This window comes from Zophobas morio, unplaced genomic scaffold (genome assembly GCF_036711695.1).
Source record: "Zophobas morio isolate AGI-343-1 ecotype UQ-CSIRO unplaced genomic scaffold, CSIRO_AGI_Zmor_V1 ptg000486l, whole genome shotgun sequence".
NCBI classification, from domain to species: Eukaryota; Metazoa; Arthropoda; class Insecta; order Coleoptera; family Tenebrionidae; genus Zophobas; species Zophobas morio.
The window spans coordinates 1-72063 of NW_026972589.1; the positions used below are offsets into that span (position 1 = coordinate 1).

The 72063-nt window shown below is 28.8% G+C and overlaps 4 protein-coding genes and 2 long non-coding RNA genes across 6 annotated transcripts; 5 read left to right on the forward strand and 1 right to left on the reverse strand.

Annotated features, from left to right (window-relative positions):
• The first annotated feature begins 8997 nt into the window (after window positions 1-8997).
• LOC135121079 (formin-binding protein 4-like) lies at window positions 8998-10885 on the forward strand. The gene is made up of 3 exons (XM_064045381.1): window positions 8998-9454; window positions 9558-9969; window positions 10264-10885. The coding sequence occupies exons 1-3, from the start codon at window positions 9015-9017 to the stop codon at window positions 10834-10836; spliced, it is 1425 nt and encodes a 474-aa protein (XP_063901451.1). The 5' UTR covers window positions 8998-9014; the 3' UTR covers window positions 10837-10885.
• A 124-nt stretch (window positions 10886-11009) lies between these two features.
• On the reverse strand, window positions 11010-24628 carry LOC135121078 (polyribonucleotide 5'-hydroxyl-kinase Clp1-like). Its single transcript, XM_064045379.1, has 16 exons — window positions 24578-24628; window positions 24369-24478; window positions 24173-24247; window positions 24011-24118; window positions 23838-23891; window positions 22511-22624; window positions 20708-20791; window positions 19656-19727; window positions 18148-18329; window positions 17347-17413; window positions 15530-15583; window positions 15377-15447; window positions 14464-14569; window positions 11422-11510; window positions 11134-11187; window positions 11010-11064 (listed from the first exon to the last, which is right to left on the reverse strand). Exons 2-16 carry the CDS (start codon window positions 24459-24461, stop codon window positions 11010-11012), a joined length of 1278 nt encoding a protein of 425 aa, XP_063901449.1. The 5' UTR covers window positions 24462-24478; window positions 24578-24628.
• A 14369-nt stretch (window positions 24629-38997) lies between these two features.
• LOC135121073 (3-hydroxyisobutyryl-CoA hydrolase, mitochondrial-like) lies at window positions 38998-42425 on the forward strand. The gene is made up of 16 exons (XM_064045377.1): window positions 38998-39017; window positions 39076-39097; window positions 39175-39320; window positions 39371-39466; window positions 39537-39689; window positions 40402-40450; window positions 40513-40615; window positions 41133-41200; window positions 41373-41424; window positions 41477-41539; window positions 41606-41713; window positions 41768-41876; window positions 41933-41986; window positions 42112-42171; window positions 42219-42265; window positions 42318-42425. The coding sequence occupies exons 4-16, from the start codon at window positions 39394-39396 to the stop codon at window positions 42423-42425; spliced, it is 1047 nt and encodes a 348-aa protein (XP_063901447.1). The 5' UTR covers window positions 38998-39017; window positions 39076-39097; window positions 39175-39320; window positions 39371-39393.
• Window positions 42426-54550: 12125 nt separating this feature from the next.
• LOC135121076 (uncharacterized) lies at window positions 54551-55293 on the forward strand. Its single transcript, XR_010278846.1, has 6 exons — window positions 54551-54625; window positions 54680-54742; window positions 54795-54855; window positions 54905-54973; window positions 55023-55175; window positions 55229-55293. It is a non-coding gene; the product is annotated as an uncharacterized LOC135121076 (long non-coding RNA).
• A 1614-nt stretch (window positions 55294-56907) lies between these two features.
• On the forward strand, window positions 56908-57394 carry LOC135121074 (uncharacterized). The gene is made up of 3 exons (XR_010278845.1): window positions 56908-57158; window positions 57209-57281; window positions 57335-57394. It is a non-coding gene; the product is annotated as an uncharacterized LOC135121074 (long non-coding RNA).
• A 265-nt stretch (window positions 57395-57659) lies between these two features.
• On the forward strand, window positions 57660-59482 carry LOC135121077 (uncharacterized). The gene is made up of 11 exons (XM_064045378.1): window positions 57660-57721; window positions 57776-57839; window positions 57902-57990; window positions 58051-58129; window positions 58180-58240; window positions 58301-58420; window positions 58485-58662; window positions 58724-58858; window positions 58912-59087; window positions 59135-59306; window positions 59361-59482. Exons 2-11 carry the CDS (start codon window positions 57788-57790, stop codon window positions 59439-59441), a joined length of 1143 nt encoding a protein of 380 aa, XP_063901448.1. The 5' UTR covers window positions 57660-57721; window positions 57776-57787; the 3' UTR covers window positions 59442-59482.
• Window positions 59483-72063: the final 12581 nt, after the last annotated feature.

The following is a 72063-nucleotide window of genomic DNA, read 5'->3' on the forward strand; positions in this document are numbered from 1 at the left end:
CTTCATATGTGTAAAAATATTTAAAATAATAACTTTTTTACTTTAAAAATATAAAAATAATAATAAATGTTCCTTTTATAACTAAATAATATAATATTTATTTGTTTTACTAACGAAAAGAATAAAATTATATAAAATATATATATAAAAAAAAACTAATTCTTTTCTTTAACAAGTAAAACTATATTTTCTTATAAAAATTAATTTTTTAAAAAATAAAAAAAATTATTACTTTCTCGCTCTCTTCAAAAAGTTCGGAATGTTCAACTTGAGATTCAGAAAAGTCGACATCTTGATAATCACAACAATCGCTTTCGCCACTTTCATCTTCATATTGTATAAATTGCTTATAGAAAATAATTGTTAAAAGTTTATAAATATATTTAATGTGAGAAAAAAAGTTTATAATGTAAATTAAAAATATATAAATATTTTATACATAAATAAAGTATAAGAAAATTTATAAAAAACATTTAAAGTAAAGTAAAAAAAAGAAATATATTTATGAAGTGTTATAAAAAATTATTAAAATATTAGAAAGCTTATATTAAATATAAAAAATTTATATAAAATGCGAAAATAAATGTAAAGTAAAAAAAGTTTATATATTATATGAAAAATTAAAAAAATAATAAAGATTATAAAAAATACAAAAGAGTAAAAAGTAAAAGAAAAGTAAAAAGAAAATTAAAATAAATATTACAAAAAATAAATAAAATCCCAAAAATTTTAAAATCAATTTTATTTAAATAAAAATTTTATTATAAAATAAAATAATAAAAGTTATAATAAAAATTTGTGTATTATAAATAATAAAAGAATGATATAATAATATTAAAAAACTTCAAATATTTATAATAAATAAATTGTTAAAAATAACTTTGAAAATTTTATAATTATTTCTTAACTAATTAAGAATATTTTCATATAATATAAATGAAATAAAGAAAAGTATATAAAAAAATAGTAAAAAAAAATTTAATAAAACTTTTTAAATCTCTAAATTAACAATATTAATTAAGATCTTTAAGATCTTTGAATTAAAAATATTATGCGAGAGTAAAAATGAATATTTACTTAATAAAAAATTCAGTTAGCAAAAATATAAAAATAATAAATATATTAGAATAACTTTAAACAAAAAAAGAAAAAAAAATCTTTTAAAAAGACTATAGAATAAATAGATTATAAAAAATGATTTATTGTTTCAAAATTGAATAAAATTAACTTCACCTGAACAGTTGAAAATTTCAAAATTAATGAAAAAGTAAATTCAATAAAACATTTTATTATAATAATAAAAAATAATTATAAATTAGTACAAAAAATTGTAAAATTTAAAAATTATATTTTAAATATCGTAAAACAAATATAACTAATAAGTAGTTTTAAAAAAAACATTTAGTATATAAAAAGTTAAATCCTAAAAATAATTTAAAAAAATTAAACTAAATTTTAAGTAATTTAAAATCCGCACTACTATTTTTTTAATCAAAAATAATTTAAACATATTAAATCCTACATTTATAATAAATTAATAATATAATTTTAAATAAAGAAGGAACAAGGAAGTAATCCTTACAAAAAAATAGAACTAAAGTTAAAGTAAATTTATAAATTAAAAGAAATAATTTCAAAATATTATATTTTCTTATTTTAACAGCTTATTATTTAAAGAAAGTAATTATATACTATTTTATATATTATTTATATTCGTTTTTACTTTTAGTACATATTTTAAAATTAAAATAAAATAAAGTTTTTTTAATAAATAAAAAATTAATGATAAAATTACTCAAAAAATTTAATAGTATAACAAATTTAATATTATAACGAAAATTATATTAATTTAAATGATCAGTTATAAAAGATTAAAGTTTCAAATGTTTTTTATTAACAATTTATAATATTATGTAAAATTTAGAAAAGCAAGATTAATTCTTTCAAAAATTTCATAATTCAAAAAAAACTACAAAAATACTAACAACTATTAAGCAACTCGGCAAAGCCAAAAAAAAATAAAATAACTTATAAAAATTTTAAAACTAAATTACTAAAATTAAAATTAAAATCAAAATATGTAAAATAATAATAAACTTTTTTTTCCAAGGAAGCATCTTCGTTCTCCCAAATCTTTCTAGTTGAGCGCGGTTTAGTGACTTCAAGAAATTCTTGAAACTTTTCATCTTTGTTTGATCCCTATTAAAATTTTTTGAGTAAAGAAAATATTAAAATACAAATAAAAATCTGTATAAAACTTGTATTACATTATATAATTCGTTCAAAAATTGTTCCGCTTTTAAATTTTTGTTTTTATTGTTTATTTTTTTCTTCTGTCTAGCGGTTACTATAAGAATTATACAATATCAGGCTATAAAAAATATGGAAATTTTTTAGGAAAATTATATATACCACAATTAAAAGCTTTTTCCGATAATAACTTTGAGGAAGTAGAAGTGAAGTTCGTAGTCTTTTGGCTATATTTACTCCAAGGGCGAGGTAAATTGGGATCATTGAGCTAAAAAGTAAATAGATTATAATTTTGAAAATATAAATTAGAAAATAAATTTTACTAATATTAACTTACAGGGATCATTGAGCTAAAAAGTAAATAGATTATAATTTTGAAAATATAAATTAGAAAATAAATTTTACTAATATTAACTTACAGATTTGGCTATTTCTACTTGAATTTTAGAAGTATCTATATAAGTTTGATTAAAAAAGTCAATAGCTTTCTGTGCTTCTTCCGCTGTTTTGTAACCAATAAAACAAAAGCGTCGGAAAACTTTCTCTCTTTAAATAAAAAAATAAAAAAGCATTAAAAATATAGAAAAATAGTAAACGCTTATAAAAAATTTATATAACCAAAAAAATAAAAATATTATAATTTCTATTACTCAAAAAAACTAAATATAAATCAGAATGAAAGTTTACTTGGTGTATTTTAACTTTACATCAGTGATCAAACCTGTTTGAGAAAAATGTTCTCGAAGACGATCTTCGGTAATGTGTTTTGGTAAATTCTTGACAATTAATCTCGACCTAAATAATTATAATATATATAAATAAATGTAAAACTACAGAATGAAGCAATTTTTATACATATTTAAAAAAGAATTCTATATTTCACGGCTACATTTAATACAAAAACTAAATATCTCAAGAAGATTAGTTGAGGCTACTTTATGACATGAGGACTTATACCACGTGTTCCCCGCTGGCACGAAATTTTATATAATAAAATTTAGGCTCACTTTTTACTTGTATTTTAGCCTTCTGTGTTGATAATTTCCTTTTTCTTTGTCATTATGAAGTAGTACATAACGAAAACTTAAATATTTACTAAAGTATTATTCTTAAATTAAACCAGTAGTATTTTTATAATATTACTATTTCACTATAGAAAGCTTGTGTTTTACCATTCTGTTTAACCTTTCCAGTGCATAAAAAGTTATTAATTCGCTTTTTATTTTTGTCAAAGCGGGTAAGACTTGTTAACGATTTAGTTAAAAAAATTTATTTATATGTTTATTCTAAGAGCCTTTGTAAAGAATTCTGATCGTAAAATAGATTTGATAGGGAAACTAGCTTGAAGTGAGAAAAGAATTGCCAGATTTAAAACCTTCAGTGAGAAACAATTGAGGTTATATGATTTCCGTTAATTTTTCTAGTACATGGTCACACGGAGATTTTGTACTTGGAAAAGTTTTTTAAATATATATGTATATTTTTAATTAATTTTGTAAATATCGTAAAACATTTAAACCTATGAAGAAGTATATTAATTGCAACTAATAGTGTTGCACATAAAACTTGAATAAAAAAAAACAACTAACTTTTAAAAAAAAAAAGCGGACAATAGTACCCAGATGGGGAAAGGTAACGAAACTTTTACTTTTAGTTCTAAGCTCCAATCGTTGATTTAAGTATATCAACACTCTTCATTAATATTTTGAGTTTGAGTTTGAAGTTTTAAACAGTAGTAAGTTGAAGAAAGACGTATTAAACTTGAAAAAGAAAAGTTTAACGAAATATTAACTTTTCTCAAGTAGTTTTCTTTTGTATTCGCGTAAATTAAAATTCAATGATTATTCTAGCTGGAACGTTAGCATTTACAATCTTATCTTAAAGTGTATAAAAATTATAATAAGCCCCCACAACATTTATATGGTAGTAATATACCTAAAGTCACTTTTTGTGTTTATAGTTGATAAAGTAATAATTGCCATTAAACTTGAGGTGTCTTTTCTTGTTCTATAGTACACAGTCTCATGAAATTTGAGATTCTCTTGTCATAATTACGCAGGAAATTATAAGGACCGTTTATTTCCTAAATACAAAATAAAGTTCAAAGTAACGTAGAAAGCTGCCGCACTACCAGAGAATTTTTATAACACCATTTTTTGTATGCATACCCGCTAATCTGAACTATAAATTTTTTAACTGTTTAAATCTAAAGCTTTCTGTACGTTGAGCAATGCTAATTAACCATGAAGTGTTCGTAAACATTCTCGATAGATTATAGCCAAATCTCCTATAAAGCTTAGTGGAGCACTTAATGAAACAAATTAAAATTCAGAGTATAATTTTGTAGAGCAATAAGTTTTTTGTTAGTGTCCATCATAGAAAGCTTTAAGTTTCAAAAACTATATTATAGGCAAACATATGTATATAAAGTAAGTTTTTATCTTAATTGTATGATAACTCTAAATTTATTTTGATAATTATTGAGGCGAATTAGTTTACACAGATCTTGACCACGGAAATTTTTATCGTATAAAATTCATAAGCATCATTATATTTGACTTTTAGTGTTTAAAAGTTTTAGTTGTGCCTCCCAAATCGCATCTGAAGATTTAACATTTTATCTAGTGCAAGACGACCATTCTTAGTATAAACACTTGGTCCATTCTTTCTTTGTCTGCGAACCAATTTTAGAGTTATTAAACATGTCACTAACATTTAATTTATATCCAACTTCCCTTAATTTGCATAACTCGTCTCGTTATCTTTACCTGGAACCTCGCTTGAGTAGCTTCTCCTTGTATTTAAAATCATAGATCCTTGTGTTCGGAAGCCTTTTTTTATGTATCACTGTGGCCCTCTACTGTTCTCGAAAGCTAGACTATTATTTTCAAAAAATATAACGTCTCCTACATCAAATTTCCTTGATCCTTTATTTAACTCTTTTACATAAACTTTTTTTTCACACCCTCTACAGATAACTCTTGTCTCCTCTTTCAAACTTTCATGTCACTTTTACACTTATTATAGTTTATAAAAATTAGACACTTAAGTTGTATTTACTTCATCCTTACTTTTTTAGTTAGACTGTCCTCTTTAACAAAATCAAAGTAATTTAGTTCTAAATAGGGTTAGCATAGACTATACTATTCAAACATTAGGCAACTTTTAAAAACAATAGGTATAATCTAAACTTCATCCCACTCAGCTTGTCGTTCAAACTTTTTGCTAATGCCTTTTTAATGGTTTAGATTGCCCGTTTAACAATACCATTATCCTGAACCGACAGTATCTACATCAAGATTTCCGAATAGTCTCTATTTACCAGTTTTCGACGCAACACTCATAACACTAATGGACGGCTTACCCAGCACACAAGTCGACAAATAGCAGATGGCGCGCGTTATCGCCGACTGTGCAGGTGTATACATATGAAAAGTTTGCTTTAAAAAAAGCTTTATACTTAATAGTATGCTAACACCCCGTTGAAAGTTGTAGGTCGGCGTTTCCTTTGTAACCTGAACGAGCATCAGGAAATGCCATTAGTAAAAGAAAGTACTAAACCTCCATTAATGGGAAAAATTCATTAAGCAGAAAATATTAACGCTAAAAATAATAAACATGGTCTGCAGGTCCTTAAATCCTTTTAAAGAGGCCGGCTTCCTTAACCTTTATAATTAATGTAGGTAGATTAGTTAGTTTAAGTTATAGCAGATTTATTTGTATGTGTTTGCCCTACTTTTTGTCTCCGCGTTTTTTTTCCTCGGTAAAAAGGTTTTTCTGGGCTTTGAGCTTTTACTATTGTAGGTTTGACGTTGATTTAAAGGGCCAGCGATATTGTTTAACCCTTCGTAAGTGTGCTAGAAGATAAAGGCACCATATTGATCGATAAATAATTTGTAATTAATTTTCTCAGTTTCTTAATATAAGTTTTCTACCTGTATCAGGGAAATAGAGACTTTTACTTTAAAGCTAAATACTTTAATATTTTATTCACCTCACTTTATTAGGGATGGCTTCAAACAGTAGGAAACGAAGGAATCCAAACTGGCATGTTTCAGACCCTACAAGCCCTAAGGGTAGGGTTAAGCATAGTTTCTGGCTAGGGAGATAGAAGAGTATGTAACTACATGTTTAAAGAGGGTTAAAGTCAAGGTTTGAAGCTAACGTAGTAGTCTACAGGATCACTAAGTAAATAGTTTGTAAAATAGTAATGTTAAAAAGTTTCTAAACACTTGTTTAATCAAATTAGCATCATCACTAACTCGGGGCCAATATTTCTGTTAGGGTATCCCATTACGTTAAAAAGTGTACACCACTTTTAGAAAGTAACCAATCAATCAGTAAGGTATGAGTTTTACAGTACTAATACTCATAGTATTATAGGAATTTACTTTCTTTACCAAGGTAAATGAAATAACGAATGTTTAGGTACACATTTAAAATTGAGTTAGGCACTACTTTCTAAAGAATTTATGTTATCCTTTAAGGCTGTGAGTTATTAATGACATACCTTAGAAAGTCATAGTTGCCAATTTTTTCATTTGTAACCAGTTCTGCAGCTCTCTAAGGGTTTTACGGTTCAGCTCCTACTTGGTGCCTGAAAGGGTGAACGAAGTATTATAAAATTGGGAAATTACAAATTTCTTGTTGATCTATTATAAAAAGTAAACTTTATGCAAGTTTGCAGTGACCCTCGTTTGTTATCAAGATTTTTCGAGAGCTCACGGGTGTGGTGAATGCGTCGAGAGACACGGAAATTTTATTACCTTTTCTATTGTGACTGAAGCAGTCAAAGTCATGTAATTTTCAAATTAAAAATAAAAAGGAGAGCCAGAAAACCAGCAAAGTATATTTGCTTTCCTCAAAATATATTTTAGGAGTGGAAATGGAAATATATAAGAATTATTAACTAAAGTTTACTTTTTAAAATTAAATAACTGCGTGACGCATAAATTTCCAGAGAAAACAGAGAATTAATTTAGATTTTTCCTTCAAGCAACTTTGACTTTTATGAAACTAAAAAACCTCTTTTCCTCAATTACCAACAATGCTCGAGTTTGTTCTACACAAATATTTTTAAGGATAAAGCAATAATGGTCAACTGTACACCAAATTAAACTTTGTTTTACCCTTAATCTTTTCGGAATTGAAACACTTTTTGTTTGCCAAAAACTCTCAATTCAAATATTGAAGGTGATAAAAACTTCGTAAGGGATCAAAAACTGGTCACATATAAAGAAATTTAAACAGTTAAAAATAAATGAAAATAAATGTCTACGTTACTTTTTAAACAAAAATTATATTAAAAAATAGAAGCAAAATACTTTTTTTTAACTTCAGTGGTTGCAACAGTTAATAAATAAAAAGTTAACCGCCGAAGAAATTGTTGCGAACGAGTTTAACAAGCTCAAAGAGAAGATGACTCTTAAAAGAATGATTAGTGACTTTAGGAGTAAAAATTTTCAACGAGGGCATAAGAAGTTTACTTAAAATTAAACTTGATTTTAATACTACAAAATTTAAAGGACTATAGAGTAAACTTAATAAGGACACTAATATTAATAAAGTAAAAAAAAAAAGAACGAAAGTCCTACATACTTTAAGAAAATATTTTATTTTAAAACTACAGATTTATTAATAAATTAGAAACTTATTCAATAAAAAAAGAATTGAACAAAAGCTACTGAGATATTTCCGGCGAAACAACTTATTGTGCACTGCTTAAGTATACAGAAACGTTAGTTCTGCCAGAAATATATTTACAATAACATAATCAAGTAAAATAGCTAAATTCAAATCTCTAACGCAGTTTATGCCTGTGGGTCTAGTGCAACCCGTAAAAAATGACGTATCTGCAATGCCTTGATATTGCTATGTTGTATGAATCTATTTTTATCTTTCAAGCTAGAGAAAGGCATAAAAAAGACGAGACCTTTCCCACTTTGGTAGGACTCGATCAAATCTAGTACAAGTCGCTAAAATCAAGGAAGTACGACGCTAAATTTTAGTGAGTACCTTAAATGAAGTGTTTACCTGTTTGTCTAAAATCTGTACTAACAAATCTTCTAAGTGACTAATCATAAAAAAAAGCAGGTTTATATCTGGTAGAAACAGTATAAACATTTATAATACCAACAACTTTTTTAGTACAATTTTTTTAAAAAAAAAACTATTTCGCCTAATTCTTTACTTCAATAAAAAAGAAGCAGAGCATATCGAATTAATTTTAGCAAGGAGAACGTCAGAATACATTCATACATGCACAAAAAAAGGAAAAAAAAGGAATAGTGTTGCTAATCACAATTTGTTTTTACTTTTTTTACTAGTAGCTTCGTAGCTTATTACTTAAATAAGCTTAGGTCTTTTTTCTAATATTTAAAATTGGTCAAAGCTTATAACGTTAAGCGCCCTATAAAAAACTAGAAGTTGTTACGCCAGTACTCTTTAAAAAAGAGAAAGTTTAAGAAAAAACTTAAGCAACAGGCTACAGACAAAAAAAACTCTGTATAAATATTTATAAAATATTTTTAAATGTATTTAGTAAACTCAAAATATTAGCAAACTTGAAAAAAAAAGTTACTCAGCATAAATAGTGACCCATATGGCGGGGCGTTTATGCTTCGCGTGCTTTGTCTTCGTTGTTCGTGCCATGTACCACCACTCACTACCGCTGCACGTCAATATTCACCCTTGAAGCCTTTAAGAAAGTTTACGTAATTCCCCAGCATTATTTTAACATAGCCATTTTTTAATCCCTTTATAGAATGGAACAATGGAGAACTTGTTATGACGAATACACTGGCTATCCTTATTACTGGAACATTTACACCCAGGAAGTTACTTGGAATCCTCCTTCAGTAGCCTATTCTTCAACAAGCTCCTTTTATTCTTTGGCTACGCCCCAACCTCAACAAGAAAATTTATCCTCTGGGGCTCCCTTACCTTCTTCAGTGGCCAACACAGAAGATACTGGTTTAATTGTAGAAAAATCTGAGAAAGAGCTTGAAACTTCCGGTCAAACCGGAAAACTTTCTTCTCCTAATAAAGCAGGTCTTGAACAGGAATCGAAAGACCAAAAAGAATCTATCGAAAAAAGTAAAGAAGAGATTTTTGATGATGTACACCAAGATGACGTACACCTTCAATCCCCCAATGAAAGCAAAAGGAAAAACTTATTGAAAGTTTTCAAAAATGAAAATTCTGAGTTACGATCGTTAACTACCTTCTAATAATTCTGAAATTGTGACAATTTTTTTTTTTTGAAATTTATATTATATTTTTTTTGAAAATTTTGTTTGCTCTATTAGAGATCTTGCAGCGTCGTTGGCTTTGTCGATACGCTCCCTCGCACAAAAAACTTCTGGAGGTTCGCAAACCGTTGAGAAGAATACTAAATCAGATGAACTGAACGTCACTCGTTCTCCTTCTCACGAAAAGCTCTCTCAAAGCGCCATTCCTGATTTTATTAAGCCTTCCAGTAAAAGCATCAACGAAAAAATTACTGACTTGCTTGAATGCTTGAAAAATATAGCACAAGAAAATGATGAAAAATGGATAGAACCGGATGCTGTTCTTCCTATCGAAGTAAGGACCGAAGAAAATATTATAGATAGTAAAGGCGATGGTATTGAAGAATTAATTAAGCGTGTGAATGATCTTTTTAACTTTTTTAACGTTGATCTCACACATTGCAACGAACTTCTTACTGCGATGTGGGAGGTCAGTGACTTTTTTTTTTTTACGTTTAATATTTCCTTTAAGAGTGCACCTACATGTTACACACACTGAGGAGTCGACTAATATAGATTTGTGATTGTGTTTGTAGGCAGTTTATTATTTTTTCTGTTTCCCTTTGTCGTATAAAGTTTACATTTCTTGAAAACTTTTGTAGAATATATTGTTTTTCTATATAAAAGAATTTTATATATACTAGTTAATAATGTTTCTTTTAATAAATTTTTAATTTGCGTTCTTAAAATAAAGTTTATATATTTTTGATACTTTTGAAATTAGGTGCGCACTAGAACGGAAGACTGGCGTTTGGGCGCATTGAATTCAGATTACTTTATAAAGTGCATGCAAAAAACAGCTTCTTTGCTTGAACAGCGTAAAACGAATACCACCACAGCGCTGCGAGGGCAAGTAGACCACCAGCCGAGGACTAATAAGCACGTGGACGCACCTGCAAGCCACTCAGAGAGTGTTTTTCAACGGCAAAAGACCGATAACAATAATGAGGGACAGCCTCCGCTTCCACCCCCTCCCTGCCTTTCCCCGCCTGTTGACCCACCACTGCCTTGCGATCCGCCGCCAGTTAGAGAACCGCTTATGGTTGCACCGTTGTCACCTAGAAAGCCGCCATCACCGCCCCACCCAGACGAGATCACGTGGTCCAACCAAACCAAATCACGTGCGGGAGAGCACCGACCTTTTATCAATCCTGAACGACTGAAGCTTCTTGAACAAAAGCAATTGGCTGAAAATCAAAAGAAAAAAAAAGGCCAAGTGAGGAACGCTAATCTGACGCACAAACACGTGAACACACTGATTGGCAAATGGACAGCGGCTAGAGGTTTGGGTGGATGATCGGTTCGAATAAAAGCGGCGAAAAACGGAATTTTTAATTTAATCTCGAGAATAAGAAAGAAGCTCAGAAGAGAAAAGAATCAGTTTTTATTTGTAAAGAATAATAATAATAAGAGAAACATTATTATTACTTTTTATATATTTTCTATTATTCAGAAAAACTTTTTTCCCGTTTATTCCAAGTTTACTTTGAAGTTGCTCAACAGAAGAATATTTTTAGGAATAGGCCTGGTGTTGGGCGATGATTTCACTATAATACGTGTTGTAAGCATATAGCCGTAGCAAAAAATAACCAACCCCGGCGCAGGAGAAAGCACCGTCACGTGTTTTCTCGCCATGTCTACTGCTGTGCTATTGGGGAGCAAAAAAATAAGATAAACTTAAATTAAAAAATTAACCAATTAAGAATTGGTGATATTAATATTTATAAATATATACAAACTGATATAAATATGAATAAACAAAAGTAATAAAAAAATATATAAATTAGAAAAATTTATAAATAATTAAAAATCACTATTAAACTTTTCTAAATATTAAGTTATTATAAACATACAAAAAAATAAATAAATATAAAATTGATACACGTATAAGAAGCCGAGTATACTCGTGTCTATAACGGGGTGCTCCTCCGAATCGCCATCGCTGTTACACACACTCAAAAGCACGTGGGTCTGCCCATGCATTATTTTATAAAAAAGCTATTAAGCAGAAGTTGTGAAAAAGTTTTTTAAATATATATAAAAAGTAAATTTAAAAAATAGTAAAAAAGGTTTAATAGTTTTTGAAAAGAATAAAATATACGACAAATATATAAATACAAATTAATTTTATTATACTTTACAAAAAATATTAATGATCTCAAAATCAATAAACAAAATATAACAGGAAATATATCAAAAAAAAAAGCATTAGATATAAATAAATAATATTAACGAATAGAAAGTTATAAAAAACTATAACGCTTCTGAAACGATAACATTAATAAAACAAGGTTAACTGGTTATTTAAAATTTTATAAAATTTAACTTATTTCATTACAAAAAAAATATTTTTAGTACCATTTTTTCTTCAGTTTTATAATGAAACTAAAAATATTACTTCTTTTTCATAGTTTACTGTAAATTTTTTTTTAAAAGCCATTAACTTTTTTTTCTATTATTGTATATTAAATAACAATGATAAGTAACAAAACGCAACTCTTTACTGCTGTCTAATAATAATGCTATATGTTTTCAAATAATCTCCATCTATAAAAGTTATATATCTTTATTTTCTATACTTTTTGAATAAAAATAGATTATAAAGAAAAAAATAAATTTTTTTATTTGTTATAAATATATTGTATATACTCTATAATTATATATATAAAAACTATGACAGATGCAAAATAATAAATAAATAAAATAATTATGATGTATACTTCTTTGAATAGTATTTAAAAAATAATTGCATATAATAATAATTACTATTTTTTACATTCTCAGTAAATTTCACATAATAATGTATATTTTTATATTTTTTGTTCTCGCTGGTAGCGAAATTCAGCCCTCGCCGAAGTTATCTATACCCTCAAACTAAAGTACATGCTCGGAACATCTCGAACATTCGGGAACTTTCTGCTAAACTACACTATAAAATTATATCTATAGAATAAAATAGTATATATTTATAGAAAAATATAATAATTTATACTTTATTAATATATAAAACATTATAGCGTAGATGAAGAAATTTCTATTACCATAATATAATAGATACTAGATACTTTTTTTAATATATTTTTAAATGTTCTTTCACCTTTCTTATAGACCTTTAAATTATATTTATAATAAAATTACACAAGAAAATAAATATTACATAATTATTATAACGGCTATATAATTTTTTATGTAACAAAATTATAAATTCTAATCTTTTTTCAATATTGATTTAATAAATAATAAACAATAAATAAATAAATAAGTTAAACGGAAAAAGCTGGTATTTTACGTATTAATGTTTATTTTAAATATTCTTCTAGAAATTTTATTATAAATATTGTAAATTTTCTATTGTTTATAAGAATAAAAAGTTTTAAAGAAAATAAAATATTATACAAAAGAAGTCATAATTGATAATAAACAATATAACCACCAAAAGAAAAGTAAATTTACAATAATAAAATATAATTATATTACTTACTAATAAAGAATATTTATTAAAAAATTCTATAAATATGTAAAACTTTTACATAAGTAATAAATAAATATAAAATAAGAAAGCAAAAGATAACAACTTTCTCTTAATTTATTATTAAAAATTTATATATAATATATATATTTATATATTACTCCTATTTCCTATAAATATTTATATTCAAAAGAAACGTAAAAGATAATCACTTTTCAATATTATAAATTTATGCTCTTTGATATAAACTTAAGAAATTATGGATAAATATTCTATTAAATAGTTATAAAAATATATATATAAAAAATAAGAAAAAATGTAAGTATTTTTATTACTCGTAAGTATATTATAAATTTTATATCATTTCTTATAAATATTACATATTTTTGTTGTATAACTTAAATAATATTCTACAAGAAAATATTAAAAACATAGAAAATTATTTATTTTTAAATATTTTTTATTTATAGTTTATAAAGATATCAAATATTTATACTTTCCTTATATTAGTTGTACAATTCTTCAATATTTTTTATAAAAAATATACAAAAATAATATAATATTTGGTTTATAATTATGAAAATTTACTAATAATATATAAATGAGACAAATAAAAAGTTAAAGATAAGTACTTTTCTTATTAATTCATTAATTATTATAAATTTATATATTTACACTTTTTTATATATTTACTTATAAATAATAAAGATTTTTTAATTATTTTTCTTTATTATTTAAAATCAATATAAATAATAAAAAATAAAACATAAAAAAATAACTTTACACGATTTTTATTTTTTTTAGTTATATATTATTTTTTTTCTTAACAAATAATGTTGCATATATTTTTTAAAATAAATAATAATAACAATAAATTCTAATTAGTTCATTATTTATTTAGTTCATTATTTATTGTTATTAATATTTATTTTATTATTTTTCATATATCTTACAGATTTATATGCAGCTACTTTTATTACGTATATTACATAGATATCTACAAAACATTAAATATTATAAATAACTGGAAAAAAAAAATAATATCCAGTATCCATCTTTATTTGAATATTCTCTAATAAATATATTAAAAAAAATATTTTTATGTAGTTCATAATATCTTTTGTGTTGTTTATGTAAAATTTAAAAACTTTTACTTTTTTTTATTTTCATAAAAAAATTAAAAAGTAAATTATTAATAATATAATAATAATATAAAGCATAATATAAATAACGAACTTTATCAGGTAAATATTAAAAAAAAGTATGAAATATAAAACATTTATTGTCTAAAAAATATTTCCTTTTAGGTATTCTTTATAAATTTTTCAGATATAAAGTAGTTTTATATTTTTTTTATAAATATATAATAATAATAATAATAATAATAATAATAATAATAATAATAATAATAAAATTCTAATAAAATAAATTACAAAGTTTAAAGAAAAAATAAACCAAATCTTCAGAAAACTTTAAAGAAGACAATTTTGTTTCGCAACTTTCGATTTTTTCTCCAATCGGAAGGCAAGAAAGTGGAATGGGAGGAACGCCAATTTTATAACTGATTTATTAATAATAAATTAACGGAATAATAATAATATTGTTTATTGTAATGGTAAAGAGAAGTAAAAACATAGAAAAGTAATAATAACAAATATAATATCGTTTATAATAATAATAAAAGTAATAATAAATAATAATAATATATATAATATCGTTGAGAATAATAAAAAATATATCGTTTGTAATGATAATTATAAAAAAGAGAAATATAGTAACAATAATGAAAAGATAATAATACTAATAATTATTTAAACAACTTATTGATATATTTTTTCAAAAGTAAAATAATAGAAATATAGTATTTTAATATCTATAAAAAAATCAATAATAATTATAATAACCATAATAGTGTTTATAATATTAACAAACAGTAATAATAATAGAAAATACTAAAGTAATAAAATATAATAATGGAAAATATAACGTTTGTAATGATAAAAATAACATAATAAAAAGAGAAAATAATAATATTATTTATAAGGGATATAAATAAATATTTTTAATTAACGTTCAAGTATATAAGTTTTTAAAAAAAATATAACAAGAAATAATAATAATATCGTTTATAATAATAATAAAAGTAATAAAAAAAGAGGAAGGATACAAATAAATACAATAATATTAATAATTTACATAAATAATGATACTAAAATTATATCTTTTAAATAATAAAAGTAATAAAGTGAGACAAATAATCTATTTTTCTTATAAATAACTTATTTTAAATATTTCTTTAACTGTATTATTTACAGCTTAGCACTTTTTATAAATATAAATATTAGTTATAATAATAATGTTAAGTAACAGTTTGAAGTCTGAAAACTTTAATACTGTCGAGTTTGGGTACAAATGATTGTTAAAGCCGTAGAAATATTTCTATGAAAATAGTATAAAAGTGATTACAAGTATAATAATAATAGTAATAATAGTTATAATAATAATAAAAATAATAATAAACCTTCACACGTAAGTCACGCAAAGATTGTCGATAAGCTGCTGAACGTGAAACGGTCTATTATATGATAATAATATTAATTATTAACACTATAAAAAACCAAAAATAACATAAAACGAAAAAATAATATTTACTAATAAACCTTTAAAGTAAAATAACAATAATAATTATAAGAAAATATTAAAAGTTAATAGAAAATTATACTATAGAAACTCTGAAACAAAAAATTTAATAATAATAATACACAAAAAACTTTAAATATTATTAATAATAATTATAAAAAATAATAGTTGTATAATAAATTTTATTTATAATAATAAATATTCATTTATTTTTGTTTTATATTTTAAGTTATTTTCATATCATGTTTAATTCTTATTAAACTTTTAGCAATTTTTTTTGTATATATATTAAAAGTTATCATAAGTAAACTTATTAACTATTTTATATATATATAAATTCAATAAAATATACCATAAATAAAAGTAAGTCAAAGCAATCTGTTATAAACTTATTAAGGTTATTACTATAATAACTCATAAAACATAATATATAATATATAAAGTAATAAGAATAATAAGTTTAAATATAGGATATTTATAAATATAGAAAGTTATAATCATTATAATAATAGTAAATTCTAATTTATAAATATAATAGTTTAAATATTAAAATATATATAGGTTTATTATAATTATAATAATGATATTATTAATATAAAAATAAAAGTTTAGATAATAATAATAAAAAATTCAAGTCATATAGAATATTTTTTAAAAAAGTTTTTAAAAATTTTTATTATAGGAGGTAAAATATAATAGTTATATTTTTTTAATAATAAAAATTCACAATTTTAAAAAAAAATAAATAATTAATAAATAACAACTATAATAAAAAATAATATATATTAACTTTATACATAAAAATATTAATAAAGACATTTTTTATTATTGTAAACTATTTATGTTATAACAATTATAAATATATAATATATACAAAATAGTATATATAAATATAAAAATAATAAACTTAGAAATAATATTGGTATTATATATATAGTATATAATAAACTTTATATAAAAATATTTAAAATATTGAACACAATAACTTTAATAATATAATACATCAATTATAATAAAGTTTACATATCAATGTTTTTATAAAAATAATAATAAAGTAAAAAAAATATATTTAGTTTTAAAAAAAACTTATCATATTAGTTTTAATCAAAATAATAAAATATCAATAGCCATAAAATGGTATAAAAAACTTTTTATATTAAAGTTCTTAAAATAATGATAATATAAATAACTCATAAAAGAAGCATTTTTTATTATAATAATTATAACAATAACATAATAAATCCTTCATAAAATTAATATTTAGCATTAAAGAAAATTATTTATAGTAGTTTTATTAAATATACAATAAAATAATAAATAACTTATAAAATATAGTTGAAAAGACTTTTTATAATAAAGCCCTTATAAAAATAATATTATAAGTAACTCACATGAAATAGTATAAAAAAGTTTTTATATTAGAGTTCTTATAAAAATATTATTAACAATATAAATAACTTATAAAAAAAATAGCGTAAAAAATACTTTTTATAACAAATTTTTCATAAAAATAACAATAATGAGCCCCTCAAGAAAAAATATATGCTAGGGAAAAACTATAAAAGTAATAATAATAACGTAATAAATAACTCAAAAAATACTTTAGTATAAAAATAAACGTTTCACATAAAAAGTTTTTATATATATTTTTAATAATATTAAAAACTTTGTTGAGTTTTATTATAAAAAAAAAATTACTCCTCCAGACTTCGATAAGCGAACAATACTTTTTTCTTTTGAGTATTTTTGTTTAAGAGTTTGATACCTTTTTTTAAAAAATTATATAGTAATAATAGTAATTAATAACTTTCATTATTTAAAAAAATACTTTCATAATAATAATAATGTTTATAAATAAAATAATTTTATAGAAAAATATTTATTATTACAAAAAAATAAGGCAAAGAAATAAAATGTATTTATAAAAAAAATAATAATGTCGACTTTCAACAATTATATTTACTACAAACGAGAATATAATAAATAAAATTTATTATTTATACAAAAACAATATTTATTAAATTAATATAAAATATAATAAATAGTACTAATAATAATAATGGAAATAAAAAATATATATGAACAATTTAATAATAATAAATACTTAAAATTTATTACAAAAAAAATTTAATAAAATAAAACATTGATAAGTTTACTACTAAAAATAAAAAAATTAATTTAAATAATATAAATAACTAAAAAAGAAAAGTTTCATAATAATAAAATAATAAAAAAAGGATAAAGTAAATAAAGTATATAGAAAATAATAAATAAGGATATTAATATACAAATAATATTTAATAAAAAAAATAAAGTAAATAAATAAAATTAAGTTATTTGTGATAATAAAGTTCCCGTTTATAAAAAAGTAATACATAAATAATAAGTTATGAAAAGAGATAAATAATAATATTATGGAAATCAATATTTCATAAATATATATATATAATAGAAATAAATAATAGCAATAATAAAGTAAAGAAATGAAGAAACACTAACAAGCGTTCGTTATCAAGCACGCAAACGATGTCCGCATGGAAGCATTCAATAGCATGCAGAAGTACTTCCTGGACGGTACCATCCACCCAAGAGCACGTGTTCACCACAAACCCGCTGGAGCGGATATCCTGATCAGCCTCGCAGCGCTTTTGCACGCTTTGAGAAAGCCGCGTGAGCAGATGCTGTTGCGTAGAAAATAAAATACTGATTATCACTATTTATACATATTTTTTATATTTTCATGTGTCTCTGGTTGCATATAAGTATAAATAATAAAAAAATATAAAAATTATAATAAAAAATTAAATTATTCATAATTATTAGTTTTATCAAATATAAAAAACGGGAAAAAGTTAATAAAATTTAAAAAAAAGTATACAAAAATTATTTTCAAAATAAAATAAAAAATTAAAGATAAAAGTATTATTATATATTAAATTGTATTTCGTAAAAGACTTAAAGTAAAGTATTAATTCTGCAATATATAATAATATAAATAAAAATAATATAAAATAATTATTATTATAATATCAATTATTATATCAACTTATAATTATTTTATTTCTATTATTAGTCATTAAGTAATATCATTATAATTTAACAAGTATAAAAATTGTTATATAAAAAAATATATTTACCTAATAGAAAATATAAAAGTAAATAGATTTTTTTATAAAACGTATATAAATTATTAAAAAGGAGTAAATATTTATTTAATAGAAAATATAAAAATAAATCATATAAAGGTATAAGACATTATTTAAGGCATTAATAAATTTTCATATAATAAAAAATAAAATATAAAAATATAGAAAAAGAAGTTATAAAAATTATCGAAAAGTATTAATTATATTAATATATAAAAAATATAAACATAATGTTCAATTTTTTAATAAAAAGCATAAAAATTGGTCGAGAAGTATTAATAAAATATTTTTTTAAAGAAAATATAATAATAATATTTTTCAATAAAAAATTTATATAAATTTTTTAAATAAAACTTATTCATAAATATATATTTAAAAGAAAAAATGTAAACGTAATATAAATTTCTATATTAAATAAGAAATTATAGAGGGGCATTATTGAAAATATGTGTAATAGAAAATATAATTATAATAAACTTTCAAATAAAACTAATAATTTTTCGAAAAATACTAATAAATATTTATTTAATATAAAATATAAACACAAAATGAAAGATTAAAAATTATCGAAAAGTATTAAAAAAAATTTTTAATAGAAAATATAATAAAAAATTTTAAAAATAACAAAAATTATCAAAAAGTATACATAAAAATTTATTTAATAAAAAATAATATAAACACAAATAAATTTTTTAATAAAACGAATAAAAAATTACTGTGAAGTATAATAAATATTTATTTAATAAAAAATATAATAATAAATAAATTTTTGTATAGAAGAATAAAAGATTATCAAAAAGTCTTAACAATTACTAAAATAGTAGAAAATATAAAAATAATTTAAAAATATATTTTTTTTACTTTATATAAAACCAGATTCTCAAGAGGAGAAAGTCGGCCGAAATGAAACAGTAACGGAGAAACTATAGGAAACTAGTAATAATATTAATAAAGCATAATAATAAGTAAAATATAATATTATTATAAATAATAATAAAAATTACTATATAATAATATGAATATAAAAATTAAAAATTAATAAAAAGGTAAATATTATAGTATTTATAATAAAACTGAAAAAAAATAATAAAAAGTATAATAGGATAATACGAAAAAATTAAACAAGTAAAATATAATAATATTAATATAAAATAAAAAGTATAATATATAAAGTAAAATATATATACAAATAGTTTTTAAAAAAGGGTTATATTTTTATTATCAACATTATTTATATTACCTTTTATATTTAACAAAACAATATAAAAAAGTAAAAGAAAATAAAAATATCATAAAAAGTTTAACTTTTACTTAAAACATTATTTTTCAAATATTATAAAAAGTATAACAATATTCTTCTAAAGTAGATACTCATTAAAAAAAAAGAATAAACAATAAACATTTTTATACGAAGGAGGAAATACGTATAAATTTAAATAATATCTATAAAAACTTAAAAGTTCAACATAAATCCTTGCGTAGTACTAAAAATAATAAAATAATATAACAATAATTAATAAGTAACAAAAAATTAAGAGAGTTCATTAAAGTATACAATATAAAAGTTTTGTTATAGTTATCATACAAATAATACAAGTTAATAATAATTATAAAAAAAAGTTTAACTTTTCTTATTTATTATTAAAACATAAATATTCTCTTATAATACTTCAACTTTATTTTTTTTCCTTAAAAATAATAATAAAAGTTTAACTTATTATATAAAAGTATGAAAGTTTATAAAAAAGTTGGGTTTTTATGCTAAGTAGTTTATTCACTAAAAAAACTCCCTGAAAGTAATTAAAATAATTTAACTTTTCATTAAATAAAAGTACAAAAATTAGCAAAAAAAAAAGTTAAATTTTTTTTAGTATGCTAATTGTTGAGTAGTATATTCACTAAAACTGAAAAGCGCGCAAAAAAGGAACCCCCGCCTCAATATCTACAGGCCTTTCCATAAGCAACGAGCCAATAGTTCCAGGCAGACCAACATCATTCTTATACAGAAGAATAATATTTAATATTAAAGTATTAAAAAAAAGTATAATAATAACCAAGTAACAAGTATAATAAAGCAGTAAAAAAGAAAAAACAAAAAGTATAATAATAATAATGAGGAAAACAGATTAAGATATATATAGTGAAATTTTAAAAAGTATTATAATAATAAGGAAAAATAATAAAGGAGTAAAAAAAGAAACAAAAAGTTTAGTATTATAATAATATAAAGAAAAAGACTACAAAAAATTATTTACTACAGAAATATAAAAAAAACAAAAAAGCGGTAAAAAAACAGAAATTATAATAAGAAAAAGAGAATAAAAAAAAAAGTAAAGAAAAAAATAATATAAAAAATATATAAAAAGTATTATTATTATAATATAATAAAGTAATAAAATAAGTATAAGTACTATAAAAATAACGAGATAAAGAGAAATTAAAAAAATAAAAGAAATAAAAAAAAAATTATAGAAAAATTTTATGAAGTAATAAAAAAAGTATAATAATAATAAGAAAAAAAATAATTAAGTAGTGAAAAAGTAAAAGAAACGAAAGTATTGTCATATTATAACGTTTACTTAATGATAATACATACTACAACTTTTTGAACAAAAACACTTTGAACTTTTACTAGATAATAATAATACGTAAACTTTTGCTAAATCCTAAATAATAATAATAATAGTTAAAACTTTTACAAAAAAGTTAAACATTTTACTTTTTATATATATTACAAATAATAACAGGAAAACTTATAAACTTATTAACTTTAATAAAATTTCTGTGCAAAAAAAATATTTTTTTAAAATATATAGTGTACAATACATAACTTTTATTAACTTTCTTGTTAATACTTTAGATGATAATAAAAAAAGACTTTATTTTTTTAATGTAAAAAATTAGAAATATATCATTTTAGTAAAAATGTAAACTTTTTATACTTTTTAAAAAAAATCTAAAAGATGTATAAAAAAGTTTTTTTATAATTCTAATATTTTTACTACAAATTTTACTTTTTTTTTATAATAAACTTTTTTTATTCATTCTAATATAACGAAATTTATATAGAAAACTCTCATTTTTCCTATAGATACCAATAAAAAAATATATAATTTTATAAAAAAACAACTTTTAAACAATTTCTTTTTTACTTCTTTATTAATATGATTAAAATTTTGTAAAAACTTTTATTTTCTATTATTTAATTATGAAATATAAATTAATAATGATTCTATTTTTCAATATATTTATTTTTTCTAAATCAAAAGTTCTTTATTCTTAATTAAGTATATAAAACTTTTAATAAAATTACTTTATTCTACTATTTTTTATAAATAAATAATAATAATAAATTTGTATTTCGATTATTTTTTTGGGTATTATTAATATTAACTATTTTTATTTTTTTATCTTTATATAAAGTATTTTATAGAATTAAAAATTTTCTTTTTATACTAAAAAAATAATAATAAATTATTTTTTACATTACCGTTTTAGGCTACTTTATAAAAATAAATAAATCTATAATAATAGTTTTCATATCTTATTATTATAATATATTTTACTTAAAAAAATCTAAAATTTTCGAATATAATATAGTCAAAAGTTATAACTATTAAATAATTTTACTATTTTTCCTTAATAAATAAAAAAAATAGTTGTATTTTTTAATAATATATTCACGAATATATATAAAATATTCATAAAAAAGGCACCAAACTCACGTCCAAGTCGATAAAAAGAGGCTTATAAAACCTTCTCACTGCATAATTCAGTAAAATACGGCATAAAGTAGTTTTCCCAACATCTTCGCCCCCAACAACTACAACCTATAAAAAAAGGATTTTCTTTTATTTAATTCATTATTCTTTTTTTTAAATACTTTTTAGCATTATTATATCTATTGAAATTTTTATTATATATATAACAATGAACAATAAAAACGAAATAGTTTTTATAATTGTATTTATAAAATTATACTTAAAAGTTATAAAAGCAAAACAAATAAATTTATTTTATAATTATTACTTTTACAAATTAATTCTTCTATTTATAAAATAAATAAAAAATAAAAATGCATCATTTTCTATAAATTTCTTATGATAATTCTTATAAATTATATAAAAGAATAAAAAATTATAGTAAATATTTCTAAGTTTTTATATTTCTCATTTTTAAAAACTTCTTTCTATTTTTACTTAATTTTTTTTCTCGCTCACGATTAAAAAAATAGATTAAGATTATCATAAAACAAAAATAAATAATAATAAGTTTAATAATGAATCTTTTTATATAACTTTATAAAAACATTCTGGTAAATTTTTAAAAAAAAATTATTCTTTTATAAAAGTTTTTAAAGTTTATAATTAAAACGAATAAAAATATTTTCAGATTTTTTTATTTTACTAACAAGGATTAAAATATATAACTTTAATTAAAAATATAATAAAAGTTTTATATAAAGTCATGTACATATTGTAAAATTTTATTAATAGTATTAACTTTACTGCACTTTTATTTAAACAAAATAATTAATAAAAACGAATAGTTTTTATTATTTAATATAAAATAATTCTTATAAAATCGAAGGTAACTTATAAAAAAGACGATCTATAATAAAATATTATAAGTATATAAAAACTATTCAGTACATAATAATTATAATAAAAGTTAACTTCTTTTATAATTAATACATATTTAAGCATAACAGAAATATATACTAAGCATATTTGATTCATTGATGTGAGAAAGTTAAAATAATATACATTAATTTAATAATACACATTAAAGTATAAAAAAATATAACTAAAACTTTAACTAAGTCAGAACAGAAATTAAAACAGAAGCATAGTAAATATAAAATCCTAAAAAACTTCAGAGCTTTATTATATCTCAGAAGAATTTTAAAAAAATTAAGTAATACTCAACAGAATTATTAATATTATAAATAATTACTTCATATCAAAAATTATTTTTATATATATATAAAAAGCGTATATATATAATATGAAAAGCTGAGTAAACAGAAGATTATATAAGAACCCGTGGGCCGGGGAGGTTCGACACTTTGGACTGCTCTCGCATTTTTTCTAGCGCCTGACAAACAATAATTAAATAATTATTAACTTAACATACTACAAATAATATGAATAGTTCAACAGAAAAATAATTTTATAACGGATAAAAAGTTTAAGAGCAGAACTAGAAAACCATACCATGTGAGTGTTAATGTATTCTAACATCGGAGTTGTGTCTGATGTGTATGACATTGCTAACTTTCCTTTTACCTCAAGCTTACAACCATGCCAAGTAAAAACACCGGCCTCGGGTAGAGCCAGCGTGAGATTTATATATAATTAGTGAGGGATTGTAAAAACCTTTACTCCTTGTAAAATGTACTCTTTGTTTTTGGCTAACTCTGTGCCAAATAGTTCAGCTCTTCCTTCGGTAAGCTATTTAAAAAAAAAGATAGAAACGCAAAAAAAAGTTTTAAGTTAGATAAAAAATCCAAAAACCCCAACCAAAGTTATAATAAATTTAAGCAAGTAAAATATGCTATTAGAACCGCTTAACTGTCACAGAAATGTAGTTTCCTAAGTCACCCTCAAAACGAAGCTCGTTTTCAACAGGTAGTATAAACTTTTTCGTTTCTTCTTCCGAATGCATTATAAAAAATTAAAGTCCTAAATACTAAATCGTTAAAGAACTCAGGTTTAATATTCCATATACCATAGTAATAAAACAATAAATGTTGTTTTAAATATATTATTTTAAGTTATTACGTTTGAGAGTAACTATTAATCTCTTTTCCACGTTTTCCTCAAGAAGTAAATTTCTTCTAGCAATACTCAAGGCACGAATCACGGCTTACTTTAAATTGGAAGGCAGATGCATAGCACGGGGCCAGCGCAGAGTATACCAGAGGTTCAGAGTATACCAGAGGTTTTCGTATTTTGTCATAATATTCGTTTTAAGCGAAAAACCCTTTAATAAAAACTTTATTAAGAAAAACTAAAATAATTATAGTAATTGCTGTTATAACGGTAACAAAACTCTTAAATAAAAGTTAATATAATTTGCATTTAGTATGGGAAAAGAAAGAAGAAAAGTATATAGAAAAAAAATTTTGACTTCCCTTTGCTATTTTTTCTTCTTCAAAAACCATTAGATTTTAATATTCTTTTAAGACTTTTTCGGGATGTTAGGTAAGGATAGCGCAGGTCGCTTAGCCATAATTTTGAGTGTTTGTATATCTTAAAGTGAGTATCATGACTGTCGGAAGTAGTGGAAGAATATTGGGGCTGGATTCTAGCCAGTCGGCTTGGAGTGGTGTATGCTCTCCTGTTTTATGGGTTTAACCGGCCGTGAGTCCTCGAGAATATACACTATCATTCGAACTTGTTTCTACATTTTAAATTTTTTCTCGAAAATTCTATAACGCTTTAATTAATATTGATTATATTGATCCCTTATAAATATAAGTTTAGATTGAGATCTATCAAATGCAGTTTTATTTAAGGAATTGTTTTCTTACTTAAGTCTTTATTGGTTTTTAAAGTTTGTGTCGATTGAAACGATTTTGCACCTGACCCCCATTCCTGCATTATTGTTTCAATCTTTATACGAAATTTTCATGATCACTCCACCAGAGGGGTTTTTTTTTAAAGCGTTTGGGTGACTATAAAGGATAGCTAATTTAGAGACCTTAATTTAACAATGCATAAACTTCAATAGATAAAGAAAATGATGAAAAATGACTTTTGGATCAAGGCAAGCCTTATACTGAGCTCGCTTGTGAGTGGCGTCAGTAGGACCACAATATCCCGGATCAAAGCTCTATATGATCCAAATCGTCTTTGCATTGAACCTGGGGTCCAAAGAGCTTGAAAAACCGGGATGTAAAACGACTTGTACTACAAGTGATATTGGGTTCAACTGAATCTGCACAGAAAGCTTTAAATATCATAAAAACCACATTAGATAGACCAGTTTCAAGATCGACCATATCGAGAGCATTGCATTCTGCTGGTCTCCACGCAAAAAAAAAGTTTATTGTACCCACTTTGACAGACCGTTACAAGAGACTAAGGTTTGAGTTTGCGAAGAAGTACGAAAGTGGTCCATTTCTGACTGGGAAAAAGTAATTTATTCGGAAGAGAACAAGGTCACTCGATATGCTTCAGATGGTATTAGGTGATGTTGGAAGCGATCCAGAAATAATCGAATACATGTTCACCAGGTGGTGCAAACGCATAAACAGGGGGAGGATCGATAATGATTTGGTCCTGTAACATCAAAGGGAGTCGGATATTTGGAAAGAGTTACAGGGAGCCTCATCGCAACACGTATTTAGACATTATAAGGATGACCTACCCAGAGCGTGCGATTGGTATGGCCCTTGCCCTTGGTGAATGGTTTTTCAGCAGGATAATGATCCATGGCACACTCCATTATCTGTGCGATAATGGCTCCAATTAAATTTTCTTTTTTATCACCTCAAGAGATGTATCCATAAATTGCTCTAATTTTTGAAGGAAAAGAAGCGGTTGTAAAACCCACCAGCCTCACTGACATCCTTTTAATTTTAAATATATTTCTTATTGGCCTAAATGAGTTTTGCAATAGTTAATGTGTTATGTTTCTTAATAGTCTTATAGTCTTATAGTAAGTTTTATAAAACTTCTGAAATTTAAGCAACCCCTTCTAAAGATTATCCTACTAAAAGTTTAAGTTCATTCTCCATATATTTAAATTATTTTTATATGTGGGAATTTCTACAATATCGCCCATTACAAAGCTGTCGAGTGCTACTATTAATAACAGTTTTTTGGTGTTGTATCCATACAACCTTCTTTTTCTTCCGTAATTTTAGCTTTATCATATTCAAGGGCATAAATTCTTTAATCGGTTCTTTTCATCATGGCTATTTGCATTCATTTCTTTTTTTTTATATCCGCTGTTAGTTTATGGCAATTTCCCTGTATTGTCCATTGGGGGCTACTCAGGGCGCCCCTATAATTTATGTTCAGCGGGGCCTTCACAAATTTGTTTTTATCTAATTTATTAAACCACTTGATGTTACTTCTAAACTCGGATTTTTTAATTTATTTTTTATTTTAATTTGTTAGTTTTTAATATTGTTAGTCTTTTAAATGTCTAGGTTTTTATTTGTTCATCGATGTGTTTATTTAATATTGTTCACGTTGAGTTGTCTCTTCTTCATCAACTCTTATGTTATGGTCGTTGGAGAATGGTTGTATTTTTTACAAAAATTTTTTAAAATTCAGTAGTTTATCTAAATAATAATATGTTTGTTTATCATATGTAATATATTACTATTCTTGTTTTACATAATTTTTAAATTTTGGAAGATAAATTTATTCGTACTTTTATATTAATTTTCCAGTGTTTTCATTTGCTTAGTAGTAGATTTAGGTAGATAACAATGTTTAAGTTAGCTTTTATTAATTTCTAATGGATTATTATTAATCTTGTTTTCTTCGTAGTTTTCTTCCTCGGTTGTAATTATTCCAACATTTTAAAAAATAATTTGAATATTGTCTGTAACATTTTTTCAACATTAATTTTATAAATTTGTTTGTATTTAAATACGAATCATGTTACTGATTACCATTTTTCCTCCGTAGTACGGATATAATAAAAGCATAGAATATTTCTGAAGCAAGAAACTCTTAAACTTTGAAGTATAGTCACCTGTATTCCTGTAAAATCATGAAGTTATGAGTTTCTTTAACAATCGGTGTTTGTATAAATGCTATACAGTCAAGAGGTTTGATTAATAGTATGTTTGCCTTCTGTAGTCCATATATCTGTTCGAAAGTAACTACTTCAGTTCAATGATTTTTCTGTAATTTTCATTGCTCGTGTGATACATTATGTCTATATATTTCTTTCGCACAACATATACTGGTGTGTGGCCGTAAGAAATAAAACCGAGTATAATGTCTTATCTGTTTAGTTTTTTTAGAAGGGGTTTTTAAATTCGCTTTCTTAGTTAATTGTTACTGCTTAAATGTTTTCAATATTAATTGTTGACTTCTTTTGTTATGGATTTTGATCCATTCATTATTGATGAATAAGGCAATTGTTTTCTTTGACTCGTTCTCTTTTCCACAACTACATAATTGTAGCTGTCAATTTTAGAGTAACAACATTCTTGAAATGCTCAGGTTTTCTATTATTGTGTGTTAAGCATATTTCACATTCGAATATTTTTATAAGGGTTTTTTGTATTTTTTAATATGGGCTTGGGTTTCCGTAGGATGCATGTTCGAATTTGTAGTGCTCTATAGGTGGATTCATCTGACATATCTACCAAAATTGAGTTGAGTATGTATATAGCTCTTCCAAAAAAAGGTAAGTATCAGCTCAAAAAGATACCGTAATCGAAAGTTGCACGTCTAAATAAAATAAATTATTATGTGAAAGTTAAGGGCTCGGGCTCTTATTAACTATTAGAAACTTATAGAAGGAGTTAATACAAAAAAGTTGCAGTCACTAAATTACTACCATATATGCAAATCAAACGCTACGGATCTCCGGCACTTTTATTTTAGTAATCTTATAAATGGAGGGCTAGGGATTATTTTAAAGCAGTAGACCTTTTTGCTTAATTCTATCAGTATTATTCGATGAATTCCAACTCCTAGTCCTTTTCACACGATCAGTAGGTACTGTGTCAGTCTCTTTTTAGTCCCTTGTTTCTAAGTAAACCGTATAGTTTTCTATAAAGACTATGTGTTCTTATATAAATTAGAGATGATATGGCGGTAACTAGTATTCCTGACTCTTTAAGCCAGTAGATTATGACGTTTTCCATGACCACGCAGTTCTTTTTCTTATAGTACTTGTTAAGAAAATTTCTCTGTTGCGCGTCCAGTTGTTTTTTTTTATGTGCTTGCGTTGAGACATTTTAAAATATATGTTTCTTCAGTTTCACATGGAGAAAACAGTTTTATATCCGTTTTGTGTGTATATAATATTAAATTCTTTAAATAAACCTTCGGAGAGTGCTTTTGTCGAGAGAGAAAGAATTTTGTGTTAATTCTCTTCGTGAGCGTGCCTAATGTTTTGTTATGATTCAATTATTTAATGGAATGGTCAGCTGGTCCGTTTTCTGTCGAATGGGATCAGGAGGCGCGGTGTTTTCCCGATCTTATGTAATTATTGTTTTTAGCAGCTTAAGTTGTTACCCACAATTATTTTTTAAAGATCTATCATAAGGTTTTTTGGATTGTATGTTATTAGTTTCGGTATAAACTTTCTGGAAGTTTATGCTTTAAGTTTTTTTTTTTGCCCTTATTTCTTTAGATGCCCTACGGTAATAAGGCGAACAAGTTACTGAAAATTGTTGTTGTTATCAATATGCTTTTCTTTGCCTTCATCTTTCACTTTTTTGGGGGATTTAGTCTCTGTATGTTTTGAATTTTTCATGCTATACTCGTTGTTTTCGGCCCCGTAGCCATCTTTTTTTGTAAATTGCTCTCCTGGGTTTGTAGTGCGGTCATTAACGATATAGGTGTATGCTAATTTAATTAAAAAACGCATATCGTTAAGTAGTTATTGTTTTAAAGATCCTCGGTAGCCCCGCTGCCAGAATGCTACGATACATTATTTACCACATATATTAAAAATCGACGTGTTTCTTTCGTATTTCGCGCTTCTCTGCTTTGTTGTTGTTCGTTCTGTCAGCAGGTTTTAGTAATTGATTAAAATTCAAACTAAAACCAAACAAATAAACTAAACTAACTTAATTAGTGATCTAAAGGGTTACTTACAACTCGAAGTATTATTTAATAAAACAGATTAAGCGTTCAAGCTCTACCGATTAAATTTAAGTCAAAACAAGTTAGCAAGACATTAGGGTTCACAGTAGATGGAAAAATTGAAAAACTATGCAAACCTTCCCCTTTAGAGAATACAAATCGAAGCTCATTTAAACAGAAAAGGTGCAATCGAGACTCTGTTTAACTCAAAACTTAAGGATAAAAGAATGAATGCAATAGCAAGGAATGTAATAATTGGTAACCTTGATAAATGTTTATTTAACATTGTCAGAACGATCTACTACCAAAAAGCAAAATTGGAATCCGAAAAAAGGGTATTGATGTAAACGAGTTAAAGTTATTATGGGATGCCATAGAAGCAAAGTTAAACATAAACATTCCCGCCACAAAGTTGGCATTAGACCGCGAACTACTTGAATTAGATTAAAGGCAAATGAGACTATATCTTCTCTGCAAGACCGTCTGAATACCTTAGTAGGAAGATTGAACATGTATGCTATTACAACATATCGGATGAATCGACATAGACAAACTTATTAACGTATTACCAAACAATTCTATGTGGGGTTTGTTTAAAAGTAACAAACTAATGCAAACAAATATGTTTGTAAGCAACTTAGATTATGATTCAGTAGTGCGTTTAGCGGGAGCCTAAAAACTAACTAACGCGTTGAACGTTAAATCCAGCTTGAGCAAGAAGAAATATTAAAATTCCAGAGAGCTAACGTTAATTAATGTTTGATTGGCGGAAAAGCAAATCATTTAACAGAAAACTATGTTTAGAAGAGAAGAAGGCAGAGACTGTTTTAAATGAGGAAAAAACTGTCATAACGAGAAAAACTGTTTTTATATTGATAAACAATGCTATCAATGCGGTAAAATAGGCCACATTGAAAAACACTATCCAAATCCAAAATATTATAAACCCTTTAAATAACGTCAGTTGGTCGGCAACCTCAAAGAGCAAAAGTTCTATTTTCACTGAGCAAATGTTACTTGTATCAGGGAAACACGACTCTTCCCAAGGTCAGTATAACCTGGACTCGGGGGACTTGTCACGTGGTAAACAATTCTCATGTTATTGAAAATAGATATCCACAAGGGTTGCCCGAATACACCAAAGCTCAGGGAGAGAGCTCCTTATGAAAAGGAAAAGAAGTCATTTATACCTAACTCAAAAACCAATATTATAAGCGTTTGAAAAATATCTGACAAGAACAAATGTCTCTATTTTTGACGACAAACAAGCAGTACTAAAAAGAACGACAATTCTTGTTCTATCACTAGTATAGATACCATTAGTAACCATTGCACTCGGAGGCAAAATGAAATGTATTAAATATACTGTGCGAGAGTAGCAATGGTACAGACAAAAACTGAATGGCACAAAACACTTGGTTATATTGGTGTGGATAGACTACTAAAAGCCCTGTAGAATATTAATATTAAATGTACAAACCCTAGTGAAACCATTCAATTTGATGCATGCTCCAGAGCCTTGTGTCCTATATGTTAACAACTACTACCTAACTTGCTATACACTTCTTTACGTAGATGACCTACGCATTCTTACAAGGGATGTCAATAAGTCCAGAAACATCACCAAATTCCATTGATTTTAATTTTAAAGAAGTCACACCTAATGCCTTTGTGGGCCTCAGTATTAGAGAAGATTACGAGAAAATAATGTTTGCTCAAGAAGGTATAATACTTAAAATATTAATGGGTGTACAGATGCTAGGTCTGCTTTTTGCCCAATGAGCAACTCACCCCTTTTAAAACGTACTACCATTTCCTATAGCCGCCTTTATAAGGAAATCGTAGGGTCACTTCAGTATTTGTCGAATGGAACCAGGCCTGATGAAAGCTACCGCAGTAAACAAATGTGCTCAACATAACCGTTTACAACGGGAGTCGCTGGTGCGCAACCAGGTAAATTTCAAGGTACTAAAGCGGGACCAGATCCTTGCAATTATTAGCCAGAAGATACAAATGCATGAAGGTTGCTATATATTCAGATACAAGCTAAGCTTCTGCGTATAATATGGGAGGCCGTACTGGAATATATTCAAATTACATATGCTTGTCCCATAGTTTGGGAATCAAAAAGGCAGAGTGTTATAGCCTTGTCTTCTGCAGAGGCCGAGTATATCGCCTTAGCATTGTGCTTACGATACGTTAAATGCAAAGCCTATTAACAGAACTAAATCTACCCTTGGAAAACTCATAGTAAACGTGGATAATCAGCCAGTAATGCGCACAATCATGAGTGCGAACGGTAGCAAGCTCTCTAGGCATATCAATCTCAAATATCACTACATTAGGAAGTAACAGCTAATGGCACTACGGACATACGTTATTGTAAAACTGAAGATATGCTAGCGGATATATTTACAAAAATTCTTTGTGGAAAAAATTTTATTAAATTTCCGGACATGGTGAATAGGGGACCCGTCTACTCGGGGAAATGAGGAATCGGGGAAGTATTATAGAGATTCCTCGGTGCCAGTCTTGAAGGCTTAAAACGCTGCCAGAATGCTATGATACATTTTTTAGATTATTGGTCTATAAAATGTATGATTATTGCACTATCGGACCACATATACAAATATATACACATAATAAAAAATCGACGGATTTCTTTTGTATCTCGCGCTTCTCTGCCTTGTTGTTAGTCGTTCTGCCAGCAAGGTTTAGTAATTGATTAAAACTCAAACCAAAACCAAACAAATAAACTATGCTAACTTAATTAGTGACCTAAAGGGTTAATAATAACTCGAGGCATTATTTATTAAAATCTATATGTTAGTTCCTGTTCTTTTGTATGTCGTCTTTGCTGTGTTTCAAAAGATATATATTTAAAGCCTAATATGTTTCTTGTTTTATATTTAGTCGACTTTATCAATATATAATTTATTATAAATTTGATAACAATATTATTAACCACTAGAAACAGACGAGAAACTCCTCACTTTTCTCTTATTAAGAATTTTGAAATAGTACAATCTTGGTTTTGTGTTCTAGGTAGAGAGTAAAAATAATGATTTGTAGTAATTTATATGTCCCTCTTTAATACCAAGTATCTGACTAGGATTAGGTTTATTACGGCTGTGTGGAGCCCGTCCTTTAAAAGGCCGCAGTTGTCATTTGCTTCATGTTAATACTGAGCGTCGATCCCTACTTTTTTAGTATTGTTTCTTGTCATTTTTTTAGGATTTGAATAGTTATTCGCTAATCATGTATGGATGACGGTCTCTTGAAATGGAGAAATAGGAACACCTACATTATTAAGACGAGCATTAGTTTATTATTAACGAACTGGTAGGTGCTTGTACTCGCTTGTTGTTAAGACATCTATTCATGATTAACCTGTTTTTTGCAATGATGAATTCGATTATTTGGAGTTTTATATGCTCTTTGGCTCTAAGAAATTTAATTTTCTTAGACTTTGCATTATTTAAGATCGCTGTAAATTTGTTGCCTAATTTAGATGTCCTGTCCCTCGCTGTGAGTATTCGTTAGTTTACTTGGGCTTATGTTTATGAATCTCTTTGCGTCTTTTAAGTGTGCTGATCTTATTGTACTCTTTCTTAATTTCATTATATAATACCATTTCTAATGATGTACTGGTAGACGACTATACGACAGTTATGGATAAGAAACGCTTGGCTTCATGTCAGTTCGAATATTTTCGGACTTATTGGCTGGTTTTTTAAGGCGACGTAGTGGACCATTTCTTAAGGTTGTACTTTATTTTATTTTAGCCAATTGCTTTGTGATATGTATTCATATATGCTGTTATAGTTAGACTCTCTTTTTTGCTTTTACACGCTCGTGTAAGACGGCCCAAGTTGCGATAGTGGATTCACCGTGAATTTCTGTGCTTGCAATACTGAATTGTGAATTCTATGGCATCAATGGCATTTACATGCTGTCTCTATTTGTCCTATTTTTAAGTAATATGTCCATTGTGATGTTTTATGTATGTATGGGGTGTCGTGAATAGTGGAGCGTCCATTTTTTGGTGTGTAAAAGAGAATTTAGCGCGTAGTCATAGTGTATTCTCTCTTGTTTTTTGGTATAATATTGTTTATCAAAGATTGCGTCATATTTATACTCCTCTCCAATTCCATACATAACGGTAATCATATTGAGTAATTATGTAAATTATAGAAGGTTAGGGTTCATTTTTAAATAATGCATTGTTTCTGCACCATAGCTAAGGGGTCTAACCTCTGCTTCCTATTGAATGCTTTCTTCGCTATTTCTGGAGGCGTTGGAAGGGTATTTTAGCTTGTCCTTAAGTGTGACATGTAATTACTTTCCCAACGCGACCTTTACCGTATGAATGGTCGGTTCTGGTTTGGTTATGTCAAGCTTTTTTATCTTAATTTAATATTTTTATAATAACCATTTTTTTATTATTTTTATATAAGTAGCTGATTGCACAGTGGCTCATATTTAGTTATCGGCTACTCGCTTATGGGATCACCTCCGCAGAATACGTCTGGTATCCCCTGTTGCGTAAAGGCTAGTACCTTTTCAATTAACTAGTTTCTAAGTTGAGAGACTTTTTAAAGTGGAGGACTAGTCAGAAAACCATATCTCACATCTAAGTTACCTTAGCGTTTTTGTGTTAGTTTAGTTATTCTTGTTTGTTAGGTATTTTGCCACGCCACAAAGTGAACGCCCAACTTAAGGAACTCATTTACTAAAATGTCCTGGCAGTATTTAAATGTGTTAATTATTGAAAACAAGAAGCTAAAAAGGTAATTCTGCTAGCAAATGAGCTTCCTTGTTAAGTTTTTTTTAATCTGCTATTTCCAACTCCTAAAGCGCAGTTGCCACAGGTTAGCTATGACATTTATAATGTAACAAAGAAAGAGAAAAGAAAATATCGATTTAGCTTGCGTCAACACCAAAGGATTGAAGCTTCTAGCTGACGTATGTTTTTGTTGATACAAATAATTTCATGTAGACAATCGGTTTTTACGCCGAAAAATCACGCCCTACCATTTTTTGATTATTGGCTGGTCATTTGCAATAATTTCTCGCCAACACATAACCCACTTAGAGCTCATTTATATAACCCTTTTTACTGAGTTAGTCTAAATAATAATTACTAAGATGTTCTTTACTCTTTTTGAATAGGTTGTAAGGGCTATCACATAGATTAAAAAATATTTGGGTAAAATTTACTTTTTCAGAACAATAGTATCGCTTGCGAATACCTAACTAAATTTAGCAATTTTTGATTGTGTTTTCGTAGGGTTAATTTATTTATTTGTCATAGCCTCGCTTATAAAGGTTTCTAACCAGAAAACCATAATCTAGTAAATTACGTAGTAAAATAGGTTCTGGAAGCTTTAGTTTAACAAGGTATCGACCTGAGTTCGATGTCTCTTAATTAAAATCTTATACTCCCCCACAAAAAAATCAAAAGTTAAATGAAAAATACAAAAAAAACGGAAATCAACCGTTTGAAATTGGCTTTATAGAGGTAACAAACTCAACGACAGTAAGTTCTATCTTGCAATTTTTTTTATTATATGTGCACACACAACTTTCTAATTTATTGTTTAAACTTTTAACATTTTTCTAGTTTATTATATAAAACAAACAATAGTATTAAATATAGATACAATTTTACACTACAGGAGTGCTGTTAAAAGCAGAGTCCTTTTATTTTTTTTCAGTTTAATTATATTAAACCTGTACAAATATGAAACCGATATAAATTGTTAGTATACTAAGGCTTACTAAAAGTTTTAACAAGTACTTTAACTTTTTATTAGGCAAACGGTATACCTATTCCACGTTGAAATTTAACTAAAGTTATGTCGTTATTAATGCTTATTAATCATCAGCAAAGTATAGAATGGCCACATTCTTTTTAGAAACCTAAGTATTTTAAATAGCAGCCCAATATTACTTTTCCCTTTTCGAAGTGGTCGTAATGGACACTTTGAAATTTTTGGTTAGTATTTTAGAGTACGCTTCGATACATGCTTTAAACAGAAAAGTTCTTTATTTCTTAACTTTAAATAATAAAAGAGAATAATATAACCTTTTGTCAAAATATTAACTATCCCAGCTGTTTTTATTAACAGTTTTAATAGAAAAAATTAATATACAAGTTAGTATATATAGAGACCATTGCCAGTGAGTTATATAAAACCAAAGGTACTTCTAAGTAAATTTAACAGTGCTCATCTTAGAAGACAATGTAAATGGCCTACAGTTTTTCGCTTTAGACAGGGTTAAAAGATTGCATAGACTAATTTCTAGAATGTTTATCTTGAAAAACACTTTTACTTTTAAAATTCAAAGGTTAAGAGTAAACCATTATGAAGTAAATTAAGAGAGTACCATTTGACAGGATAAAAGCTAATCTCTTTGCTATAATATATAGCATTTACCAACTACAAACTCGCGAATACGGAGCTTAAGGCCAAGAAAAGCTAATGGCATAAACTATTTTACCCGCCTACATATTGAGGACTTTACACAACTAGTCGCACAATTAATTAGTAAAGTCTCCAGAAGAAGCAAACCACTGGATTAAAAATAGACACCACTACTTGTTGGTAAGGGAATAAAATGAGAACTTAGTTCCGAGTTGCAGAGTTTGAGGCCTTGCTTATGAGTAACTAAAACTCGATAGCGTAGCTTTTAAAAGTTTATTGAAAGTCTTACTTTACCATAAGTGAAATAACAAGTTTATACTCTGAATTTTTTGGCAAAAAAGATTGTAAATTTTATAGCTCGCCCTTTTAAAACAATTCACTATACTTTTTTAATCGAAAAATTTATTTAAAAAAAATTGGCTAGTTAAGTAATTATATGTTTACTCCAGTTACCAAGGTTTAATTGAGTAATTCCAAGTGTTCCAAAACTTCATATATGCTAAGCTTAGTCATTATAGCATTTTACTCCCTCATACATCATTTAAGAGGTGCTTCATTATTATAGTAAACAGGACTAAAATGCAAAAATTAAAATAAAATTAAACATATTAGTAAATAACACTATTATAACCCGGCGACGGAACAGGAATCGGTGCCTAGCTATAAGTACTATCACAGTATAGGGCTATTTACTAGTATATTATATGTATATCCCCGCGGATCCCTTGTGCGAACTGTTGACTTTTGGCGCGGGACATTGGCGGGCATCCCATTCGGGCTGTGATCGCAGCAGGTTAAACCTTTAATTTTTTTGAGGCGACTGCATTAAGCCTAGATAGTAACAAATAGAATCCTAAAGTTGTAAAGGCACTAGTCAATTGCCCGAACCTGTTCAATAGTTGCATTAATAGAAGTTATCTCGAAAGATTGCAAAGCTAAGTTTATTTTTTTAAAGCTGATTAAATTTATTGTATTTAAATTTATTAAAACAGATTTTAAATGTATTTATTGAATTATTTTTATATTTCATTTTCATTTATTTACATTTTTTTATTCTACAAATAAGCTCGTTAACTCTACAAGATGCAAATAAATCTGCTAGAGGTAGCTTTAAATGTATATACAAATAAAAGCTACGGATCATGAGCGTAAAGTGGATTTAATTTACTTCCTTTTTTTCGTCCTCTAGCAGCACAAGCTAATTAGCATGTCTACTGTTAGTTAGTTTTGTTCTACCGAAGTAGAACTTTTTCATTAGCCTTGAGAGATTAATTTTTTTGGATTGTAACCTAAGGGGTTAGCTATAGTAACATGGTAAAATAACAATACTGTTTTAGACATTAGTCTACAACCTGTTCATTAAAACGCTGCTACAAAACCTCTATAAACTTACTATCATCCCTTCTGAAACGTGTTATGGCGTCGAATATGCCACATATGACTGAGAAAGCTTATTAATTACATAAGGTCCCGTTCATAAAAATGTTACTATCTTGAATTGCAGTTTCAGAACCCAATACTTAATATAGGACGTGCATCGTAAAAATTTACGTTTTCCAAAAGTTGTAAAATTATATCATTAAACCCTGAAATTCTTTATCGCAATGTGTCATGTTAAATTTTGAACTAATATCTATGGATATTTCAGCACAAAAATGCTTTGGATAATAGGTTGAATATTTTTGCGTTGCTTGTGACTAGTTAGAATTTAGCCAAAATATGTGCAGAGGGCTTTAAAGCATTGCTTTCTATGTATAGAGATAACGCTTTCTCTAATTTGGCGTCTTGAGGGTATGAAGAGCAACCATACATAACGCAGTAAAACCACAATGTTAGGTTTTAATATTGTTTACTGCATAGTAAGTAATAATATTCAGCTGTTATTCAAACTTGGACTTTTTTGTTACCTCTTGTCATTAAAAAAAAGTACAAATATTATTAAGCTCTTTGAAATAAATTTATATTTAAATCACTACGCTATTAATTTCTGTGATCATAGATGATTACTTTTTTAAAGACGTAAGTTTTAAGCGGCTAACTAATTTTTACTGTGCAGACCTTCTAACGTCTTGAGGCTGAAAAAAATTTAAATTTAGCGGCGACGCAAAGGAATTTGGCTACATTAGCAAGAGTTACTGGAAGGTTTATATTTTTTTTAAACGTGGGTTGACTAGCTTAGAACTAGGTTAAAAGTGTCAGAATAGGGCTCGATCGTTAACTCTTCCACTATCTTGATAACCGTTTGTACATTTTGGTGAGGCAAAATATTTAAAGAAAGGGAGTAGAGTAGCGTTTTTATTGTTTTCTTCAGTTAGTACGAACAGTAAGCACAGGGTAGCGGCGGTATTAACTTACGTATACTTGGTAATAACACTCTGTAAGAGGGTACAGCAGCTAGCTATTAGCAAGTCACTAGCTACGAAACTTCTTACCCCAGTCTAACCTGCTTCCAATTACACGATAATAGTGTTTAACCAAAGTTTAATATATAAATTTTAGGCTTTTAATAAATATATTGTTAGTTTTGATAACACTGGACTCATGCCCTCACGCTGCCTTTATCATACCCAATACCTAAACTTATATATTTATACCAACGTTTAGATAAAGTTTTTGTCAAACTTACAATTTAGGAGCGCCTTTTCACCAGAAAGCTGTTTTAGAAAATGTTAATAATTACTACTACTCTGTCAGTGAACTTTTACGTATTGCCTTTCTTTTATTTTAGACGGTAATATTCCTGTAACTATCAATTATTAGAACTGTAAGCTTCTGCTTGTTGACTATCCAACCCCTCAACTTCGTCATGTGCACCTCCACTGAGCGTTTTACTGTCTCACTTAAACGAAATTGAAAATTTTGTTTAAGACTACTATTGAATGAGACATTTCGCAGTTTTTATAAACTGTCGGCGCTTTCTGCGAGGCCATCGACTCGGCAGAGAGGAGCTTCGCCGGCTTTTAGTTCACGGCAACGTTAATAACTTCTGTCATAAAGATTATAAAAGCGTAGTTAACTATATCATAGTATGGAAAATTTATTTATTTTGCTCTCTATTTATAACAGCGAGCCTTTGTGGTTACTAAAAGTAATCCAATTAATATTATTACTTTTACTGGCGCTTTTAAATTATTTGGACTTTTCTCACTCTTTACTAAATTAAAGGTTACTTACATATATTTTTTGTTGCTCGTACCGTTTTATTTGGCGAGTGAAGTCTTTTGGTTCCCCCGAAAACACTTCTTGTTCTTTAATCTTATTTAAATCTGATACTGTTGTGGATGACACCCGTTATTTTATAGTTCCAAAAGGTTTTTAATATAGTTATTTTGTAAAAGTCAAACTAAATTATTCAAATAAGTTTCGAACGATGTCCCGCTGGCCATGGATTTACTTCTTTATCAACTTCTTAGATCCTGTTACAAGCCCCAAATCGCGTTTCTTGATGGCCTTGTTTGTATATGGATTTTTTTAGTCTTATTTTTTTAAATTATTCTTTTTTTATTATTATTATTAAATTCTAACAGTTGGATTAGGAGCTTCTATTGCACTTAATTGCCCTATAAGGATTGCTACGAATTCGAGTATCTTTCAAGCGGCCTCCCAAGAGGAGGCTTGTACGAATTACACCATTAATCCTGGCTTGTTCTATAGTTTGTCTAACTTGGACGATAATTTAGGTTTATAATACTTTCAGTTATTAGTAATTCGTTAGTCGCCTGTTTTGTTTGACTTTTTTCTAATATATTGTTTACAAAAGATCCTCTTAACGGGATTACCCTATCTTAAACTTTGTTCATGTTAAATATTTACTTTATAAATAAATATATACTTTTGAGTGACTTGTAATAAGTGTTAATTTTATCTTTATATAATAATAGTTTTAATTTATTATTGAGAAACTTGCGAAAACTAAAAAAAATACACTACCGACTGCTAATTCCGTTTCTAAAATTATTTTTATGTTAATGGAAAAAAAATTAGTTTAAATTTGGAGTCATTTTGGAATTGCATACTAAAAATAAACTTAAGTTTCTTATAGAACAAGTGGTGTTTATTTCTAATATTATTGGTTAATGTGGGGTTTTAAATTAAACTTCTAAGTAAGTAATTTTTTAAAGTGGAGTAAAATATTTTTATGATCTTGTTAATAGTCTTTTTAATTCATGCCAGCAACAATATACTTTATATCTTAGATTATTTCAATTTACCTTTTTTTGGTTGCCTAGAATTTTTTATATAAAGAAAAATAATAGTCATTAACTCTATTTAAATTTATTTCTTTATTATTTATTTAGCTAGAGTTTTATTTGATTTTTGTTTGCTTATAATTTTGTAAGCGTACTGAAAATTTTTAGTATATTTAACAAAATCATTTTGTTATATTTTAAGGGCCTTTTCTAGCGCTTACTGGCTACAAAGTAAAAGGAAAAGATTTGTGGTTTTTAATTTCGAATTTATTTTTCGATCCCCAAACTCTTATTTTCCTACTTTCTCATTGAGGCATGCGGGCCTTTCTACGATATATATGCCTTACGAAAGATTAAGCTCTTTAGAATTACATCTCCACAATCTCGTAAATTACGACAGCAGTTCTCTTCGCCAAGTACTTTGTTATAAGAATAAAATTATTTTTTTAGATATTTTTTTATAATTTATTAATTTTTGTTTAACTTTAGTATAAATTTTTAAAAATTTTATTTTTATTGGAAAATTTGATTACTATTCATAATAAGTTTTGCTACTGTTATTTTCTATTTTCATGTATAGTCAAGGCTCAACGAGTCATTATGGCACTTGAATTGAATATAAAATCGTTTACTATTTTATTTGCTATTATTATAACACTTTTTTATATATTTACTTTTAATTCTGAAACTAGTAATGTTTTTATAAATTAAAATAATTCACAAATGCTTGTAATTTTTACTCAATATTTCATAATTTTTTTCTATTAATGTTTGCTTTGAAGTATTTTGAGTGTTCAAAGAATTAATTTTATGTTTAACTACTATTGTATATATTTAACTATTTTTACAAAAATATAGTAAATTTTTTTCTGTTAATTCTAATTTGGCTTATAATTTTTTCCCTTTTAACCTTTTTATATTAATTTATTTTAGCTTTTATTGAGTGTTTGTAGTGATCCTGGTTTCTTTTCTTTGAAGGCTTATCTCCCTATCATTAATCGGTTTGGACTTAATTATTTAATTCCATATTTTTTAATTTTTAAATTTTTAACGAAAGTTTTTGAAGAGTACATATTAATTTTTACATTAATTTTTAATTTTTTATTGAAATTTTTTAAAATATACAAATTAAAAAATATTTTTAGATTATAATTTAATTTTTTTATTATGAAGCTGTTTTGGAGGTTCCAGTGTCGAAGATATAATTGAATCACTCAAGCAAGACGTACTTTTTTTGACATTTTTTTTTAAATTCAATTTCTTTTTTAAAATTTTAGAATTCTTCGTTTTCACAAACATGTGTGGAACGAATTTTGTCGTATCCCCCTTTATTTATAAAGGCAACTTTTATAGAAATTGAATCTTTCAATTTCTATTTAAGATTATTATATTTTTTTTCTTTGCAGTTAACACATAAATTGCTTCAAACTTGCGCCGGTCACTCTCCAATAGATTGCCTAAGAATTGCACATCTTTTGAATCAGAATAAAAAAAAAATATTAACCAACTTTTCTGTAACTAAATTTAATTTTTTTTTAGTTTTAAATTATTTTTATAATCCAATTCAGCCTCCGACCACTCTCAAGGAAGTGTCACGTGAACTTCTGGAGAGCTTAGTTCCTGCCGACCCTGCTGATTATTCTTCGGTTGACTTTCTCAAGGAGCGCGTCCCGCAGAGTATTCTGCTTGCTTTTTTCTATGACTCGTTTTTTATTTCTTTACTTAACCTCGAGCTTCTTTGAAGCGAGAAGAATGGGAACTTTGGGATGTGGCCCGGCACTATAATGGTTCCTTCCCTAAAAAAAAAAATTATTTTTTTAAATTTTTTTTTATTTTATTTCATAACCATTTTTTATTTTTTCTTTAGTTCTCTCTGTTAAATTTAACTTTTATTATTGCCGTTTACTGCAAGGCAAACTAGATATTCTTCCTGGAAAAACTGCTTTTTTCCAGAATTGGGGCGACTTCGAAGGTTGAGAACTATATAAATTTGAATTTGCTGACTTAATTTCTTTTAAGGAGTTATCACTCGTAAAAATGTAGAAGAAACCCTTAAATCTTTAACGGTATTTCTGCTACTTATTAAATTTTTTAATTAAATTTTATAATTTTTGTTAGCATCAAACTCTTTTTGAATTGGAGAAGCGCTTTTATAAAAAAGTCTGTTTTCCTAAAAACAAAGAAAAGTTGTCTCAATTATTTACTTCTCTTCTTAAAACAGAATAAAACTTTATTACTTTTTTTAATTTTTTTAACATTCAAGGTTCACTTTTATAGAGTTGTCGTACTCTATATCTTGCAACGGAAACTATATAAAATTATTATCACTTTAGCTTATTGGTTGATATTTTTTAAAAAATTCACCTTTAAAATGGTTGGCGCTATAAAGAAATATTTGAAAAGGCATAAGTGCCTGAAGCTTTACACAAAAGCAGAAGAGCAAACATCTATTTCGCCTATACGTAAACTTGCGCTTTCATATAAAAAATAAAAAGTACAATTTTTTGCTGTAACAGGCATTTTAAATATATTATTTAGAACAAAAAAAATAATTTTCAGTGTTGTAGTAATTTTAAAGGTTTTTTCTCTTTTGACGTAAAAAATTAAGGGTTTGTGGTAAAATATATTAAGGACCTTCCAAAAGTTAACTTTAGCGAGGTGTGGTCTTTTGTGATTATATATACCCACACTGACTTAATGGGAAGCCTAACTCAAAAGAAATCCTAAACTATCATTTTTTTTTTTAATATTTTTTTTGTTACATAAAAAATTCCATTAAATTTATCTAATTACTTAATTAGTGAAACGCTTTAGTTACATAGATAGTGTCGTTAAGTTTTAAATTACTATATTAAATCTGTAAAAGAACAATTTCAGTCATGAGACCATCAGCTGCCTACTATATCTCTTTGGCAGACCTAGTCGAAATGTGCTAAATACACCTAATAACATCATGTAGGAAAAACTAAGTTTTTTAGTGATGATAATAACCGTTCATTAGATATTGAGTTTGATACGCTTTTACAAGCATTCCAATAGGAAACTTAGCGAACAACTAAAAGACAAAGAAGCGCTTAATAAGAGTACATAACCTTTTTAATTTATTTGTAGAATTGGCTTACCACAGGCGTACTTTATAACATTGCAGCTTAATCTACTCTTCCGCTATTAATTGAGGGTGCGGCCACAGCTCCCTAACGGTTCATTAGCGCCGTCAACTAGAAAAACGGACGCGCCTTAGCGTCACAGCTAAATAAATCTTTTATTATGTGTATATGTATATATGTATATGGCCCGCTCGTGCAATTATTATACAATTTTTAGATTAAATGCTTTAATTAATTACCATTTTCAGTCTTTTTAAATCTTAAAAATGCATAGCAATTTACTAGTTTTAAGCTTTCAAGATTAACTCCCAAGGAATTCTTTAAACAATTTTAATAACATTGCACACAGACAATTAAGTAGGATTCCAATGGGAACCGCAACTACAGTTTCAGCTAGTTTATATTTGACAAATTATGAAGCTTTAGAATTTGTTAATTTTTGCCATATACAAAGTTTTATATAAAGATGCATAAATGATTCATTACTAATTAAAACTGAAACATAGAACTTTATCGGAACAAAGCTATACCTTTCTTAGATTTAGTCAATTAAAGTTAATTATTTTAAAAAATGGTTAAAAAGAAAGCCTAACTTTAAATATATAATCTTGACTTTTTTATAATGGCACCCATTTGGGAGTGTCTCCTTTTGAAGTTGCCGTTAATCTCTGCTTAAAAATGTCCTACAAAAAAACTACTAATTATTAAACAACTTTTTAGATAGTAAATTGTTTGCAACGTTTTTATAACTTATAGGCTAATTGCATCGTTTTGACTTTTTGGTTAATTATTAAAATTATAAATAGTTATTTCTATTGGAAAAACCTTTATTTTTTAATAGAACTTTTCTTCAATATACACACTAACAGAGGTATCTTGAGAAGAACAAGGTTTGCAACTAATTAGAGTAATTTATAAAAAAATGCTGCTACACGCTTTTTAGTATTCATATTATCAAATTTTACGGTTTTTTAAAATTTATTTAATTACAACGGTCTCGGGGAAGTGGAGGAAGTAACGAATGCAGATATTATCAAACCTTAGTTTTGTGAGGTATGAGAAACCCCAGTCTTGGTTCCTTCGTTCCTTACTAATTGACGCCGTCCCTGATAACGTGGGGTGTCCAAAATATTTATAGCTTTAGCTTTAAAGTAAAAGCCCCTGTTTCCATGATACAGGTAGAAAACTAATTATAAATTGAGAAAATTATTTGCAAAATACCCATAAATAGGGCACTTTCGAAGGATTAAAATTATTATAGTAGGAGGTTTCCCCTTTTTGTTATGGTTATTTGAGCGGGATAAAAATTCACAAAATTGATTATCTCTTGTTTCTCTTTATGGAAGACCATCAAATCTTAAATTTTGTTCTCACGCTTTTTTTTTTGTTAGCTGTTCACTTTAGGTCTTGTTACGCTACTCGCTAGCATCGTGATGTACAAATATATATTTTCTTATGTTTATAAAGCTATGCCCTTAATGACAGATCGCTTAGAAGGAAGACTTAACGTTCTACTTGATTTCTCTAAAATCCTAGAATTTCATTTCTTATTAAGTTGTTGTCGGGTGACAAAAAAAATTACTAGGACCTATATATTTCAGTTAGAAATAGATGTTATAATCAGTGTTTAAGGGCAACTTGCTTAATTCCGCGTACATACTTAGAATAAATTAGAGCACAGTATAGTTAATATTTTACTTTATTATTTTTTGGTTATATTTGAGAAATTAACAGTTTACTTTAGTTTATCATATTAAAACAGTACGATAAACTTCCTCGGTTATTTTCATCAGCACCTTGTCCTTGAAAGCTTGCTTCAGAAAAATTCATTAGATAATAATTCTCTCTACAGGCGTAGTTCTCTTCTCTAGTACGTGTATAATATTTGTTAAGCCAAAGAAATGACCATTGTGCTATATTGTATTTTTTTGTCTTGGGGTCTAACCTAAGTTGCGCGCTCTTATTACTTAGATCCCTTCCCATAGCACTGTAGGGAGTGTTAAATATTTTACTTTTGTTAATAGTGTTTCCCTCGTACTGAGGGAAGTTACTTAAACTGGTTGCTGACTCGCAACAAGACGCAGAGATTCGATGAGGTGTATCATCGTAAAGATAAATTAAAGTGGGTTGCTGGTTGATGCGTATTCGACCAGCAAGACTTTGCGTTGAGTTGGGCAGAGGTGAAAGTAGAGACTGTGCATACCTTTTAGTATTATAGTTTTCGCATTGTCTACTACACTTCTTTGTCTTAAGGAGACCGTTTATTGGAAATTTAGCGAGGTCTGTCGTGTCTTGACCTTCCGAGTTTTTATTACATGAAGAGGATATTTGGAGTCTAAAATCACTTACTTTACAAGCTGCAAACTTATTTTCATATTTTCTAGTACAATAATTGATATGAGAATTCCAATTTAAATTGTTCTTGATTTCGCTTTTAATTCGTATGTCGTGGCCTTCATCGTTAATTTTTTTTCTATTTGCAAAGCAAAATATGGGGGTTCGAATACTGGGTGTTTGGACAAGTCCCTCATTTAGATAAAAGTTTAAATTCCTAGTCATCTTTACTCTCGAAAGTTGTAGTTCGAATGATTTTTCCTTCCATAATTTTGGTACAGCGCCTTTACATAGTGTTGTTTTTTTTCTTCTGGTGCCGTTTATGTGAAGTTCACCCCTAAAGCGAATGTCCTCTTTAGCAAAATGTTTGATACAAACATAACGATTTTTAAATATTCCATATTTTGAATTAATTTTTTTTGTTTTAGCAACCCGAACTCGGTTAATTTTCAAAGTACTCCATTTGTATAGCACAAATTCCCTCCACGCTTTATAGGTCATTGTTTTAACCGGCGGAAATTTAAATACCGAGATGTATGGCTGACTATTGTAACCATAATTACTTTTACAACCAGGTATAACACATTTGTATGGCATTTTAACTGAACAGTTTTTATTTTATCTTTAGCACTCTTATAGTAAGATTACCCACTCGAAAGAAATTAAGTGCAAAGTGATATTACGTTTTCTTTACAACACAATACCCTACAACGTACAATTGGAAGATAAAAAAGTTGGCAAGCAGATAATTTATATAGGGCTGGGGAGTCATTTGTGCTTTATAAGTCTTTTTTAAACCTTAATTTTCAATTGAATTCACACTAGATTGCAGATTAATTATGTTTTGCGTCTTTAAATTTGGCTAACCTATACACGAATAATAAAGGGATGGACAAGGAAACTTCTTATCTTCTATTTAACTTTCGTAAGTTAAAGAAAAAAAGTGTAGAAATTTGTTTAAAAATATATAACAATGAGAAATTTGTATAAAATTCAAACTAAAAAATATGAAAAGTACAAAGTACATTGGGGATAGCAAATACTTTGAGAAGCCAACTTTCTTTCAGAGACTGTTCAATAAACTTTTTCTATTTGTTTAAAAGCATTACATCTTATAACCATAGGAAAGCGAAAAATAAAAATTTTTTTGGTAAGTTAAGAGCATTTTATACCAATTGTCTAAATATAAAATACATCTGCTATAGATCAACGAAATTGGTGTTTATGACTACCAAGTAAAAAGAGAAATGAAGATAAATTTTTAGCTGTAGTAGCGTACTGGCTACAGTCGCTAAATGGAGTTTTTAATAACGAAATGAGTGGCTACTTTCTGTTGACTCGTTAAAAAATTAAAATTTCTTATAAAAAAAATTTTCCGAGATAAAGAAAAGTTAGTATGCTTTAAAAGTACATTGATACCTCGGAAAGTAACTTTTTGCACACTTAAACTATTTTTCTAAGCAGCAAAAAGCTTTTCTCATATCTTATAGTTATGTAACAAAAGTTATAAAATAAACAAGTTAATATTTACATATTCGCTAAGTTAATAATCTTAAAAAGTTAGCTTGGTTGCGTGGTATAAAGTATTACTGTTTACATGTAATATTAACCTAAGAACTTAAGACCTGCTAAAGCAATTATGCAATTAATTATAATTAATTACGTTTTTGAGTATTGCCAACAAATGCAAGTATTAAAAAAATTAGGACAAGTAAATTGGTTGTCTCTTTTTGTTATAGTTTCGAGTAACTTAAAAAAAAACTTACAAGATCATGGCGAGACATGAGTCATGACTGTGTAGAACAGCAAAATTCGCTAAATTTTTAATTATTTGACAGATTATAATAATCATATATAAATTATTAGTTCATCGCCTTACTAGTTAAATAAAATAAGGTTGTTCACAACCTACAATTTAATAATTTTATTATAAAAAAAAGGAGTTCAACAATATTTTATGAGGTAAAAAACTAGTACCTATGAGAGCATTTGAGCTTGAGTCCTGTAGTAATCTAAACACCACTATTCAGACTGTATAAAAAACGTCTCAGGTAAAAAATAAACAAATATATATTAGCGTACCTAAATTATCCCCTAAATTTAGAATAAACAATAAAAATTGTTTGCATACTACCTGCTGGATGGGTATTTAAGGGCTAATTAATTATATTAAAAAACTTAAAAAAGCACTTAAAATAATATACTAGTAGTAAATTATTTAATTTATTACATGCTAGTTTGTTAGAGACTTTTTCGAAGCGATTAAACAACTTTACATAATATGAGAGAGGGTGTTTCAAGTTAAATTTGATGCGCTCTATATATTTAAGTGTAAAAAAAGTAAAGTTAATAAATTCTTTTCTAAAGTTATATGTTAAAGCTTTTTACATAATTATAATTGTAATATGTAATTGTGTTTTATGGTCAATTTAAAGTACCTTTACACCAAACGGCTAAGTTCAATACTTCATTGTCTACTACCTTAGTGGTAGGCCCTTAGCCACAAGGCGTTGCTTTAAAAAAAAAAAAAAAAAGGAAATTTTGTCATAACGTTCTTTTTAAATAGACCTAAATCTTTCTGAGGTAAGTGGAGCTGGCTTTCATTATTAAGATTAAGGAATGCTTCCCATATGGCATGAGTGTAGTTATGAAGATACTGAAGCTTTCAGGTATGATTCCTAAATTTACAAGCGGGTTATTTTTACAAGAAAACAATATGCAAATTTATTTGATGTAATCATTTTAACATAAAAACTCAATCTACAAGATTGGTTCAGTTATAAAACCAAATGATGATCATTCTAAAATTGGTAAAAAATTAAAAAAGGTAAAGTATTACATTTTATATGGTTCATATGGATAAAAATCAATAGTATATAAAATAGATATAACTCTAATTATTATAAAACCTATATTGAGTTCTATGGCATTTTAACATTTACTGGTTAAAACATCAACTAATTAATTTCAATAAATGGAGCTCATCAAAAAAATAATTTTAATAAAAATTTTTTTAAAAAGGTCTATATCATTGCTTTTATAATAAAGCGTTAAAAAATTTTAATATAATTAAAGTTTGAATTCCGTTAATTTATATACAAGTAGTATAAGCAAATTAATTTGATAATTCTGCTTTATATTATCTATCTTTACAGCTCAATTTCTTCTCTCTATAAAATTACATAAGAAAATATTGTAACACTCTCTTGGTTGATTGATACGAACGAAGTGTTAAAGTATCCATGACGAGGTGCTCATGCTAACATGATAAAGCTGTTTTATTAAAAAACTTAGGCAACCTTTACTTTAATAGTAAATTTTGACTAATCCGTAAGGTAGGTCATATTTATTACAACTTTTCTTTAATACGAAAGATGGTTTACAGATTTACTTTTATAACTTTTATTCTAATAAAATTATTGGTTTTAAAAAAAGTTTTTAACCACAATTGACTATCTTAAAATTGAAATATATGACGCATTAACTAATTAAACTAGTACGTATTTATACTAAAGCAGTTAATAAAAAAATATATATATTGTTAATCTTTGTTAAAAGCTTTTTAGAACCCAAAAAAAGTGGCGATTGCAAAACTATTTCTGAATTGTAAAACCCCAGATTAAATGCTCAAAATCCCTGTCATGGTAACATATGTACTTATCGTTTATAAATTTTAATTGATAAAATGAAATTTAGAAATCTGTGTCACTGCTACCATCAATTAATATCTCGAAGTATACGATACTTTTTCATGTCAAGCAAAATAATTAAAATTTATAAAATCTTTGCTTGAATGCGCTTTTATCAGAAGAGGTAAATGTACATAAAATCATTACAAGGAATGTTTAATGGGTAAGCAGTGTTTTTATGTTAACAAAATATTAGTAAGAGCTTATGCACCTACTTGTCGTTGCTTTCAGTATTTCCTGGATGTTTACTGGAACTTTAATAAAAATAAACAGTGATTTGTAACAGATAAAAATAGTAGAACCCTTATAATGGCTCTAGATTTAACAAAGCAACCATATTGTATAGTAAATTTTAAGAAGATTTTCAAAATCTCTAATCTTATATAAATTTAATTGGTTTGAACAATCAACTTCGTTATACTGTAAAAATACGGTGAAAATACTAGCTCAGCCTATTGCTTCAACGAGAAATTCCTTAGCAGGTAATTCTAAATTTAATAGGTTCATTTAGTCACCTATTAACAGTATTTAGGAATAATTATTTATACACGTATGTACCGACATAAATTTTGATCTTCAGTCTTCGCAACATAAATTGTCGGTATTATTTTAACAAAATTTTTCTAAAAAAGAGTTACTTTAATAACCTAAGTAACTAGCACTTTAGTCACACTAACTATCTTATTATACTAAAGTAAAACGAGAAAAGCTATAAGAGAATAATTAGTATCTTTTATTACCTTAAATTTTTTTAATGTGTCCATAACAGGGTCCATAAGTTTCATTGAAAAATAACTTTAAATTTCTAGGTCACTTTATCATTAGAGTCTTTTACTGTGAAAACCAATGAACAAGCTTCCTTACTCTCCTGCTAACAGGATATAATTTTTGTTCTCTTGGTCTTGGGGTAGTAGACATACTAAGTCTGAGAAACTATTTAGGGTAAAGTTTAATGAAAACTTCATTTGCTGTTAACAGCAGTTAGTAACTGACCAAATAGTACAGAGCTTATGCTTCGCCATAAAGCTCTTCCTTTCATTATAAATGTAATATCGTTTTTTAATCTTTTTCGGCATGATTGCTCACGTGCTATCTCCGACCAGCTCCATTTTGCCGTATTAGTGAGAAACACTCATATTACAGGTGGACCTTCAGAACCTTTCTTACAGAATCCTGAACTGGTCATATTTTTCATAATTTTTAATTTAAAACTTGAAATTTTAAAATTCTTTTGAAGACCTTTTTTCTCTACTCAACTTTACTCTTTGACAACTTTTTTTCTATTCTTTTTAACTTGTTTAATAATGCTTATTTTCAGACAACCTACTCTAGTTTTTTTGCTTCGCCTTCTTTAATTGAAAAAAATATATCGCGACTAATAAAACAAAAATATAAGGGGATGTAAACCTGGAACGCTAAAATAAAAAATACCGTCTCTTGGCTTACATAATCATTTACTATAGACAAAAATCTAGCAAAAAGGATCCTATCTCATTTTGGACGCTGTAACTTGTAAAGGTGAAAAATTTTTGTTTGCAGGCAAACTAAAGCTGGCTTTTTCCTATAAGTTGTCTTCCCACGGAAGAATATATAAAGATTTATATTACTATTTAAAATAATAATTTTAAAATAAGTTTGATATCATAGATTAAAACTACAATTTAATTTTTTTTGAAACATAATTTAAGCTGGTTTATGGAGAGGGTCAAAATTTTAGGGAGGTTGAATTTTGTCCATTTTTGGTTAAGTAATAATTAAAACCTCACTTTTATATTAGGCCTTTTATCTTTTCAAATCAGCTTATAACTCTCGAAAAAAAGATTTTTATTAGTTTTGTATGCAGAAGGTAATATTAACGCTACCCATTTAGGTTTCTCAAATAATCTAATAAATTAAAACAAGATCTATTTACTTATAAAGAACCAAAAATTGAAGATAAATTTAAAGTATATGTAGGTTTCTACACCCAAAATAAAGTTAATTTTATTATTAACAATGAAAAGTTACGTTAGAGGAAAATAGGAACATGTTAAGGGATACAAGTTATATAGGGTGGTCATCCGCATCTGAGAAAGTGAAACATAAAAATTATTTTGAGACCTTTGAAAAACACTGTAATATTGAATAAATTGTTCTACCCACGGTCTGTGCTAAAGTTTGGCTCACAGATACCTATCATTTATGATTTCTCATTTCTTAATAACTCTTTCTATTTTGATTATATATGAAAATTTAAATGAGGCCGTCAGAGCATGGTATATAGGTTTCTTTTAACAAAATATAACATAATTCAATTAAAAGTTGCTTGCTCATTAATGTATCATAGATTTTTTAACACGAATTTCTGTTCCTTAAAGTTGCCTGTTTTTTTAACCACTCCTAGAATTTCTGTGGAGCTAACATTTAACAATTGTAAAAGTTGGTCAAAAATAAATAAAGTTTTTGAGTAAATTAGTTAATTAACCAATATTCAGTCATTATCTTTTGTGTATTACCGCAAATGTAGTTGTTGCCAAAATGATCTTTGGAGTAGATTTTTGTATTAAATTTTATATCGAATGAGCTCTAAGATCTAAACCACTTTATAATCCCCATTATCTATTAGAATAGTGCTGTTTATTTTAGTATGTAAATAAAGCTATTTTATTATCATTACAACCTTCAAACTCAGCACACCAATCCATTACTGTGAGATGAACTGAGTTACGTAACATGAGATAGCGCTCACTATTGCCGACCGCGCAACGTCAGGGCTGAATTAAAAGAATATGTACATATGAAATTGCTTTAACTCAAGGTTAAACCTCATTCGTAGGCTATCATCCAGACGTGAGCTCGTAAATTCGGTGTTTTCTTTTAATCTTATTGAGTGTCATGTATTACCATTTATAATAATATTAATAAAACCTTTAAAACAGAAAATTCCTCCCATCCTTCTGAGAACAAAAAACGGAAAGGTACCTCCTAATTAATACTAAAAGTTAACCATCTTTCTAGATTATGTGCTAAATATGTTGTGCAAGGTTTTAGGATTTTATCTTCTAGTGAGAGCGATTACAGAAAACTTACCTTCTAATTAGCAATGGGTTTACATTAATTAGACACATAATTCCTTTTCTTCGTTTAAGTTTAAAAAATTTTGATTTGTGGAGTTTTATATAGAGATGTTTACCTTCTATATTAAAGTTATACTATAAAATTAAGAATTTTACCTGCAAAAGTCATAAGAATGCGGATTTATATAAAAATCGTAGGGGTCCTACATTTGGTATTAGCTAAATTAATTCAAGCTGTGGTTCGCAATTTCAATTTCAAAAACATATTTATCTCTGTCTCTGTTGAGTGTAGAATTGAGGCATACCTTAGATGTTAAAAATTTGGGTATACCGAAGAATAATGATCTCAAAACCTCAAATGAGTGAGGCGCGAGCAAGATCATAAATCCAAAACTTGCACTGAAGGTGCTGAAGAAAATTCTACCTACTCTAACCGCCAGGGAGATTACCCAGCAAGCTGCAGAGGGTATGTACACTACCCTATAAATATCCCACTTAGGAGAGGGCTATTTAGTAATTAAAATCTCCCACCTTAAAAGATGCCGCCATTCAACTTAAAATAACCTAAGCTTAAGCAACAGCCTCCATCAAAAAAGATAATATTGCACAAGTTATTAACCGAGATGACAATAAAATATCGTGCCTGCATTATCCGAGGCTTTTAGAGGACATCTATTCAATAAGGGAATTATTGTTAATGACTTTCTTCCCGCCCCTAGAATATAAATTAGAATTTTTTCATGAAACGCAGAGGAAATGAGGGAGTAAAAAAAAACAAGATATACAAAAACTTAGCTACGTTTAAAACCAGACTTCGTCTTAGAAGGTACATAACTACTTTACATAAGAGAAAAGACCACTATAACACAGGAGGGTATGATGCCCATTTCTGCCCCGAAAATCTTATAGGAATTAACATTCAGACTCAATCTACCGGTCTAATAAACAAAATAGCTACCTATAAATTTTTAAATTAGGAATTACGCACTGAAGATTGAAACTGAGATCTTTTATAATGATACCTTAACCATTTTAGGCGGGGAACCTTAACTCTAAACGTACAACCTTGAAATTTAAAAAGTATAATTCCAATGAAAAAATTGTTGAACAACGGACTGGACAAAATGACTGTGTTATTTTAACTCCATCCGATCCTACACATTATAAAACCGAGACATTTTAGAAATTCTGGACATGGTAGTACTACATAATATTTCAATGTCAACTTACATTTTAACTCTTTCAGAGCTTTCATAAAATCGCGATCCCGCACTGATTGAAATAATTGTTAAAGAACTTCTCGCACCTGTATGGAGCTCAAAACTATAGACTACCAGACTTTCTGAGAAACCCTTACTGATTAAATTTATCTGCTTGATTAAAGGGTGAGCTTTTCAGAGATCGATGGCACCGTCTTCGCCTATTCATTTAACAAAGTTTTGGCTTATAAATTTAAGGGTGTTTTTAGTCTCTCTACCCATATACAAAGAAAAATGATTAAAAAAGGAATATGAATCTAGTTATTATTTCGGTAATAAAAGCGCTGTAAAAGAATTAAAAGGGGTTTAACGTTATATTTCGACAAAATGGGGGTATTTAAGAAACAGACAAATAGAACGAACTTGTGATATAATGACACTTGGTATATCCGTCACGTGGTACGAGCACGTGTTTTCATAAGTTAACTTCAACATTTTATCAAATTAAACAGTTAAAATTTTAGTTAACTTCTTTTTTTCAAAGCTGAAAAAGCCTCTTTATTTTATCGATCCAAGGAACCTTTTTCTTTATAAAGCAAATTACACAGTGTAGCTCAACTTATTACCCTGTTCGGCCTTTTTTTACACAATAAAAGTTATTTCGTAGTAAGTGCCACGTGATATGAACTACATAATAACAGTTACTTTCATGATACATAAAGCGCATGCTTCTTTTTATGCTTCCGGCCTGTGTAGATACTTAATGTTTATATCAAAATTTATAAAGTGTTGAAAATAACCTTACGGAGACCATCAATATAGGCTTGCGTAAGCGCAACGTTAGGAGATGAGAATAGAGAAACTTGAAGTGCGGATGCCACGAGGAGCTGCCACGTTGTCTATACCTCTCTTAGTGCAGTTGGCACAAATGCTGACAGCTTCATTTAGTACATGGAACCCGATTATTATCAGGTGTTAGGGGTCTCCCCTAACGCTACCTATAGAGAGATTAAGGAAAAGTTTAAAGAGCTGGCTTTAGCGGTAGTTTATTATAAAATATTTTAAATATATTTGTAGTCATAGTTTTCAATTAAGGTTCATCCAGATAAAGTCAAAGATAACGACAGCGAAAATAACATAAACTTTATACACGTTCAGGTCCCTATTTTTTTTTTAAGCTATTGATTTATTAATAAAGGATAAAGAAAAGGAAGCATTTTCAATTTTAAGAAACGAAGAATGCCGTACATTTTATGATGCTCAATTACAAGGTTAAGTTTTATTTTACTATAGTTAAGTATGTACTTTATTTCTTTATAGATCGACTTTTAAGTAGAGACTATGTTACCAACGATAAATTGACCTTGGATAACATGAAATATATAGATGGTATATTTGTTGAGTATATTACTAAAATAATTGGTAAAAGATTCCTTAGATGAAAATATTTACCAGTACCCTTGTCGTTGTGGTGGAATATATGAAATAGAAAGCCAAGAGGTAGAAGAGGGATGGACCTTGGTCTTCTGTACACACTGTTCACTATCCATTGAAGTGCTTTTTAGAAATTAAAGCTTTTAAGAAAATCTTAGTAATTTCTCTACCCCGCACTTTTTTGAAATTATTTATAATTTTTTACTTTAGGATATGTTAATACAGGAATATAAAAAATTTCAATACTTGAGCTATTTAATAAACATACCTGTGCGTGCTTTGATTTTTTGATAATTATTCATCCATGTTAAGTTAACTTTATAAACTATAGCTCTTTTTCACAGTTTTCTAGTGAGCCCTCCTCCTTGCATTTTAAACAATAAACTCACTTCAGTTCGTTAGCAATACTTAAATTTCTTAAACAAGTATAAACATTATTTTTTGCTATTCTGATCCTCAACCGTGGTAGTAACATGTTCTATTATACCTGGACAGCTCAACTACTTACAACTTCGTCGCATTAAAAGTCTTGGCCTACAGCGCTTTCTTAGCTTGTCAGTTACGAATTAATAATACGACTTATGTACGAAGCTTATTCAGCCTGAAAAGCCATATTGAGTGAAAAAAGCATTTAATTTTTTTAGTTCAAGCTGTTTTATCACTGCTTGAGTGACACTCATTTTTAGGCGTTTAAGTTAATATACACTTTTCTTCGCAGTTTAAGCAAAAAATATCATTAAATATAATACAAAAAGAGACCTAATATCATATTGACAATACAGTTAAGTCACAGCTTACATAAATAAATAGAGTAAAACTATAAATATCTATAGTAAAATCTACTATATATATGGCATAATAGCATAAAATGTTATTAAATCCTGTTGTAAAAAGGCGAGTTAAAAAAAAGTCTAAAAAGTTTAAGTAAACTTAACCCTAATATTCGTAATATTTTAAACTATGTACCTTAAAGTGATATGTTGTGAAATAATACTTATCTTTACTATGAGGTTTTTGCGGTTAATTTCGCTATGCATATATATACTTTGATATGAAATAGGGGCTACTTAAAAATTTAGTAAACCGTACACTTAGATTATATAACCTGTAATATAATGAAATCAATTTGATTTTTGTAAGTTGCAATAAAAATATGTAAATTACATGGATAAAAATATTTTATTGCATAACTACTTTAAATAAACTGTATATGGTCTTAAGTAATTTATTTTAAAAAAAATTCTTATATCTGATAATTCTTACAGCGATCTGCAAAAGAAGTTATAAATAGCATTATTCTCAATAAATAGTAATATTTTAAATATGATAAATTGTATTTAGTTATCAAAATTAATGTATGTGCATTACAGATATATATATATAAATCTACATGCAAGATAACACGTACACACAACAGTAAGGAACATAAGGCTTATTTAATTAAAGTTTTGTTAATATTCAATATTCGCCAATAATATAAACATAAAGTTTTTTTAGAGATGATATATATTTAATTAACTGCCTACTATAAAATATAAACAACATATTAAAAGAATATACATGGTAGAGGAAGCTATTAGTAAAAGAACCACAGCATATGATAGAAGACTTCAACTTGACGTTATAGTAAACATGAACTGTTTTAATTTCCGCTGTTAGTGGGCATATACCTTCTAGCGTGACTAAAGACCACAGGGAGCCTGCATTTTAACCTAACCATTAGCATACTAGAAAAAGCCACCTCAATAAAGAGAGAGGGCCCGGAGGTCTTTAAAATGTGGTGGTAAAGTTGGGCTCACCTTGGCAAGTTCCACATTAGCTAAAAGTTAAGTTTTGTACAATAAAGGCTTTTAATTATAGTAATAATTCTTCAAAGCTATGATTGAAACTTGTCACCTTAACTTTATTATAGATACAAAGACCATTTATTAGAAACGGTGGTTTCTCATTCTTTTATAACGTATACCTACGACGGAGTTTGACTATATGTAAAGTTGTAACGCTCTAGGAAGCTCACTTAAAATGGATGAACTCGATCCTATCCATCTTTCTCAGCGTTTTCGTAAACTTCTAATTGAAACTAATTTTGATCAAGTAGCTGATAGCACTTATTATGAGTGGGCATGTTCAGATCCAATTGGTATCGTAATAAGCGACTTGGTTTCTTGTTGTTTAATTTTCATATATAAGGAAAGCCGATTATAGCTTTTCTATGTGACAATATTTCTGAAGCTAATATTATAACACAAGAGCAGCTTGAATTGTTAGTGTTAACATAATTGCTTTACATAAATACTAAAAACTCTGTGTTAGTAGATTTTCCTCTTTTAAAAATGGTGACTTGGAGGATCCGTCATCTTTTTCGATAGATAAAAAGTATTCCACTTTTTAATTTTTTTTTTTTTTCTATTATATATCAATATATATATATCTTATCGTTTAACAGCAATTTTATTGAGGATGAGTTATCAACTTCTTTTGATTGCACTATCTGTTTACTTGAAAGAAATATAAAGACTTTGGAGTTATTATAATTGTAACTTAATATTGATCGAAACTTTTAGTGAATATTCTTTGTTTTATTTAATTAGGAAGAGATATAAAGATTTATTTGAAGTTACTGAAAAATATAAAAGACTTCACAGTGAATTGGAAGTAGAGGTCCATGCAAAGTTTTTAGAGGCGACCGCTGCTAATAATAAGGTGAGGCCTGCCTTTGTCTATAAATATTTCAGAATAATTAAGAAACTACTAAAGTTTGACGAGACTATGCACAACCTACTTAAAACTGTTGAGCGTTTTTCTGAACTTCACGTTACTCGTACGTACACAAGTATAGCTCGCAACTTTTTCTTTTTGGAGTCAAGTCATCCACTTTTTCAGATGAATATACTGAGGATCTCGATTTATACTTGTTATCAGAAAAAGACAATTTGGCAGTGCTCGAAGAATACAAAAACGATATGTTTCTTGTAACTCGAAATGGCCCAGTAAAAATACGCTCAGTTAGCATTTTTTTTTACTACTTTTAGACAAACGAGATTTCAGAGAAGACCTCTCTTGATTCTCTCTTTCTGCCCAGCGAAAAAAGTTGTCAGTGTTCGAATATAAGTTTAGTTTCAATTATTTTTCATTTTGGGAGTTTTACTGATTTACTTCAGGTTCTACTTCTCAGCGGTTTTATGATCTTCAAGCCAAACAATTGGATCTTTTATGTTTTAGGTAGTGCTTGGACATTTTAGTCGTAGATAAAAGACGAATATAATCTTTCAAACACAACAGACACGCAGCTGCTGAAAAAATTTTACTGCAAAAACAAGAACAGCTTGTAATTTTATCAGTGTTAAAGGAGGAATTATCAAGATTTTCTTGTTCCACGAAGGATTTAGATCCTTTATTTAAGTTCAAACTTTACTATGATACCAAACATATTTACACTTTGATTAATAGCTATATATAACCATAGAAATTTTACTATTGAAGGTTTTCCTGAATCCAAGAAGCACTTAAAAATTCTGTACAACCAGCAGAAAGAGCTATTTCCTTTGTTAAGCCTTCCGTACGTCGTCGCTGATCAGCAGTTGAAGCTCGACTATCAAATAAAAGTTAAGGCGGCCGTAGAAGTTTTGCTATCCGCTTTGAAAGTTGCATATTTAACGAGTGTGCTTCTTGTATTACATGCGACGTCTCCCGTCTGTTCCTCAGAGGCGACTCGCTCGAGAACAGCTGTTACGCCTTTTCCTCCACTCTGAATTTCATTCCGTGCAGACTATCGAGCGGTATCTTCGCGGGCTCGTCCAAAGTTTAACGGCGTGGCACGAAGCCCTTGTCAAACGCATGGTGCAGTTACCAGCACTCCTTCCTCGTGCTATTGATCATTAACTTTGGTAAAGGATTCCATAAATTCTTTTCACTTCGCGAGGAATTCTTCGTTTTTCGACTCCGAAGTGCTGGAAAGTGATCTGGGTCAACTGGTGGAGACTGTAGCGGTCGACTTGGATATGACGGAGAATGTTCGTTCGTCTATCAAAGATCTCGAAACACGCCACGCTCTCTCTTCTTCAGTGCTGTAAACATGGCTTCTAGTTAGTTTAATAATTATTAATTGCTTTGCAGTTGTCGACTTCTTAGGCCAGTGAAGGAGGCAGTGAGTTTATATAAAACAGAAACAAACAGTTTTAGTATTGTTCCACACACGCTCCATGTTAATCTCCGTCGCGCGCAGGAACTTTTGGCATCTCTGGAGCGTCATATTTGTGCCCTTCAGCAAAGTACGACACGTTTTCAGGTCCATAAAAACTCTTTTCTTTTACTTTGAAGATTTATATTTTTTTTCACCCAGAAGAACCAGGAACTAAACCAGTTGAAGGCCTTTTACTTGCATCCGGACTTCAATGTGTCTTCTCCCATCCCCCGTTTTTAATATGCTGCGAAAGTTATACAAATAAATCACTGCCTTTTTTTTGTGTTATTTTCGTTATTGCGGTGTAATATTGATCAGTTCTATTTGTTTCGGGTATAACAAGCTTTATAACATGATGCGAAAAGTTCCATTTTTGGGCAGTGTGGTCAAGTAAAATTACTAAAACTTTCTTTAATAATTAATTTCATCTTGGTTATAGTACGAATAATTTATTGAAAAATGTCTCTATAATATAAAAAAAGGAACGGTTTTGTTTAGGAAAACTCAAACGAAAGCTAAAGATCGAGGTTTCTACTTCTTTGAAAGTTAGAAAACTTAATTACTTAGGACTAAGTGATCAGGCTGTTTCGTATTTATAAAATAAGCTTTGTGCGAAAGATTTGTATTAGGAATGTTTTTTTATTTTTTTTCAATGCTTTGGAAACAGTATTACTAGCACAAGCCAGTAGTCTTTCCCTTTTGGTAGACTTTAGCGGTTGGCCTGACATAAAAAGTAAATCATGCAATGAATATGCCACCTTTTACCTTTTCAGTAATTACTTAAATTAATATAATCCTATTCTCCTAGACAAATATTGTTCCATTTTATAGGTTATTTACTAAAATTAAATTTTTCTAAACTTACAAAAGCTCTATTTACAATTAAAATTTTATTAAATTTGACGTTTAATAAAAAAAATATTTCACTTTAAGAGGTATACACGTCCATGTTACTTATAAACCGTTTGTGTGCCCTTCATTTTCAATTTTTTGGTTTAATTCTCTCATTTAAATCTTTTCAAGAGACTACCAGTCTTAAAAATGTTACCTTTCTTAGAAAAAGTACAGCAGGCAGTAATTAGTTTAACGCTCCTAATCTGTTATGAAAAATATAGCGCTTACAATAAAACTATAATAAGCTTGCTTCTTATAAACATACACTGCAATTTATAAAATAACAATTTTGGTCGTAGAAAACTCAAAATAACCGTGTTTTCATCATATAAAGTGTACAAAACCCTCTTGTGATCACCTCTTAAGCCTTTAGTGCACCTTAAAACTATAAACCTTAAATTTTAAGTTCCTAGGAAAAAAAATGAGTTGCAAAAAGGGTTTGACCTTATAAATACATTTGAAGTGGCTTATCACTTAAAAAATTTACTAGCGGGGTATTCAAGTTAGTAAAGTTACAGTTGAAAAAAGGGTTTGCCCTTATAAATACATTTGAAAAGGGCCCCTTACTTAAAAACTTACTAGCGGGTATAATGAATATAGTAAGGTTGTAGTAAAAAAATACGAAAATAGGTATGAAATATATATATTTATAGAATATATGCGACAATTAATAGAATAAAGCTTGAGGGCTTAGTTTCATTTATTATTTATAAATGGCAGTTTCTGATGCTCGGTTGAGTCAAAAAACTTTGAATACTCAAGCTCTTAACCAGGAGTTTATTTTTTTTTTAGCACTGACGTACCCGACCGGTCTTCTTTAGAGCTTGAACCGCTTAATCTGAATTCCCTTCCTCTGCAGGGGTGGGGTTGGAGTACGTGTGCCTACCAGTGTACGCTCTTTAAAGATTTATAATGACTGCCCCGAAGTACTAAAAGAGCGGAAAATATCGCTCCTCAACGGAAGGAGGAGCCCTCAATTAGGAGTAACCGCAGATATATTACAAGATAGCTTTCGAACGATAAGGTGTCATTTTTTTTCTTGACAGTAACGAACAAAAAAAACTAGCGATTACCACGTCACGTGGACCGTCCCATGACTTGTAATTGAGTTCGCTTACGAGCAGGAGGTTAGTGTGTGTGGCTAGCCTTTCGTAAAGGGCGTTGGCAATGTGTTAAAAACGTCTCCAAAGGATTCAGCTCAAAATCCCGGTGAAAAACATGATTTTGCACACGCTATTGAAGTAAAGCCAAGGTGCAAGCAACAGACGTTTATGCCATTATCGGCTGGATGTAAAACATGAACAATTTAAGTTTGACTCGCAGAGAAAACTTGCTCTTGCCGTATAGTAAAGGGTAAAGCGCCTTAGTTGCTGCCTTGACCCTCCCCTCTACATAGTCCACGTGTGGCTGCCAGGAAAATTTGTTGTAAGAACCCACGTAATCTTCAAGCCAACAAAGGGACGCGTTTCTTTGTAATTAAAAACTCTTTGCTCTTCATCGAATTTATTGAAACTTTCTAAATACGGCACCAGTCCGCCAGGGCGACAAGATAGCGCTGTAGATGGTTGCGTTGCAAAGCGGGAGGCTTACAAAGAGCAACGGTCATAATAGCGGCATAGAGGACGGTTCGTGTGTGTGGAATTAAGGGCAAGGGCACGTCGCTCATATCATTTTAAGTAAAAGGGACGGGAGAGGTGATTTCTGAGGGGCCCCTGCTATCAGAAATCGCAGCTGCAACTGTGTATCTTCCACGCGCACGCTGAAGGCGCGACCGTTTAGTTATGACTTTAGCAAGTTTAAAGGCCATGAGGAACGGATAGCGAGCGCAGCTTGTGCAGCAGAACTTTCAGGTCAAACTTGAGCAATTGCCTTCCTAACGACGAAATAAGACAGCACCCGTTGACTTCTTAAAGTTAAAAGCGTTAGTGGTTCACACAGTTAAGCAAAGGAGCTGCTGGGTCGTTACGTGCCCTTGCCGAAATCCAAACTAACACTCCAGTGAGGAGTCCCGAGCGTCGACGACATCTTTAAGACGGCGTAATAAAACGGTCTCACCCACTTTGCCGACCGCTGACAGGAGTTTGATGGGTCAGTACTTGCTAGTTGCTGATTCCGGTTTTGGTGACTTCAGCACCATCACAACGGTCGCTATTCCAACCTACCGGAAAGACGCCAAGGACCATCGCAGATTTTATCAGGAGGTACAGATAATGCATCCCCATAATAGTTTTTCCTCCAGTGTTCCACTAGTGATGCCATCGGGACCAGGCACTTTTTTCTTAGTTAGCTTCGACAATCGCTTGAAACTCGTCAACATTAATTAGTTCAGGTGGCTCGTGAACATCGGGAAGGGGTAAGCTCAGCTAGGGGAGTGCCTCATTGACAGTTAAGTGAGCAGATGACACGCTTGAGGTAGCAAGGAGATTAGCGAAAAGCATAGCTTTGTTTCCATCACTCTCAGCCACTATATTTCCTTCACAAAGGGAAGGGGTGCAAGTCTCAGTGTCTGCTGCTGCCTGATTTTGATATATTATTCAGTTTGACCTCCTATTTATAATTAAAATAAGCCATTAGTTTCTTTCTTATGCATCTGTGCAGTTGGATAAGCGCAAGTTTGTCTTCGGCGCTCTGTTATTACATAACCGTTCGGGTAAAGCGTCGACGCTAGCAAATGTCTTCAGTTAGTCAAACAGGCGATCGGGGTTATACATAGTGAGTCACATTCAGTGCGCTTTCAAATGGCATCATCCAGCAGGGCGGACGATGATGGTAGTAACGGGCACGGCGGAAGCGTGGTTTTCAATAATTCAGCATATTTGTCTCAGTTGACAAACAGACGGTGATAGACTTTGGTGATTCCTTTTCATGGTCGGAGAACAACTCGTTGAGCACTTCAATTGCCGTTGTGATATGGATATCTTATAGTAGGGGCAATATCCAGTACGTCCATTGTGCCAGTAGGCGCCAAGTGTCTATTGGTTGCTGGGGGCCTAGTATGCACAGCTCATGGTCAGCAGGCCTCAAGGATGTAGCCACTAGAATTATCGCCTCAGCTGTTCCACAACGAGTGCTTGTAATTAAGATTCCGGCACAAAGCAACAGAAGTGTCACTAACAAAGATGGCGTCCATATCGGAGGGCGGTAATAGCTTCCAAGGGATTTGTAGACAGCGATCACAGACACGGCTCTCTGGTCGGCCATACATAGAAAAATTCACATTGCCTCGACACTTTGTAGAACTGGCAGAGATATCGAATTATGTTGAATGCTCCATTTTACCAAGAAAGCAATGCCCTGCGTGCATCGATCCGGTCCTGGCTATACGTAACGATGTTGCTCAGGTTATATGCGACGTTAGGAAGGAGGTGCGTCTCGTTGATTGCGCACGCACCAATTCTTTCAGGTTGTAGCAGCTCCTGAATCTCGTGCTTCTTACTCTAAACACCATTCGCATTCCAAAATAGGGGTTAAATGTAGCAGCGCGTCTTCGGTCTATAAACCGTTGCAAACAAATTCCTATTTTTTTTTCACTTTCAAAATGCTGGATAATTTGTCGTTAGAATCGCTAACAGCTGCCATAGGCCAAATGTGGTTATTACCGTCCCTGATCAGCTTTCGAAATGGGGGCATGACAATAGCTTTGAAAACTAACGAAATAGGTCGGCGAGTCTTAGTGAGGTTTGTCTTCAAACGGGGCGCGTAAGAGATCCTCGGGGTAACGATATATTGTCTGTAGTGGGCACCGACATAGTAGACTTTTTGGGTGGATGGCTGCCTTCCGTGGGTAGTATAAGCAGCCTTGATAATTAGCAGTGTGCGATCCACCGCAATTAGCACAACTAGCAGACCATCTCGTGCTTTCGCGCATAAGGTTGCTGTCAAGTGGCGCTCACCACACATAACGCTTCGAGGGGCTGTGATGCAAAAGCTTGCGGTGTGCCCAAATATCCCACAACGAAGGCATTAGCCAAAGAGTTTACTCTTCCGAAGCTTCTCCACACAAATTTAAAGACGAGAGATAGTCTTCAACTCCAGGACCTTTTGTCTCTCACTTCTGGGTATGTATCAAAATTGGTGGCAACGAACGCTTCTTACGTTTGCTAAGGTTCCTCAGTATGCATTTGCACCACTTAAAGGGGTGTGACTCGAAAAAAATCTACCTAAACAGTTGAAAGGGCGTGCCCACAGTAATCCCACGAAAAAAAGATTTTAACTTTCCCTCAGATAGTTGATAGGAAAAGTATTGAAAAACTCCTGAGTTCGCATGAAAGCTGTTATAGAGCTGTAATCAATAGGTGTGGTAGGAAATATCTTTATTTTAAGGTCGGGTAACCCTTGATCATAGGATCTGCACGCTCTTAATCTTCAAAAGTTGACTGAGGTCACTTTTTCGCAGAGAGTACCCGGAGGAATCTTCTCTTTGAGATCCCATACAATTGGCCGTACTTTTGCTTTAGGAGTAGCGCAAAAAGCACTGCCCATCTCAACGTCTATGGTGTGCTGTGAAACCTTTAAAGGCTTTTCCAAGTCTCCGTTGATTTTATTAATCTTACTATTCTCATAAGCTATAATGATTTTTATTACTCTCATGATTACTACTAAGATTTTTATGTTTACTACATAGGTTATTATTATTACTAATAATGTGGTTTTTCTCGTGGTTATATTATAATTAAAAATTTTAGTCTTACCACAACTACTACTATTATTTTTATACCAAGTAGAGTTTCGTTTTCGGTTGACTTATAGTTCTCACTTGTTGCTGGTATTTCAAAAGCCTCTGGCTGAGCTAGAATCTGTAAAGTCAGTTAACAATTCTATTGATCTTATTAGTCGCCATAGCTCCGTCTATCTCTTAGATTTTAAATTTTGTCGAGTAGTTTTTAAGCGCTCATTAAGTTGGACTTTCATTAAATCTAACTCCCTTCTGAATTCTTCGTTGACAGCTAATAAGGCAGCAATTAAGGTTTGCAGCTCTTCTTCAGTAGATAGATTCCCTTTTAAAAACACAAAGTTTATTTAAAAAGGGCGGCATTATGAGAACGTATAGTAACTGTAGTTTATTTATTTATTTACAAGTGGCATTCCCTGGTGCTCGACAAGTTAACCTCGAATACGCGAGCTCTCAAAAGGTTTTCAGGCGCCCAAGAGCACAATTAAACAGCTTAATATGAGTAATATGTGTATATAAGTTAAGTATTTATATCAAATCCGTAGTAAAATGTAGAGGTGCACAGGTCACATCTAAAAGAGCTTCGTGTGCTACCCCAAAGTTAAACGAACTTTCACCCAAGCAGAGAGTAATAACAATTTCTGTTGCAAAAATAAAATTTCGGCGTAGATTTTCGAGATTCAATCAGAGGATGAGCTGAAAGGTACACACCACTTTATAATCTTCACCAACTATTGGGCTCTATTAAGTTTATTTTTGTATACATATAAAGCCAGGCTCATTGTCGGGGAGGCCTGACTGGCAGTGGTGTGGGCCTGTGTCTCCAGGTGGCCTCGGGTCTTGTGCCTAAGACCGCCTCCCCCAGTGGTGATTTTTAGCAGTTTTCCACCACACTTAGCGGAATGGCAGGAAGTTCCACTTTTTAAGTCCTTCGGGGCAGTCATTATAGTTCTCTAAAGAGCGTACACTGGTGGGCACTTAAACTCAACCCTTGTAGAAGAGGCGGGAGGGGGGATTCAGATTAAGCGGCTTAAGCTCTGAAGAACCACCCGTAGTGTGCCAGTGCTAAAAAAAAATAATATAAAAAGTCGTAATCCCTTTTTTAATTAAGATCTGGTGTGCTTCTTTAGTTTGTTTAAAAAGTAGTTTGGCCTCTGAAAATTAGACTATCTACCTTAACAGAAAAAAAATAAGCATACATTAACCAAACCTCTGTCAATAAAATTTAAAAAATAACATTATAACTAACAATGGAAAGAAATCGCTATTCCAGTAAAATTTATTGATTTTACTTAATAAAAACTTATTTGTAATTTGTAGGCTTTATTAATGGGTTTATTATACGTTAATTTTTGTCCTTGGGGGCGCGTAGTTTAACATTATTAAATATAGCGCTACTTCAATGCTGTAGCTAAGGCAGATTTATTATTTTGCTTAACGTATACACTTAAATAAAAAAAGTAAGGTAGAAGGTACTATATCCTAAGTAAAGATTATAACGTTCTATGAAGAAAAGCGTAAAACTAAACGAAATTATCGGAACAAAAACTTAAAAACTTAATAATAATAAATAAGGCAAACTCAAGACTTAATATAAAATAAAAACGGAAATCATGAGAACAAAAAGTAAAGAAACAACTGAGAGTTAACGCAGCATAACTAGGCAGTGCATTGCTATGAGGAAGTACCTGCCCAGTCAGCTAAAGGAGATTCCTCAGGACTGCAACAGAAGGCCGTTGTACAAGCAGACACGCTTTTCAAATATTATCGTATGGAGGCCTACAATATGGTCACAGTTAATTAACGCTGTTATTTGTTTAATGCTTTCCTCACGTAGATGTTGCCCTCTCTCCTCTCCACGGCGATACTGAACTTAGAAATTGTTCGACTGATTAAATTAAGTATACCCTAAATGCTCTTCGTTTTATAATGCATGTGTTATGTGTTGAAGTGTACCCTTTTAACGGATTAATCGCACTCCACTATAGGGCGTCCATTTATGAAGTTGTGAACAGAGATCTACACAAAAAACTGCCATCTGTTCAATACTAGCATAATGAAATTAAGATTGTTAAAAATAATATTTAGTTGCGTACACATCCAATTTTAATATATTTATCCCTTTTGACTTTAAATACTGGACCAACTTCTCCTTAACCTTAATTCTATATTTTAATTTAAACAACCCTAGTGGCTTAGCTTACATGATAATTCCATTCGGCTAAGTTGAGAAAGCCAACTAAACCGCAAGAAGAGGTCGAAGTAAACACTCAATATATTGTCTTGCAGAACAAAGATATTTATATTTATATTTTCAGGAACAATTATTTATACTAAAGTATGTGAGACAGAAAGTAGGCACATGGCCTATGCACACTAAAAATCACGTGTGGTATAATGCAACTTGACATTTACAACTAATAGGAAAAATAATTTTTAAAAACTAATTTTTATAAAAGTGTTCCAGAACTCTCAATTTATTCCTTCCAGCAAACCACGAATATATATAGATATGTTATATGTTGACAATAAACACAACATACCCGAAGAACACATATGCTAAGATATAATTTAAATTTTACAAGTGGGCGACTGCCTCTTTAGGTATTAATTGGTGTTCTCGAATTAGAGAAGCTAACTCTACTGCAAAGGATTAGAGGGACTATAAACAATCGATAGGATTTTAACCTTTCATGGTGCGAAAATGACTCGATTAATTAGATATCGTACTAATACAATAATGTTATTTACTTAGTAAGTATTATTTTAATATAAACCCCTGGGGAAAATCTAGTAATTTAATAAATTTAATAATTTTAAACTAAATTTTTATCAAGGGAGGAGATTAAAATGCTTTATTATAAAAAGTATCTTAATAGGTAAATTGATGTGAATTTAGGAGTTTAGTCGCATGCTATCTTTGTTACACTACCCAGACTATAGCGGCCTTGGCTTTATTGTCATAGTTTAAAACCTTTCTTAGGCAATCAGTTTTTAACTGGGGCTAACAACTTAAAGCTTTCGGATACAACTAATTACAGCCGACAAGCGAAACCAATAACTATAAGGAAGACTGCAATTAGTTTTGCTCCTTTTCAATTCGCTGACCTGTATGCTAGTAACCTATAACCTACAAAAGCTAAGTTCCTGATGAATTCTAATTCACCAATTTTGCTTTAAGTTAGTCTCCACAGAACAACGTGGAGATGTCCATAAACTGAGCATTTATTGTCACTTTAAAGTAACACTCTCGGGTAGACCAGCACCAAAGGTAGTGGTTATGCAACATCACTGCCATTAATAATGGAATAAAATAAACACCCTTGAGCAACTAGTAAAGCTACCTATTAATAATTAAGTTTCTATATATATACAAGACGAGTTCCCACGCTCACCCAGAGTTCAGCTATCTTTAGGCGTCCACCGAACGCAATGTAGGCTTGTGCGTAATAATTATCTAACTTTATACCCAATGACTTTACTATGGATAGCTTATATGAGCATTGTTAGTGACACACGGATTGGAAGAAAAATAGGGATACCGCACCAACTAAATATTTACGCCAGAAACAAACAACGATAAAAAAGAAGATACAGAACTTATATATAAGTAAGACTGAAAATACAAATTGAAAAAGAATTATCGAATTATGAAAAACAAAATTTTTCTACAAACAAATATTGATAACATCTCAGCATAAAAGAGAAAAAAACGAACTTCTTGAACAGCTAAATAACTTTCAGTTTCAAACAAAACACTAGAAAATGTTACACTTAAACAACTTTACAAATCATTTAAAAAGATATAAGGCCTTTTGCAACAGAACAGAACTATCCTTTATGAAATATTACACGAAAACACAACAAAGTAATTACATCCCCTTGCCGCTACCTCAGGTTTATGACATAATAGTTTTGAAAATATCAACTACCATTTGCACTTACACAAAAACCATTAATTTTAAAAGCTTTACGGCACGTAGTTTTCAACCACAACAAGCCATAAATTATCAAATCTTTTTAGTGCTACCTAAAGGCCGAATTTATTTATTTATTTTTCTCATTAACAATATGCAGCCAACATATATATCGTCTTTACTGCTTCATCTTAAGTTACCCTTTCAGAGTAGCTTTTAAGTTGCTATTAACCTAACAGCACTAGTTATATACCCGAGAACGTGTCGTGGTCTACGATTCTTAGTGCAGCCCTCTGTTTCATATTTACTAAAGATCTCGTTAAGAGACAGGTGTGTTCAACAACCCTGACATGGGCAGCGCTTTAAGGCACTCTTTTTAGGTGCAGGGTCTAAACCCTGTGAGGTTTGAGCATATTGTAATATGCAACAGGGCATTAGCGAATATTCGCAACAGCTTATTTTGAAACTTTTTAAGTTGCCCGATGAGTTTAATGAGCAAACCCCATGAAGGGGAAGCATAGGTAGTTTGAGGTTCATAATGCCTCCGAACCAAAGAAGCGCAGCCCATGTAGCACCAATAAATAGTTCAGGCGTTCTTTTCCGTTTTAAGTTTATCAGGCACTTGGTCTTTTTTACGTTAATTTTTGGTTTCCAGCTAACGAATCACTCAGATCTTGTTGACTAAAGTGTTAAGGCATGCGCAAAGTAATGGAGATTTTAAAGGGGAAGATAAGACCGCATCATCGGCAAAAAGTGAATGCTCGGGGCTTTGTTGGCTGGAAGGCCTGCCATATAAATGTAAAAAGTAGAGGAACAGCAAGGAGTCCTGGGGCACTCCTCTATTCAATTCAAGCAATCTAGCTAATAAAATTGTTGCTTACAATAAAATTAAAATTTCTAAGTCATTTCCGTTTTCTGTGAGTATAGGTTTGTACAATCCTGCTTGATATTTAGCAATTGCAATTTCTTTTCCTTTATTCCCAGATATCATATGGTCCCCAAGCAGTAAAGATGGCAAAGAATATTCTTTATTCATTTAAGATTTAACAAGAGGTCAAAATTTTATAGTTGTTGTCAGAGTTATATTCCTCCTCCCAAGTAGAATTATAAAAGCCCCCCAGTGTTTTAGAAAGAATCAATTTAATGAAAAAAAGGTATTTTTTATCTTGCGAATAAAGAGTTCTATAATTTTTTCTTTTTTGACTTCGCCTTTTCGCAATCAACACTTTTATAGTAAAAGGAACATTTATTAAAATAAGGTGTTATAGGTACTATATTTTTTTCAGTTTGCCTTAGCGAGCCGTAGCGTTCACCAGCTTAAGGATGCTTTTTGTCTAATTCTTTTAGTTTATTATACATTTATCTAAACTCTTTTTATTTATAATTCTTTAGTAATAACCTCAATGCATTCCGGATGGTCGTTTTAATTGCATCGAAACGGTAACAACAATTCTAAAACCACCGAGCTATGATCTGATAGTAGCTAGTAAATTGTAGTCAAAGGTATATTCTTTTGTACTGATATTTTAATACTTTAGATGAGTATCTAATTAAATAATGTGTATGCTTCGAGGACCCAACTACAGCCACGTAAACGCATACTTCCCTATGAAACAACCATTGGGAATTACCTTTTTGCTAAACCAAGCGGGATGTGTTGAATTAAAATCTCCTGCTGCCATAGCCGAGGCAGTATTTCAGATAAAACTTATCAAGTGATGTTCAAGTTAAATCCTATCAGGGGACTTATATACTGCAGTTTGCAGTGTTTTTCCGTGGGCAACGGTGTATATAGATATCCAACAGCTTCGATGAGCATCTTCAAAGTTATATTCAGCTTAGTGTGAGGAATGCACTTCTTTCTCGAAAGGGCCATTCCTCCTCCTTTTCTGTTGTTTTTATCGTTGCGATATGTGCAGTAATTTCTTATCCTTTTCATTTAGGAACTCACAACTATCTCTTGTTTTGTCACATATTCTATTAGAGTCGTATGTGTAAATATTTTCCAAGAGTTCATTTTTTGCAAATGGGAATCAGCTGTCAAAATTTCATTTTTATTCAGCCAACTGCGCGGCAAATGTCATAACGAAATTATTTAGTTCAATTGGGATGGTCGTTATATTTTTCAGAATTACTAGTAACCTGCGCATATGACTAAGAGTGCGGGCCTGTCTGCTTTTTTATTTACGGGCTTTCTTTTTAATTATATTTATATTATTTTCAGGGCTTGCAGTTTTACTTTTCAAACTAACCTTTGTATTTTGCAATTATGGTTTTTGTCGTTTTCAATAAAAATACACACAGCCTCTGTAGTTTGCAGTATAGTGTTTCTTTACAGTTTGCACATACTATCGGATTAATTGTTGGCTGAAGTCTTTCGTGTGAGAAGTGTTCTTCACAACGTCTAACGCAACAGTTTATTGAGTGTGGCTATGTTATAACTGACAGCAAAAGCCTTATTTAATAAAGTTCTTTTGTGGTAAAGATTTAACACTTACCTTATTCTACAGACTGCAGTAACTTGTATATTTTTTTGTATTTAGGTAGCTTAACTTAAACAAAAAGTATTTTTATACGTTGTGCCCTTTTTTCATTTTCACCACTTCAATCGGGTTAAATAATTGATTTTTAGGGTATTCAAAGATAATGCTTTCATCTAAATCTGTCCTTGATTCTCTTATCACTACTTTAAGACACGTATCTTGCTCAGTATAATACTCATTTTATGCCACTAAAAATTTTCGGATATTTCGATAGTCACTTTTGGAAAAAGACCATGAATTAATTTCACGGGACATCTTTGTCGCTCTGCTTAAATTAATTTTTAAAAGTTCCCACTTAATTTTGATGATAATTCTTTCTCCTTAACAACAACAGGGGGAATTTTTTTTCTTTTTGTTTTTTTTTATCTGCTTTTATAGGGTATTAGTCTTCTGATGCGATTTCAAGGGGAGAGACGAGAACTTTCGAATTTTTCAGTAGATTTAAAAAATTTAATCTTCCATCGTTCTGTTATAGTTAGTTGTTTCAGTCGAACAGATAGACGACGGCTCTGTACTTCTTTACTTTTTACTTTTTTTTACTTTTTTTCTCCAACTAACTGCCAGTAATCATCTTTATTAGCATATTGTTCTCTTTTTTCAGAGTTAAAATCTCTAATTCGAGATCTAAAATAACTGTAAAAGATTCTTTAGTAAAATTGTTGGTCAAATTCCATATAACTTACTAGAAAAAGCTTAGTATACCACTTTACTGTAAATAATTGCGTTTAGTCAAAGAACTGTTTATAAATAGTATTAATTTTATAATGTATTTGTAAGTAGTTAGGAGTTGAACGAGTATCTTTTAATTAAATAGCATATAGATTAGTTAAAATCAA

Coding starts and splice junctions, on each gene's coding strand:
- LOC135121079 (XM_064045381.1), top strand. CDS start 9,015: ATGGAACAATGGAGAACTTGTTATGACGAATACACTGGCTATCCTTAT. Junction 9,455..9,557: donor TTCAAAAATGAAAATTCTGA/GTTACGATCGTT, acceptor TTGCTCTATTAG/AGATCTTGCAGCGTCGTTGG. Junction 9,970..10,263: donor TTCTTACTGCGATGTGGGAG/GTCAGTGACTTT, acceptor TTTTGAAATTAG/GTGCGCACTAGAACGGAAGA.
- LOC135121078 (XM_064045379.1), bottom strand. CDS start 24,461: ATGCATTCGGAAGAAGAAACGAAAAAGTTTATACTACCTGTTGAAAAC. Junction 17,414..18,147: donor GTGCTTGATAACGAACGCTT/GTTAGTGTTTCT, acceptor TTTTAAAAAAAG/GTATCAAACTCTTAAACAAA. Junction 11,065..11,133: donor GTGCTTTCTCCTGCGCCGGG/GTTGGTTATTTT, acceptor GCCCAACACCAG/GCCTATTCCTAAAAATATTC.
- LOC135121073 (XM_064045377.1), top strand. CDS start 39,394: ATGGATTTACTTCTTTATCAACTTCTTAGATCCTGTTACAAGCCCCAA. Junction 41,425..41,476: donor TTGAATCACTCAAGCAAGAC/GTACTTTTTTTG, acceptor TTAAAATTTTAG/AATTCTTCGTTTTCACAAAC. Junction 41,987..42,111: donor TGTGGCCCGGCACTATAATG/GTTCCTTCCCTA, acceptor GTTTACTGCAAG/GCAAACTAGATATTCTTCCT.
- LOC135121077 (XM_064045378.1), top strand. CDS start 57,788: ATGCACAACCTACTTAAAACTGTTGAGCGTTTTTCTGAACTTCACGTT. Junction 58,663..58,723: donor TTTTGCTATCCGCTTTGAAA/GTTGCATATTTA, acceptor TCTGTTCCTCAG/AGGCGACTCGCTCGAGAACA. Junction 59,088..59,134: donor GCTCTCTCTTCTTCAGTGCT/GTAAACATGGCT, acceptor ATTGCTTTGCAG/TTGTCGACTTCTTAGGCCAG.